At 36.5% G+C, this 62,504-nt stretch overlaps 1 protein-coding gene across 2 annotated transcripts; it reads right to left on the reverse strand.

Moving 5' to 3' along the window:
* Positions 1-287: 287 nt before the first annotated feature.
* Carnmt1 (carnosine N-methyltransferase 1) lies at positions 288-43,903 on the reverse strand. Of its 2 annotated transcripts, none has more exons than XM_076846057.2 (8): positions 43,353-43,903; positions 34,980-35,175; positions 33,845-34,008; positions 16,731-16,871; positions 15,643-15,821; positions 12,677-12,790; positions 3,807-3,910; positions 288-2,909 (listed from the first exon to the last, which is right to left on the reverse strand). In XM_076846057.2, exons 1-8 carry the CDS (start codon positions 43,841-43,843, stop codon positions 2,808-2,810), a joined length of 1,491 nt encoding a protein of 496 aa, XP_076702172.1. In that variant the 5' UTR covers positions 43,844-43,903; the 3' UTR covers positions 288-2,807. The 2 variants fall into 2 exon arrangements, with proteins under 2 accessions (XP_076702172.1, XP_076702173.1); XM_076846058.2 differs by lacking the exon at positions 43,353-43,903 and adding an exon at positions 42,569-42,646.
* Positions 43,904-62,504: the final 18,601 nt, after the last annotated feature.

The raw sequence follows: 62,504 nt of genomic DNA on the forward strand, positions 1-62,504 counted from the left end.
CCTACTGTTTGCCTTTATAGCTCTTTTTCTGTAATTTAGCTAAATTAAACATCAAGATTAATCTTTTCCTTGGTGGATTCTAAGTTCATTACAGTGAACTTGAATGAAAAAAAGTGAAAACAATACAAAGCCTAGCATAATCAAAGGGCAAGTAATCGTATCACTAACTTCTAGAAGCAGTGAAGACTAACACAAGGGTTCAAAAGTATGTGTGCACAATGAATTAAAATTCCCATATCTGTGGTTATCACTAACTTAGATGGAAACAACCAAGCAAATATTGTTTCATAGCAATTGGCAGACTTTAATATTCAAGAAAAATTAAGTCCATCATACACATTAAAAATATAGGAAATTTCATGCAGACATGAAGCTTCCAATTCAGCCTTTGTGGCAACTTTTAGAAGGAGAATTACATATAAATACAGTACACTTTGTAGTTCCCAAACTTCATAATTTTATACTGTGATTTATACAGCTTCTCTTTATATTTTATATATCCCACCTCACTCATTTAACACAGCCTAAAATCTGCACCACTTCAGAATATGAAAAAGAGAGGAAAAAAAAAAAAAAAAAGCAAGCACACTGACCACTTTGCAAACAATTCTTTTGTGTTTTGAGCTAAATTAAGGGGAAAAAAAATGTTAAGGCTTACATGCTTTAGTAGCCAGGATTAAATTTAAGAAATACAAAGTTAAATAAATCCTCCAGTGACATTTCTATTATTGATTAATACCACATTTTCAAGTTTAGAATATATTAACTGCAAAAGCTACAAGAAAAAAAGTGATGCAAATTTGTATAGACATTTAAAAATAATACTCATGATATGAGGAAGAAATTAAAACAAATGAAATAACTTCAGAGTTAACTAAAATATATTCTGTAATTTAGAAATATAGGTAACATTATTAAAGAATAAAACCTGATAGTAAAACAAAAAAAATTTTTAGGCAATAAAACCAATCCACCAGTGTCAATCTGTTTTTGCCTTTGTGAGAAAAAATCTTTTGTTTTGATACAAGTGATAAAAAATATTAGTCATCAGTGAATAAAAGGCATTTTTTACATTATTCAAAAACAGTATGTATTCCTTGCTATTCAATGGATGTTTTTAAATACTTATGCTCCTTTTAAGTTTTTTTTCCCTTAAAAAATGATTTTGGGGTGCTTTTCCCCTTTGCGATTAATTTCAAGTTCATTTATATAAGTAATGAGAATTCCTACCAAATAAATGTATGCCAAGTATTGAGGGTCATGAACACAACATAGTTTTGTTTTTAAAAACCTCGGGTTTCAGATTTCCCTGACTTGACAAGTCAAATTAAAATTAGCTCCATGGAACCTTATCCTGCATAATGGGAGTAAAGATAAAAAAAAGCTCCCTTGCTGTTTGCGGAACCCGCCCCCAACCAGAAAGATGCTAAATCCAGTAATGATTCTTACAAGCTACAGGCAACGAAGATCTGAACATTTACAATTAAGTTTTCTTATCAAAACCATGACACTTATGCTACCAGCACATTAAGTTCCTCTAATCCAAAATGCCAAAGAGATAACTTAAAGCAATCATAATCATCTATGAAAATATTCTATGAGGGTTCTTTCTTTTCTCCAAGAAAAGGTTAAAACATTATTCATCTTTGCTTTCCAAGGTACTGGAAACAGAAGAACAAACATTAAAAGAGAAAAAAAGAAAAAAAAAACTGCCTCCAATATAGATCTGCTAGAGGTAGTAATTTACAGCAGCATATATAATGTTTAAGCTCCATCTATCAGGGAACAAAATTGGTGTTAATATGAAATTACATGAATGCCAGCTACTCAAAGACAGACCATGGGCAGTAATTCATCCCTGAATTTCATACTCAAGATTTTCCATAGTAATACCATTATGACAGTTTTTACTAGTATATGATTAACTAAAAAAGTGCTTGCTTTCATAATCCTGATAATCTAAAGACATTATTGTAAACATCACACTGGCAAACCGTATTCATTTCTAGTTTGAAATCATACATTTCAAATGGGCAGATTTTTATTTTCCAGTCTCCTAGCACTACTTTAAAAAAGGCTTTTGTGCCTTACTTAGAATGTTGAGATCCCATACATTTCAAAGTGACCCATGATGAGCATGCTTTCATAAAGTGTTCCATTTAGTGTGGACGAAAGACTTAATTTCTCAGTTCCATTTTACTGACCAGTGATACAATTAAATTTAGCATTTCATAAAAATGAAATGTATGAAGCTTCTCTAAATTCAGTTGATTTAGAAAAAATAAAGTCAGCTAATTTAGATGAAGAAAAGAAATAGATAAACATTTTATCTACACATTGCTCAGGAAGAAAGTGAACAAAATCACAATTCCAGAAGATGAATGTAATAGGATCCTTAAACTTCTAAAAATAGCATATGCAATGCACATAAAACAATAAAAAGGAGATTATTATGGACTTCAATACTATCAATCATTAATATGGCAGATTTTCGACAGCTTCATGAAGACACTGGAGATTAGTTTTTTTTCTGCTGCAAGACAATTCTGGGCTTCAATGAAAAAGTATATGTGAAGATTATTTCCTCCATTTTTACTTGTGTAATACAAATCTGCATGGCATAGTATATTTCTGAAAAAAGCAATAGACATTATTAAGAAAATAGACACTATTTCTAAATTTTGTTAAGAATAAGAAGGCACCACTGATTTGAGGTTGTGTCCTGTCATCACTGATAGTTGATTTTGAGTTGTTTATTTCAGCATTTGTTCTTATTATACTTTTCTGGGTGATATCACTTAAGACCATTATTGTGGCTTACGGACCACAAACAAGACACATTCATAGTAGTATTTCATCATAGAGAGATCATTCACAGTATATGTTGACAACACTGATTCTTTTTCCACCTGCAATGCAAACAATAATGATGATGATGATGACAATTATGATCATAACAATCCCACTAATAAATTCTGAGCCTCACAAGTAGCAGGCATTCTTAAGCAGATCAACTTATTACATATAGCTACCCCTGTAAGATCAGTACTATCATTAATTCCACTTCACATAGAAGGGTTATGTAAGTGGCTCAAGGTCATACCATGAATGCTAGAACTATGATTCAAATGCAGACAATCTAACTCCAGAGTTTGAACCCTACACTATTATAATACATTGCTTCTATTTTTAGCAAATCTGTTGGTTATATTTTAAATGAATGGAATACTCCTACGTAAACAAACAACTAAAACACAATAGCCAAAGTGTCATAAAACGTGTGACTCACATGATAAAAACAGATCAAGCAGTATGAAGAACAAAAGAACTATATTATTTTTATACCTGCCTTCCCACACTGCTCTTTCTATTTTTCCAGAGCATAGTCTACTGGTATCTATCAGTAAGAGTTTACCAACACCAATACTGTAATTCAGTTACCACTTACTGAAAACCTATTTTGCCAGGGATTATAGATTTTCCTTTATATACATTATCCCAAATCCTTATAATCTTGAAAGCTATATTATCTTCACTTTATGGATAAGAAAACAAGAAGATTAAGAAGTAAAAGCTAGGGCTGGGATTGTGACTCAGATATTGCCTAGCACATGTGAGGCACTGGGGTTCAATCCTCAGCACCACATAAAAATAAATAAATATAATAAAGGTATTGTGTCCACGATAACTAAAAAAAGAAAAAAAAGTAGTAATAATAGTAGTAATGCTAGCTACTGCCATAATATCTAGATTTCTGTTTAAGGGCTTTAGAGTTAAAATTTGGCAATATTTCATTCCATCCTTACCTCTACCTGGAATCCATATTGCAGAACAACATTTTTTATATCCTCGTAGCTCAATTCTATGGAAAGTTCATTTGCCAAATTTTCAAAGTGGTACAGCAGAGGACCTGTGTGTTAAAGATACTATGAATGAATTACCTGATATATAAGCTTGCACTTAATAGCTATGTTACACTGAATGAACATCAAGCTCAACAAATTGAGCAGTAAATGAGACAAACATAAAAAGGAAAAGACCTATTTTATTCATTGAGGATAATTATCTAAACCTCTGAAACTCTGGCCCAGTAATTAACATCTAAAACCTAGGTACTATACTCATGGTAAATGAGTCCCTGTATATCTGCCTGGCAGTGTGATTATTCACAACATGGGCCTGAATGCACCAAGTCTCTAAATTCCAAAGGTAATATAATTATAAATCTTTAAATAAATTTAAAACTGCAGTTTCAAACTAGTTATCACACAAAAACAGTAAAGGATTCAAGCTAGCCCAAGTGAGAGTGTGGAGAGGCAGAGAGGTTATAGGGAAGGCTTCCTGTAAGGAAGAGGTGACACTACCTAGCTGGCTTTCATGCCCCAGCTCTAATACCTACTAACTGTGTCTATGGGCAAGTTACCAACTCTGCTTCATATACAGCATGACTCTAATATGAGATAACAGGCAATACATCTGTCATGAAAAAGGCACTAAGTCAATGACAGCTGTTATAGCTATTTTTTTTTAACTTTCTCCACTTTACTATTCTAATTCCAGTTAGCCACAGAATTAACATATGATTTAAATTAGGATTTTCCAATCTTTCAATCTCTCACATTTTTCCTAATTCATCAGCTTCATCCAAGGAAATATTATCACTTAACACACTGTACCTGATACTAATGTAGACCATCTTCTCTTTAACTTTCATTAGACTAATTATAAATCCTGCATCTAGTTTTCTACCCCCACTCCTCACTGTATGAATAGGGGTTCCTTTTATCATGGAAGATAAAAGGAACAAAAGGGACAAAGTTTCTGCTCCCAAGAGGCTTGCCATCCTGTGGGTCATACTTAGAGTTAAGTCCCCCCACGTCTTTTTTAATCCTACATAAACCACTAGAAAAAAAATTATCATGAATACTATTTAAATAATGTTAGCACTCTTTCCAAAAGATAAAAATACTTTCCTAACAATTTCCAATAAGCCTACATTTCTGTCACAGTATAGTAAAAATAATCCCATAGTTAACCATCTACCTATCCTCTGTTGTGCCCTAAAGTATCCCTAATCCTTTTCTTAAAGGCGGCAGAGCCTCACAGCAAAGTCTTTCTGGCTTTTATCTATCTATCTATCTGTCTATCTATCTATTTGTTTATTTATTTATTTTTGGTCTTGGTATTGGAGATTTAACCCAGGGGTACTTTGCCACTGAACTACATCTCCAGCCTTTTTATTTTGGCCTTCAACTTGCCATCTTAGCCACTGGGATGATAGGAGTGCGCTAGCTTTTAAAGCTCTTTCCAGCTTTTAAAGCTTATGCTGTTCCTGTTTCACTAAGAACCTCTGATAACATGGTTTTATTATGTGTACATATATGCACTATAATGATTCCTACATACCAGGGCCATATTTTACCTCTACTTATGTTGCTTTCCATCTAAAAAAACACTCTCCAATTCATGCTTTTGCCCTGCTTCAAAACACTCCTGCAATCTATCCTAGTCTTTATCCCACTACTATTCCTCTTAATACAGTATATCTTACAATTCACTTAATGCAGTGTTGCACCGCTCATTGTAATTAGTACTGTTTTCTAACTAGGTTACAATTTAAATGTCAAGGAACATGTCTTAAGTTTCTTTGAATTCACTAAAATGCAATCTGCTAAATATACAGCATAAGCATCTATAATTCTGACAGACAAAAGATGTGATACATATTTTCTATAGTCTTCTATTACAAATGGTATTTCAACAAATCATCTCCACACATTTCAGATTTTCCCTTACAAAGATTTATTGAAAATCAGAGAGAACAAACACTTTACTGAGTTGATCTAAACTGCTAAAATACTGTCCAAAAGATTTATAGGTTGACAGTCCCTTACCCTTGGGACTAAAAATGTCCTTTGGACTCTGGAATATTTGCATATACATAATGAGACAGCTTAGGGAGGGGACCCAAATCTAAACACACAAAATTCATTTATGTTTCATATATACCTATATACATAGCCTGAAGGGTTTTTGTTTTTTGTAGTGTTGCGGATTGAATCTAGGGCTTCACACATGCTAGGCAAGTGCTTTACCACTAAGCTATACTCCACAACCACTAAAGGAAACTTTGTTTTTGGTGTACACCTGCATTTTGACTGTGATTGTTATACCATGTCAAGGTAAAATTTTCCATTTGTGGTGTCATGTAGGTGGCTTCAAAAGATTTAGATTTTTCACTCACAATTGCTATGATATGTACTTGTTTTAAAGCCTTAATGAGCAGTGGGAATGCAATGATACAGTTAGTCTAGAAAATGGTTGGTATTTTCTTGTGAAGTTCAAGGGAACTTTTGGGGGTAATGGAAACGAAATATTTTCTGTCTTATTAATAGTTATATGGTTTATTCCATTTTCAAAATGAATCAAACTATGTATTCAATAGAGAGAATTTTATAATTATGTCCATTATACATCCAAAAAAACCATCTGACTTAAACAATTTTTAATAAACAAAATATTTGCTAGTTTGATAAGGGAAACAATAGGCCATAAAAGTAATGTGAGCATTTCCTTGAAGTTGAGCAGTTTTTCATTTCATTACCTAGTTGCCCATTCTTTAAATGAAACTTATCACAAATATCTGACACTGAACATATAAAGACAAAATAAAATATGGACACACATATAAGAGTTTTAATTTTCTCAATTTTCATGTCTCCTGGTATTCTTGTTAGTGGCTATAATAAAAGGAACAAAGATATATTTTTCCTTGGCCATAATTATAAGCTCATAATAGAAAGCTGAAGTAACATGAAAAAGTATAAAAATAGAGTCAAACTGATTTCTAATGCACTCATTGACAAACACTTGAAAATGTCTTACCTTGCACTTTCCTAGATGTGTAATATAAGATATCACATACATAGTTTTGCATCTTCATTATGAACATTTCTCTATTGGGCTAATTATTTCTAGAGAACAGTTTTACTCTGGGGAATCTTATGACTATTCATCAACTCCACTGCTCTTAAAAATACAGGTTCAGGGCTGGGGTAGTAGCTCAGTGTGGTGCTGGGGATGGAATCCATGGCCTCATGCATGCGAGACAAATGTTCTACCACTGAGCTGCATTCCCAACCAAGGACTGTTTTTGGTTTCCTTTGAGACACATCTCACACCAAGTTTCCCAGGCTGCCCTCAAACTCACAGCTTTTCTGCTTTGGCCTCCGGAGTAGCTAGAACTACAGGTGCCCACCATACTCAGTGTGCATTTTAAAAGTTAATAATCCTTCCAACCCTGATTTGATGCAACTTGGGCAATATTTTCCTAATTGTACCTCCAGTGTAGTTTGCCAGTGTTGGAGGGTAGTTGGCAGTAACAGTTCTACTCACATATGAATGTAATGATATTCTAATCTACATAAGCAGAGAGTAAAGTCATTCCCAAGGGATTAATACACTCTCAGTTTACACAGAAAATCAAGGCCCCAGATCCCTATGGCTAAAGTCAAAACCATGAGAATGTTATAAATTCACCAATAGAGATACAACTTTATCATGTCTCTTGGAAGCCACTCTCCCCATGACACCTGAACTTTACTTTGCTCCCTCTTTCAAATGTGGAATAATATATTCATTCACAAACATAGCATTCACTAAGTAGCCACTATTCCTCAGGCTCTGTCCCAAGAGACAAGGAAGCATTAGATCCCTGTTCTCATCACATTTAGAGATGAAGGGGAAGGAAAGAGAAGAAAGTAGAGCCATAAGACAGAAGAAAGATCACAAAAGGTATATATAATCCTCAAGAGATTTAAGTTATTGGGCTGGGACTGCAGTTCCAGGGGTAAATCACTTGCCTAGCAAGCATGAGGCCCTGGGTTCAATCCCCAGTACAAGAAGAGAGAAGAGGAATATATGTTATCAGGAAAGCTAGAATTTTACGTAGGGAGTCCAAAAGACACAGATTTACATGTTGGAAAGATCACTCTGGTGAAACTATGGAGAAATGAAAGGGGTATGGAGGGCTGCAGACAACTTGAAGACAGGGATACTAAGGAAACTACAATGATAACTGAGGCAAGTAATGATGAAATTAGAGCAATATTTTTTAACTGGAAGCATTTTTTTTCCCTTTCTCAGGGACATTTTCCTATGTTCAAAGATACTTTGGGTTGTCATAACTTGGAGGTGGTACTGGAATCAAGTAAGTACAGACCAGGGATACTATTAACCATTTTATGATGTACAGGACAGACCCCAGTTGAAGAATAATCCAGCCCCACATGTCAGTAGTGCCACAATTGAGAAACTGAGATAAAAGGGTTTACTGGATGCAGATGGTGAGATAAAGAGGAGTGTTATGGGCTGAATGTTTGTCCCTACTACCCTACCAGTTCAAATACGGAAGCCCCAATCCCTAGTGTGGCTGCATTTGGAGGTAGGGACTCTAAGGAAGTAATTAAGGTTAAATGAAGTCATAAGAGTGGTATAATCAAACAGCATTAGTGTCCTTGTAAGAAGAAACACCAGAGAGCTCTCTTAGGCACTCTTGCCCTCTCCATGCCCATGCCAAATACATAAGCACACAGTCATTGGCAACACAAAGGAAGAATCCTCACCAGATAGTAACCTGGCTGGCACTTTATTTTTGGAATTCCACTCTTCAGAATTATGAAAGAATACACTTCTATTGTTTGAATTGCCCAATCTGTGGTATCATAATTATGAGAGTCCCAAATTAATAAAAGAGGTACTCCCTAGTTTGTTGGAGGAATTCAAGTGAATGACAGAATAGGAAAGGTATGAACATCATTTTCTTGAAACATAGATTTTGAAGTATCTATGATACATCCAAGTAGGACAATACTGGCTTGGAGTACAGAAATATTTGGATCAGTGACTGAATGAATAGGGAAAGTTAAGAAACTGGGTCAGAGGGACAGAGAGCAGGGATAGGAAGGGCAGCAGAATACAATGGACACTAGTATTGCTGAATGTATATATGTGGCTGTATAACCAATGTGATCCTGCAATCTGTACACGTGGAAAAATGAGAATTCATACCCCATTTGAATCAAATGTATGATGTGTCAAGATCATTGTATTGTCATGAGCAACTAATAAAAAAAAAAAAAAAGAATGAGTACATGGGGCTAGAAATATAGCTCAGTTGGTAGAGTGCTTGCTTTGCATGCACAAGGGCATGGGTTCAATCCCCAGCACCACCAAAAAAAAAAAAAAAAAAAAAAAAAAAAGAGAATGAGTACATGACATAAAGAGTGAAAAACCCTAATTAAACACCTGGAACACACCAATATCTAAGGAAAAACTCATTGTGAAATTATTGTTTTTTATATTCTTTAACTTGTACATGCAAAGAATTTTGTGTATAAAGCATTAACTTTTTAAAAAACTATTGTAAGGATTGTGTTTTTCCATTATTTCAGTTTTTAAAATTGTTTTGAAATTCTATGGTTAGGAGTCTGAAAGCTTTAACTTCCTGTTAACAATTGTTCATAACAAACATTGCAGGCAGCCTATCTACTCTTAGGCAACAGTATGCTTTCCAGGGGCCAATTTTATTAGTTCCAGAAAATTATAAATATTATTACATAACAATAATATCAATAAACAACACAAGTTTTTAAAAAACAAAGTTGTTTCCATGAAAGTTAAGTGCTTTAGAAATATATACAATCTTACCATAACCATAACTCAGAATTGGGATCAAAAATTCTGATCACATAAATAACAGGGTCATGTTAATCTTCAGCTACAAACTGACAATAAATGTCTGACTATAAACCTATCTCTACCATATATAAGCTATAGGACCTTTATGCTAATCACTTAACCCAGTCTGAAGATTCAGTTTCTTCAAGTACTAAAGAATGATGACTGCAGTGTATAGCTGCTCTCATCTGTTCTTACGGAATTCTAAAGAAGTCTGACGTACTACTATTGTTCAGGCGTACTACTACTTCTAGTCTGAGTCCTAATGGCAAAATCTCTAGAATAAAACCATTAAAAAGGAAGCAGAAATTAAACTAGACTAATCCTGAAGACCATGGAGTCAAAACCATGTACTTTGTGTGTGTCTTGTATCTATGTGCGCGTGTGTTGCTGGGGATTAAACCCAGAGCCTTGTGCATGCGAGGCAAGCACTCTACCAATTGAGCTATATCCCCAGCCCACATCTTTCCTTTTAAAGTATGATACCTCATCTTGAAAGCCTTTATAATCTAGCCTTGATGTCTTTCTGAACATAGATTACATATCTCGCTTAAAAAAAAGAAAATGTATACAAGGACATGCATACTTTCCTTGGTGTTAGCATTGTACTTCCTTTATTTTAAGGAAAAGCTGACAGTTTCCCTTAGTTTCTGAAAGAGAGGGATCATGTCACAGTCATCCATTGATTTCTAGCATCAAGCAGGAGTTCAAGGTTTTTTTTGCATATGTTAGAGTCTGTAAACAAGTCAGGATGGGAGCAAATCTGCTCGTCCCTAGATGGGGCGAGAGAAAATATGGCCATTTCAAAAAAACGGAGAAGACTGATACAGTATGTTTGTGTCTTGTTTTGTCTCAGTGTATTGTATTGTCTTTGTGATGAAAATATGGAAGGGGTAAATTGATAAGGGAAAGAGGCACCCCAGTGGAACCAAGAATAGTTAGGGTATGTGTTGATGGAAGCCCAGGAACTCTAGTCAGAAAGAAGAAAGTTCAGAGGAGGAAGGATTATCAGGAAAAAAGTTGCAGCAAAAGGCTGTTACTGAATACTTTTCATTACAGGAGGGTGCGTGAATTGGCGCAGAGGGTGCGTGAATTGGCGCGGTGGCTGCCACGTGCGCGAGCTGGTCAAAGCGCAGCAAGGACTTTCCAAGCAGCCGCAGCTGGCTCCCCCCCCCCCCCACTGCCTAGAGCCCAAATCCAGACCTGACCTGGAGGCACAGTCTCGGGGCTCTTGCTCCCTGTGCCCAGAAGCATTTTGAGTCCAGGACACTCCCCATGGCCATCTGGGGCTGCCCAGGACACTACAGCCCCGGTGTCCCTGATGTTTGGTCATTTTCAATGCCAATAACTAAGCTACAATGGTTCTCCCACACCTGGAAGCTAATGAGTAATGAGCACTATTAAGGCTTATTTCAAATGTAGAAAACCTTGAGATAATGTGCTAAATTGTTCAGAAGGTTGTTTTCTTAGTGCCTGCTGGAATACAACAGGATTTTCTTTAACATCATTGCTGGAGCTCCTGCCTTCGTCCCAGTGCCGATAAAAACGAAGGTGGAAGAATTTCCATTGTTGCTGAAAACCGGACGAAACTTTGGCTGAGAAACAGACGAGACTTCGGAGCTGTTGCTGTTTCTGCTGCTACAGCTTAGGCTAGCTGCCTGCAGAACTTACCTGGACTGTGATTTAAGCTAGCTGCCTGCAGAAATTACCTGGACTGTGATTTACCTGGACTTTGAATTAATCTATTGAGACACTGCTTTACCTGGACTGAGACAACAAACTGTAATCTACAACAAATTGTAACTCAGTATCTTTGCTAATGGTGTCATTGCTGGTATAATTTTTCCAAGGGCTTCTTGCATGGAGCCATCAATTGGCTTCGTATTGTGGCATTTTGTATCTTCCCCTTCTGCTTGTAGCAGATTATTTATGGTGTTTGTGTAAAAACCACTATGGTCGTTATTTAAATTAAACAAAAAGGGGAAATGTTAGAGTCTGTAAACAAGTCAGGATGGCGCCTGGTATTTTGCAGAGGGAGTGGTTTGTGAAGTAACGCCAGCGAGCCATTAAGTGTGGAGATTCCTTATTGGTTGACTGCTGTGTCTGGTTTATGTTAATTAAGATAAGCTGTGTGTAATGTATATATACCCCTCTGGTCCTACAATAAACGGCTCCCACTCCTGCTGTATCAACCTTCACAAGTTCCTTGTCACCCCCCCCCCGTTATTTTGCTGCAGCCGAATTGCAGCATGCATAAATGAAGTTATATTTCTATTCTTTTTCCTATCTATCTATCCATTGTGATATTGGGGACTAAACACAAGGGGGAGTCTATCACTCAGCCACATCCCCAGTCTTTTTTATTTTTCAATTTGAGACAGTACTAAGTTGCTGAGGCTGGTCTCGAACTTGTTATCCTCTTGCCTCAGCCTCCCAAGTATATGGGATTATAGGTGTGCACCATCATGCCCCACCTCAATTCCTTATTAAATTCAAGGTAATCAGAAAATTTATTACATGTATTCTTTTCCTGATATATAGGTGTACTAAGGAGGACAACTTCATGACAGAAGTAAAATATTTCTCCCAAATGCTTAAGAAAAAAAATAAAGACCACTCTCCTATCAGAACTATCTCCATGGCATTGGAGTTAGGGAAGACAAGGGAATGAATGCCTAACCATCAAATTAAAAGTCAGTATAGTCCATGTAATTATGACCATAGCAAGACTGACCTAAATATGAACATACAATGTTTGGGCTTCCACTGCTTTTGGAGGCATCACCACTAGAATGTGTCTAAAGAGAACTGCAGAAGTTTTTAAATGTGTACAACATAATTCCAAGTTTCACAAACATTTAGTAAAGTCACCAAATGTAAAATAGTTATAAACACTCAGAGTTATGTGTAAAATTTTAATAAATACTGAAGAACTTACCAAGATTTATCCAAATTCCACCTGGCTTGAGTATTTTCCATATGGTATCAATATAATCAATCACATTGTGAGCTGTGTCTATGAAGAAACAGGTGGCAATACAGTCCCAGGTATCTAATCAAGAAAAATTAAATCACTGCATCTGTTATCTTGCTTTTTTCCTTTTGTTAATCCTTCAAACTGACCAGCTAAAATATTTAACTGTAGTGCTACAAAAGCTAAACTTTTCTTTTTTTTTTTTTTCTTTGCAGTACTGGGGAATGGAACCCAGAACCTTGTGCATGTTAGACAGGAGCTTTACCAATGAGCTACATCCCCAGCCCTTTTTGATTATATTTTGAGATAGGGTCTCACTAAATTGCTGAGGCTGGTCTTGAACTTGTGATCCTGCTGCCTCAGCCTCCTGAGAAACTGGGATTATAAGTGTGCACTCCCACCTAGTCAGAAGCTGAATTCTTTTGATCACCACTATAATCAAGATAACCAAATAATCATTTATGGGGGATACTCTATAGTTCATAAATGTTTATCAATAATCTGAAAAAGTGATCAATTTGGAATTCATTCATAATAACATACATCACTAGAATCATTACCAAATGATATCTGTAATTTTTATCATCTATTTACTCTCCCCCTCCTTCTTCTGAGGGCCTTGCACATGTTAGGCAAATACTATACCACTGAACTACACCCCAGCCTCCAGCCTTCATTTACAATATATTAAGACAATATAATAGTCATTTGAATTTTAGAATCTAATATGAACCTATGCTAATCACCAATTCTAGTAGACTTTACAGAGACAGGCAAATTATTGCCATTTGAAAAAATGAATGACATCAAATAATCTAACCACTACCAAATCACCAAGGAAATGAGGGGCCAAGGGCAAGTGGACACCCAGCAAAGAATACTATTTACCTCTTGAAGGCTGTGGCCTAGCACAATGATAGGGACCAGAATGACGTGGTAGTATTTGTACCAATGCTGGTGTCATGAATGTACCCAATCCCTGCAAGGATTACCTGCACTGTTATCTTAAACCCTGGTCCAGAAAAAGGAACTCTTAGGAACTTATCATTCTTTCCTCCATTCCTATTTCTCCATTTGGGATGGCAATGATTATTCTTTGTACCAAAGACACATCCTATGCATCTTTCTCTTTTAGATAGAAATACGTATCTTACGTATTTCTAGGCCTATTCCATATATTTTGGAAGCACAGAACTCGGTGCACATGTTCACAGCTAAAAAGGAATTCTGCTTCAGGTAAAACCCTCAAGTCTCACCCATGTCTGATTTAGATAATCTTTAGTATTAATGGTGGAACATGTGAAGACTTTGGGGACTGTTGGGATGGAATGAATGTGTGTCCCAAACAAGAAGGACATGAATTCTAAGAAGCCAGGAGAAAGAATTCAATTATATTGTGTTCCTCCAAAATTTATATTTAAACGTTCAACATGATGGTATTTAGAGATGGGGACTTTGGGGGATAATCAGATTTGGATTCAGTCAAGAAAACAGGGTCCCGATGACCAGATGAGTCCCCTTATAAGAAGGGGTATCAGCTCACTTGTGCACACACTGTTGCCCCCCCCCCACTCCGTCTCCCTGACAATTTAAGGACACAGAGAGAAAAAAACTATCTATAGGCTAGGAAGAAAGCCCTCACCAAAGAATCAAATAAGCCAGCACCTTTAACTTGGACCTCTTGGTTTCCATAACTGAAAGAAAGTGACTTATTTGCTTAAATGAGGCTTTCTATTATTTGAGCCCCTTTTTTGAGATCTTGCTGCTAACCTTTTTTACAACAGTTCACATCTTCCAGTTCTCCCTTCCTAATGTCAGAGCACACAGGTCCAATCTCAGAGTTCGGGGAAAAATAAACAAAAATTTCTACATTGCTAAAAATTAATAAATAGATTAAAAATTTCTATGTTGTCCCTTGCTCTAAAAGCCTTCCCACCAATGGCTTCCTGTCTCTCTCACAGTACAACTCAAAGTCCTTGCTATGGCTTACAAGTCTACCTCACTAACCCTCTGCCCTCAAACCCCACACTGTGCTCAGTACTTAGTGACTCTCTCTTCCCCCAACCCTCTTCATCTCCTACTCCCTCTGCAACATTTTCCTCCAAATCTGCATGCACTGCTTATTCACTCATTTGAGGTCACCTCTGGACATTTTTAGTTTCTACTCTTAGGCCTTCCCATTTTTCTTCCTCACAATATTTATTTGTTCTTATTTATCTCTCCCTTCTAAATGTATGAATCTCCTGTGGACAGGAACTTTGTTTTGCTCATGTTCTCTTCTGAATGCCTATAACATACCTGAGGTAAGTGCTCAACAAATATTTGTTGAAAGAAGAATCTCACTGACTGCTCGGCATTTTGCTTTTCTTCTTCCTTTTAGTCTTAATCCCTCTCTTCTCTTTCCCCATTACTATCTCCCTTTCTCTAATGGCTAATTCAAATGTCTTCAACCTGATTATAAAGGTCTTCCATATTCTGGAACAACCTACTTTTCCAGCCATATATCTCACTAAATCTCTTTTCCTGCCAATCTAGCTATGCCATTGTCCCCGATGACCTCATTCACTCTTACCTTTGTACCTCTCTCTGCCTGCCTGAAGTGCTATTTCTCCCTATTATTCAAGTTGTGACCTCTCTACAAAGAGCCTACATAAGCTTCTCACACTAGCTTAGTTTCATCTTCACTACATTCAATACACATTTGAACTGTTTACATGTGGTCTTATATTAACAGACTCAGTAATTTCTGAATTTTTTGGTTACAGATGTTTCTTTATATTTAATATCATTGCCTTGTGCATGACCTGGAAAATAGTCCACATTGTCACTGAAGTATACTTTGTATTCTACCATCAAATGAATGACCAAAACATTGGCTCATTAAGTTTCAATAAAGCATAAGACCTTTAAAATATTTGCTTTGAACTTACTGCATTCTGAATAAATCTCCTGAAAATCTCCTGCTGTCATAGAAAAGTTAGAACCAGGAGGAAGACTGTGGGGGTCAACATCTGGGAAAAAGATGGGTCGTATCTGATCAGCTGATCTCCGGTTATTGCTAAACTGATGGATCCAGGGATAAAGTTTGTATTTATTAATTTCAGAACATCTGTAAAATATGAACATAAAATTCAGTGTTAACATTTTACCAAAAATAAATGTACTTTAAATTATGATGTTTGAATGTAAATTTGTGCCAACACTACCCCCCTGACTCATATAGGATAATGTACATATACATATAGATGAGCAACCAATCATGGATTAAAAGACAGAAAAAAAATTAAATTCAGAGATATAAATATGCTACTCATTCAAACTTATAAAAATATATTTTTAAACTTCAAAACCAAGTAAAATCAGTCCAACTAATTTTTAAGAAACAGTACTGGCTTCAACTAAAATAGTCTGCTATTAATTTTTATTATTTTATACAACCCTCTGCAAAATTTTCCCTTTATCACCAACCCCTAAAACTCATACTGCCATCAGAGACAATATTATTTAAATAAGGCAGCTATTTGTTTTCCTCTAACACACACCTTCTGACTTTAGAAATAACAACTCTTTTCTACTACCTTCTAACAGAGGCCAGAGAAGTTCTCAGGGATTTTTCCAACTCAGTCATGTAAGTGTGCCTGGCCATTTTATAACTCAAGGAAAACATAATCACAATTGCTTCGCTAAATTCTTATTCCACTAAAGGAAACAAAGGGTTGAAGAAGTTTAAGAAATGATGAGAAAATACTCCTTCCTTTGTTGTAGAACTTCAAAGATTCTGTACAGAAATCATTTCAGTTTCATGGAAGACCCACTTTTTAAAAAGTAACTTACTCATCTTGTGTCAACATTCTGTTAATTAGGCAATAAAGTGGTAATCTGTATAAGCATTTTGAATTTAACACAAACACTGATGATCTACATTATAAATACAATGTACTTTTCTTAAAAAAAAAAAAAAGGTAAGTCAATCTGATTCTGAGAAATTACTATTTCCAGCAAAAAATAAATTAAATACCTGTTCAGAACAAAGTTGGAAGAAAAGAGCATAAAAAAACTCCATTCATTTCCTTGACAAGCATAACCTAGCATAGCTATTTCCCAGGCCAGTCTTCCTAGTCCAGCACCAGGTACCAGAATATTTACTTTAGAAGGATCCCTGAAATGAAATAAGGCAATTATGTCCAACCCCTCAAAGGAAAAAAAATTAAAAAGAAAGACAAAATCCATATTAACAACTAAAAACTTACTCAATTGTTCAATAAGAATAAGCTTGTTTCTTAAAATTGAGAAAGAATAAAAAAGAATAATCTGATTTCTTAAAATTGAAAGATACTTGTGAATTAAAAAAAAGAAAAAAAAGCTTAAGGACTTATCAGAGGTGTTCAGATATCAGACAAGAGTTTATTCCCTAAAATTTATCTTTCAGAAAAAAAGGAGTCACTTTATAACTGAAGATCTATGAAGGTACTCATATTTCTAAAAGCTGTTACCTGAAAATTAACTTATTCCTATGATGAATTTAAACAAAATTATTCCATCAAGAGATAATAAAACAAAACATAACTTTATGCTGAATTCTATATGTAACACAATGATTTGTAAAATCAAACAGATTAAATATGGGTCAGGTATATCTCTAATACCATATAGATTTCAGATGGAAAAAGAATGGAGTAGTACTTTCATGGGGAAAATGGGAAACTGCCTTGTAATTGAGCATATATGGCAGCAAATATATATAACACCAAAACACAGGTTCACAAATGAACTTATCTCTATTTGCTAGCACCACACTGCTATTATACATTTTCTTTGTTGTAAGTTCTAATCCTCCACTTTGAAACTGCCAAAAGCCTTAGCAAAACTAGGTCTTTTCTCAGGAATTCTGGCAAATCAACCTAATAATGAGAAAAGCAAAATGTATTTCTAAAGGAAACTAAAGAAAAATATATACAATCTGCTGGCATCATGTCAAAAAGGAATCTCAAAAAAAAAAAAAAAGAAAAAAACATTCAGAATATTTTTTTTAAAAAAAAGGAATTTCACAATTGAATACATAAATTTGGGTCACAAATCAAATTAAATTCCCAAACCTACTCCTATTTACAATTCCATCATTAAACCACACAGACTTAAAGTCTGGCATGCTCAATCAGAAGAACAACATTTTATTAGTAGTCCATATGAGAATTTTTGCATATCCTACTTTAAAATGAATAAGCAGGGGCTGGGAGTTGTAGCTCAGTGGTAAAGCCTTACTTGCCTAGAATGTGTGAGGCACTGGTTTAAGCCTCAGCAGCACATAAAAATAAAGTTACTATGTCCATCTAAAATTAGAAATAAATAAATTAAATTTAAAAAAATTTAAATGAATATACAGCTCTTTGGGACTTTTGCAGATATAGTATCCTGGTAATTTGCCTAAGGTGATTCAGTCCTACATAACTAAACATGGACATGTGTCTGTATGAACAACTTAACAAAGTCTGCTTGTTTCACTTAATTATATACAAAAAACGATAAAAGGAAGTTTGTTAAAAATGGGTGACAAATAGACCTATTAAAATAGTAAGGTATGTTTAGTAGTTATCTAGGCGAACAAACACCAAGTAATTAACAGTATTCACTAAGATAAAATAAAATGGAACACTTTCTTCTTGTTCTAGATTATACACTGTGTGCTTGTGTGTTTATCTATACTTTAATTTTAATGAAGAGGATGGACCTATCCTTTCACTTTGTTCAGGTTTACCTATATCAGTCACTTAATGAGAATATGCATATTTTTAATACTATACTTGAAAACTCCTAATTCTAAGATTCAGTGCTCTTCCTTGTCTAAGAATCTGCACAAAAACAGTCTACCTGGGCCTGAATCTCACTTTCTTCTCTCTACCAGGCAGACCAACAACCCTGCTCTCCAGAATTACCCCCTTTTTTTCAGTTTCCACTGCTCAATCAAATTTTGTGTTTCTACCTGAATGCAGTTCTCAAGAGTTTAAAAAAAAAAAAAAAAAATCAAGGTAATACATCAGGGCAACAGGAAATTATAGGATTTGGAAATAAATTCAGCCTTTATTTTTAAAAAATCACTAGTAATGAATTTCTGCATAGCTGATGAGTAAGTAAAAATACTACCACACCAAAATTAGAAATTAACTTTAAGGAAAAGTTGTATTTTGATAATTTATGGAAACTTTATGACTACTATTTTCAAATTTTCCCTAAACAGAACCAAAGAACTCTCTACCTCTACCTTGTGGGAGAAAATATATTCATATGACTCTGCTAAAAGACTATCATTAAGCCACTGAACAAAAAACATATCAAGGTTCTACCTTAAGAATTAGCAGAGACTATTACAGAGCTACATATTTTATGACAAAAGGACTTCAGTGGGCACATATGAGAAGAAACATTAAAACAAACCATCTATAGAAGGGGAAAAAAAAGATCAAAAACTAGCAAAGAATGGGTGAAGATGAAGAGAATTTCCCCCTAAACCTGTTCATAGCTAGAATTCTTCCAGTGGTTCTTTGCATAATGAACATTAAGACCATATTAGAAAGTTCCTCTAATTACAATATATATATGAAACTAAATACTTGAATGATTATAAATCATTAAGGTATCTAGGGTATTTCCATAAAGGTATTTCTGTGGAGCATAAGAGATAAACAAATTTAATTACAGACTTTAATGATGATTTAAAACCAACCCGAAACAACTTTAAAAAACCAGGAAGAGTGCCTGGTGTGGTAATGCACACCTGTAATCCCAGCAACTCAGGAGGTCAAGACAGGAGGATCTCAAATACGAGGGCAGCCTCAACAATCTAGCAAGACCCTGTCTCAAAATATAAAATTAAAAGGACTGGGGATATAGCTTAATGGTAAAACACCCTAGGTTCGATTCCCTGTATCAAAAATAACAACACAGAGAATAGGAATATTATAGTAATAGCTCAGTAATTAAATGTAGCCTGTGTGAGATTATTAGCAAAAAGAAACACGTCCACCAAGTTAATAAGATACAACTATGGTAAAGCAGTATACTTACTACAGATGTGAATCCTCAAATATATAGGGTGTAAGTGGAGTAAGTTTCAGGAATTATTCAAGACCAGAATGGATAAGAAAAGGAACATGTAAGGACACACAGACAACCATGTCTAAAGAAGCCCTGGACTATTTGCTATATTTTGGCTCCAACTATTTTGTTAACAATTTTTTTGTTGTTGATGTTGGGGCAGCAGGGGTTCTGGGGACTGAACCCATGGGTGCTTAAGTAGCTTCACCCCCAGCCTTTTAAATTTTTTTCTTCTGAGATGGCACCTTGCTAAATTGTATAGGCTGGCCATGAACTTGCTGTCTTCCTGACTCACCCTTCCAAATAGCTGCAAATTACAAGTATGAGCTACCAGGCACCACTAAATGTTGTTCTTGATAGAGGTTTACTTTATTATATACACAATGTTCTTTGCTTTTAGGTAAATTAGAAAAGTCCCCAACACTATATCATATTCTTTTATCAACATGGTGACACTTGGCTGACCCCTAGTGGTAGGAATACATATAAGTTTGAAGGACCAAAAATGGTTCTACCAATCACAGCTACCAATACAGTAAAAGGCACTAACTACATGTGCTATTAAAATGGATAAACTAATATGTTGTAAATTTAAAATAAATTGATTTTGCCAGGAACAGTGACACATGCTTGTGATCCCAATGATTCAGGGGGCTGAAGCAGATGGACAGCAAGCTCAAGGCCAGCCTCAGCAACTTAGCCAGACCTTGTCTTAAAAAAACCAAAAAATTAGAAAGGGCTTGGGGTATAGCTCAGTGGTAAAGCACCCCGGGTTCAATTCCTAGTGCCTTAAAAAAATTAAAAATTAAAAAAAAAATTTCAAAGACTTGATAGAGAAAAGAAATGAAAAATGTATCAGCAATCTTTTTGATGACAGGGTGAATAATGCTTTGGATATACTGGGTTATTAAAGTATATTATGAATATTTTTATTTTACCTTTTCATATGGCTACTAGAAAATAACTACATATCTGCCTTGCATTTGGGGATTGCACTGTTTCTACTGAAAACAGTGCTGATCAGATATATCATAAAAACATTACATTGAGCAGGGTCTGGTCATGTAGGTCAGTGATAGAGCATATGGCTGATCAAGACCCTGGGCTCAATCCCAGACAACAGAACAACAATAAAAACAACACAAACACACTGTGTAAAAACCAATTGTGAAATGGTACTACAAAATATTAGATAAAACTTGAAAACATATAGAAACGGGTTTTTGTAGGCTTTTGTTTTGAGATAGGATCTCACTATGTTACTCAACCCTCGAACTCTTGGACTCAAGTGATCTTCCACCTTGGTCTCCCAAATACCTGGGCCTACTGGCATAAAACACTGTACCTGAAACTTACAAGGTGTTTTTTTTCTTTTCCTTTTGGCAGTGCTAGGGAACACAGGACCTCAGATATGTTTGGCAAGAGCTCTACCACTGAGCTACATTCCCAATCCAGGCCCTAAGATGTGTTCTTTCGGAGTATATAAACATAAAGTTAGCATAGTAACTGAAGGTTCAAATAACAAAGCAAATAGATGTTAGTAGTTATCTCAAAAGACAGGGAATGCTCTGAATAGTGTGCAGGGCAGTTTCAACTTTACCTGTAATGTTTCTTTGAAAAAATAAAAATAAATTTGAAGTAAATATGGTAACATGTCAAGGTTTAATAGATATTATTATGCATCATTAAAAATGGGTTAAAATTAGTAGTATCTATTGCTTTCAAAAATACTGTTCCAACTGACCTTTTCTTCCACTCCCAATTCCCAAAGAACTTATTTGAGCCAGACAAGTTTTTGCTGATCTCCGAAAATACTTACTCATCTTACTCTTTAGCACGCCTATAAACCACAAAAACTCATTTAAAATTATTAGCTTAATCAGCATAAATGATCACCTCAATCAACTATGGTTCCCAAATATCTGGGACAAACCTTGAAATCACTTTATGCTGTCAGCACTTCAGTCACACACCAGTTAGTAATCTCCAGAGACCATACTGCCTATAAAGTCTAAAATATATACTAACTGGCATGTCAAGAAAAAGCTTGAAAGATAGAATGCATCTTGAATCTCTTTCCCTAGCAGTACACAAATCTTTCTAAATTCACTTCACAGTGATGGTACTAAAATTTATCAAGATCCTAATTAAAGACATTTAGATTATTTCTAATATTTTGCTATTATGTTAAAACTAATAACTTTGGCATGAATAATTACACATACAGAAGCATATCTGTAGACCCTGAAAGTGAACTGCTAGAATCAAAAGATAAGCATTTGCATTTCAAGAAGTATTGCCAAAGTGTCCTCCACAAAGATTTCCACTTATTTTTTCCACCAGCAAAATTTCCCCATGTTGGGGCTGGGGTTGTGGCTCAGCGGTAGAACTCTCACCTAGCATGTGCAAGGAAGGCCCTGGACTCAATCCTCAGTAATACATAAAAATAAATAAACAAATGTATTTTAAAAAATTTCCCCACATCTTTACTAATAGTTTTCTAACTTTTAAATCTTTGCAATGTAGTAAGTGAAAAATACTATCTTAATGAAGTTCTTACATTTGCATTTTCTTGTAAGATTGAGCATCTTATATTTCTTTTCTATGAACTGTCTATTTACATCACCTTTTTTATACTGGGTGATTAATCTTGAATGGTTTCTACTGGGTTATTATTCTCAATTTATGAACACTTGAAATTTTTATTTGAAATAATTTTTATTTAAAAAAGCATAGTTATCTTCATATAAATGCTTTCAGGAGGAGGGAGAAATCTATTTTCAGCCTTTAAACTACTAATATATTATTTGACAATCTACACTTCTATTTTCTCTTTTATAATGGGTTCCTTTAGCTAACAGACTTCTTTCTTGAATTATAATTTATTTATTTTAATCTAAGTGGAAAGAAATGCTTCTTTTAAAGCTAGAATATTTTTTCCTAATGCTCAACTATGTAAGAGGGGAAAAAAATTCAACTACTCAACAGTACTTACTTGTATTTCTTGAAGTACAGGGAAATGCCAAGACATAAAAGATTCCCCCCCCAAACAAAATATCACTCCAAATTCTTCTAAAATAGAGCCAATAAAATTAAGATATTAAAAAATACCATCTAGCCAGGCATGGTGGCACATGCCTGGAATTCCAGCAGGAGGCTAAGGCAGGAGGATCACAAGTTCAAAGCCAGCCTCAAAAACGCAGTAAGACCCTGTCTCTAAATAAAATACAAAATAGGGCTGGGGACATGGCTCAGTGGTCAAGTGCCCCCGAGTTCAACCCCAGGTACCAAAAAAAAAAAAAAAAAAAAAAAAAAAAAAAAAAAAAGCAGCTTTCAGGACTCATAAATATGGTTTCTACATGATGTGATTTCTCCTTTCAGACAGGCCCAAAATATAATAATCTGTCTTTCCTTAGCAATTATACACTTTATAGCACTAAATCTTACATTTAGAATAATTGGAAAAATTAAAATTTTTAACACATACTGCTCTATTAAATGATGAGTTATATTGTACATATGTTCATATTTGAGGAGTTTTAAATCCTGAACTCATACTTTTAATTATGAAAATATATATTACTTGCTCATTTCAATGAGCAGAAGTTTTTATAGCAAAGTCCCCCCAAGAAACAAACAAGAGCCTGGTGTAGTAGTGTGTGCCTATAATCACAATGACTCAGAAGGCTGAGGAAGGCAAGTTTGAGGTGAGCCTCAGCAACTTTGTCTCAAAACAACAACAAAAAAGTTGGGGGTGTAGCTCAGTGATAAAGCACCCCTGGATTCAACTCCTAGTACCATTAAAAAAAAAAAAAAAAAAAAAAAACCAGAGGCTACCAATTACCAACACATTTGGCAGTCAGCACAACTTAGACATCATTTGCTTATTAAGTAATAGATCCCACACAGCAGTCAATTTGCATCTTCAAAGTAGTTTGTGCATATAAACTCAAAGTAAACAAGGTAGACAAACTAACATAACAAACATGTTTACGTCAGAAAAATTACTTTAATGGTCACAAATACACTTAGTTCTATGCATATTTCAGTTGGTATGCTTTTACAGACAGTTCAGTTAGAAAAGGCCTTTACTGAAATTTCAAAAAGAAGATAGTCAAAAGTTAGGTGACATAAATTTGAGTCAAATTCTGCTTGAATATAAAGACATCAAATTCCAGGGCTGGGAATAGCTCAATTGGTAGAGTTCTTGCCTTGCATGCTGGGTTCAATCCCCAGCATCACAAAATAAATAAATAAAGACATCAATCTGCAGCACAAACAGGACCCTGAAAATTTATCTGAGACCCAAAGTTTATCAGAACTTATTTAAGCAACCTGGATTCTGAAGGGCTATAATTAATATCCCCTTTTCAAGTCCTGAGGTTGACTTTTTATCACAAAGCTGTGACTTTAATTAATGCACGTAGTCTTTACTGTGTTTCATTAGCTTTCTTCTCAGAAGTTCTTGATAGCTCAATTACTATAAGGAAATCAATCTAAATTAAACAAGTAAAACAAACAACACAAGAAGAAATATATAATTTTTCCATTTGGGCCAAAAATGGCAATTTTTTTTCCTCCAGTGAACTTCATTCAAAATTTATATATTCCATCTCTACTTTTGTAACAGTAATTACTTTCAGAAATAAAACTGAGTAGTTAGGGCACAGTTCTAGGAAGAAGATCTTACATCCCTTGAAACCTTTCAAATTTTGCACTCTGAAATGTTTTGCCTACCCAAAATATATTTTCTTCTTTTAGTGTTAAAATAATACATTAGAACCAACTAGAGTTAATTCTTTCTTTTCACCAGTTTACATTCTGTCAATACTAATAGCACAAAAATCACAGTAAAACAGTACCATACACTAGTTCACTCTCTTTAGCAATGACAAATCATTTTAGACACGCTGACATCATTGGGTTGATTAGATATCATAACACACACACTCTTCAGTGGTCAATGAGAATAAAGAAAATCACATTTTAAATGCTAGAAATGATGTTGACATAAGCATTCTACTTTTAGTCTTCGAAATTCAAACTCTGGTACACACCTATTGCAAAGACCCTTACCTTACAACCCACTTTCAGAAACAAAGGTATTCTGGGTTTCAGGATTTATTTTCACAGATGCTAAATAACTAATTTCTATTACTTAGTTGAGGAGAGTACTGCATATATGTATTCAGAGAAAACATGAATTAGAAACTTTAAGATATTCTTGATCAATAATGCTCATAAAAGTCCATAAAATTTCAAATATTGAACTTAAAACTATAAAATAAGCTAATAAGAGAACTGATCATAATTCTAATAGCTGTAAATACTTAATTAACACCGTTGATAAACAGTGGTGTAACTCAGTGGTATAGCCTGGCATGCATAAGGTCCTCGATTTGATTCCCATCACTACAAACACACACACACACACACACAAATATATATATGTATAATTTTAAATAGCATGTATTAGAATTTATTAAATAAGACTAGCATTTAAAAATTTGTTACTTTTAGTTATTGCAACTTAAGCTATGATTTTGCAAAACCATTCTTACTAAGGAAGGCTTCTTAAGGAGAAGAATTAAAAACAGATTGTTGTCAACACAATATTCCATACATAAAAAGGCAAAGATCACTTCTAACAAACAGAAGTCCTGGCCCAGATGGTCTCAAGTGAATTCTGCCCAAAGGAATCAACACCAGCTCTTCTCAATCTCAAACTGAAGCAGACAAACATGCTCTAACTTAAGTCCATGAGGCCACCAAAGTCAGATAAAGACATGACAACACTAAGAAAAGGTGTCCTTCAACAGATGAATGGATGAAGAAAATGTGGTATATATACACAATGGACTATAACTTAGCCTTAAAGAAGGACGAAATTATGGCATTTGCTGGTAGATGGAAGAAGCTGGAGAATATCATACTAAGCAAAATAAACCAATCCCAAAGAATCAAAGGATGAATGTTTTTTCTGATATGTGGATGCTAATTCACAATGGGGGAGGGAAGCCTAGAGAAGAATACAGGTACTTTGGATTAGACAGGAGGGAGTGATGGGAGGAGACAGGGTAAGGGAGTAGAAAGGATAATAGAATGAATCAGACATTTTTACTCTATGTGCATGTATGATTATGTAATCAGTATAATTCTACAAAACGTAGAACCAGAAGAATGAGAAGTTATACTCCACTTATGTAAGATATGTCAAAATGCATTATAGTGTCATGTATAACTAATTAGAATAAGAAAAAAAATAAACAGAACTCAAAATCTTGAAGAATAAAAAAATGAAAATTACAGGTCAGTATATATTATGAATATAAATGTAAAATTCCTAAACAAAATACTAGCAAATCAAATCCAATGAATTAAAAGAATTATTTACCGTAACTAATAGGACTTATTCCAGGAATGAAAGGTTAGAGTTTAACATAAGAAAATCATTTAATGTAATATATCACTAATAAAATGAATAGGTTCACAGTTGTCAATAGAATAAAAAAAGGCATTTGACAATATTCATCATCATTTCATGATAAAAACCTTCAGAAACTAGAAAGGGGAAAAATTACTCAACATGATAAAAAGTATTTATGAAAACCCCACGGCTAATAACATATTCAATGTGAAAGACTGAAAGCTTTCCCAAGAACAGGAACAAAACAAGGGAAATAAAAGGCATTCAAATTGGGAAGGAAAAGGTAAAACTATCACTTTTAACATATGATTTTACATATAATGGAAATCCTAAGGAATCTACAACAAAGCTGAAATCCCAGCAGTTTGGGAAGCTGAGACAAGAGGATCTCAGGTTCGAAGCCAACCTCAGCAACTTAGTGAAGTTCTAAGCACTTAAGCAAGACCATGTCTCAAAATAAAAAGGACTAGTGATATGGCTCAGTGGTTAAGCACCCTTGGGTTCAATCCCTAGTACCAAAAAATTAATTAATTAAGCAAGGTTGTTGGGTACAAAATGGAACAATCAGTTGTTTCTATTTACTATCAAAGAAAATTCTGAAAAGGAAATTAATAAACCAATTTCATTTATGGTAGCATCTAAGCCATTTAAATACTCATGAGTAATGTAACCAAGGTGAAAGACTTAAACACTAAAAATTACAAAACAATATTGAAAGAAATTAAAGATAAATAAAGGGAAAGACATCCATCCTGTGTTCACAGGAAGATCTGACTTCATTAACAAAAAGTGCGGACTACCCAAAGCCATCTACTTATTCAACACAATCCCTATTAATAGTCCAAAAGCCTTTCCTGCAGAAATTGGAAAAGCCTAGACTGATAACAACAACAAAAAATTAGATTAAACTGGACTTCATCAAAATTAGAAACTTGTGTGCATAAAAAAGTGAAGACAATCTACAGAATGGGAGAAAATATTTGCAAACCATGTATATAAGTAATGCATGCAAAAAAAAAAAGGGGGGAAGGCGGGGAGGAGGGGAGGATCCTACAATCTCATCCATGCCAAATTATATTCAATCCAGACACAGAAAAAGAGCATAAAAAGTATTAGACACTATATAGAGAAATAGGAACTTCAGGCATCCTATACCTTTTACTAAAATTTTGAGCATAAAATGCATAAACCTCTAAGCACTAAAGATGAAAATAAAAGCTTGTCAGATGAGTATTATACACTTTCAAGTATTTCTAGTAGTTCAAGTATTTGAAATTTGCCCAGCTTTCTAGCCTATGAATAAAACTAGTTTCTAGAAAACATTATCTCTAAAATCTTTCTTTTAAATTCTTCAGGACATAAAATTTTTAAAAGTAAACTATTAACCATACTACTTCTGAATCCTGTACATCAGATATTTGAACGTACAGAAGCAAAAAGTTTTTTAAAAGTCTAGTACATGGTTAGAATAATTATAAATTCAACTATCCTTCCAACTGTGCTTGCTTACTGAGCTGTTTCTAGGTCTCACACCACTAACACGAACAAATTAAAAAAAAATATAAAATCAGAAATCACGTGTTGCCAGAACTATCAACAACAATGAAATAAAACATGACAGCTTTGAGTGATATATGAACCATAAGTATACAATGAATGACTCTATTACCATTTTACTGTCTGTTCAGAGAGCAATTATAGCACAGCATGTCAAAAAATTACAGGTCACAAGTAGATATACAGTGAGTGATTGTCATGATATTTATTCAGCTGAAAACAATCTACAGGGTACACAGACAAGTCAGTATTCAAACAAGGTAAATCAGGAGCCATTACATGTTAAAAGCTGACAAAACAACAAAATACCTTATACTACCCTTCAGATGACAGTACCCATACGCTAAGAGTTTCCTTTGGACACAGTTCCTTTACTGCTGAAGAATTAACTATATTTTATGCCTTGAGAGACCAAGTATTTCTTCATGTTGCAAAAGTTTTCCTATTACTCTATTTCAGGAAGGTGCTGAAGTAAATGTGTATAAAATAAAAGGTAAAAAGCAATTGAAACCTCAGAAATTGTTTCATTTCCTAGAAAAGAACAATATTGTTGCATTACCATATTTCCAGATGCAAGGTTTATGGACAACTTTTTCTTAAATGATTGTTTGAAGCAGCTGATACATGCAAGTTTATCAGAAAGTTAAAAATATTCACTAAGCCCCCACACACTAGTAGCCTCATGGATGTTAGAAAATGCCTTTTTCTCTAGTTAATGTTATTTACCTCTTTTGTTCCATTGTTCTTTTACATACAGTGTCTGGCTTTTGATCAAAAACTTAAGAGACATGCAAAGAAGCAAGATGTTATGAGAGAAAGCTTTGAAAAGAATATAAAAAGAGTTGGGGGCTGGAATAATGAGAAAAAAAGACAATTTGAAAACTACTAGAGAGAATAATAATTTTATATATATATATACACACACACACACACACATACATATACACATATACATTGTAATTGTAGTTCTAAAAGAGAGAAAGCAAAAAAAAAAAAAAAAAAAAAAAAAAAAAGGATAAAGAAATAACATGAAGAGACAATAGCAAAGATTTTGGAATTGATGATATAGATTTACCTAAACACCAAGAACAACAAACCACAGGCAGGATATATACAAAGAAAATCACATCAAAGCACCTCAGAGTCAAACAGCTGAAAAGTCAGGGTCAGGTATACAGTGGGGAGAATGGTGGGGAAGCTGCTTAATAGGTATGGGGTTTTATTTTGGTTAAACGAAAATACTTTGGAACTATATAGAGGCTCATGTACAATACTGTGAATGTACTAAATGCACTTAAGAATTGTTTTATTCTTTGATGGTGCCTCAACCCAAGTACCACTCCACTACTGAGCTACATGCCAGACCTGAATACTTACTCACTCACTCTATTTATTTATTTATTTATGGCTACTAGGGATGGAACTCGGGGGCCCTCGACCACTGAGCCACATCCCCAGCCCTATTTTGTATTTTTTATTTAGAGACAGGGTCTCACTGAGTTGCTTAGCACCTTGCTTTTGCTAAGGCTGGCTTTGAACTCTCATTCCTCCTGCCTCAGCCTCCAGAGTCACTGGGATTACAGGCGTGTAATACCATGCCCGGCTGAATATTTACTTTAAAATAGTTATATTTTATTCAGGGAGTTGAGGCAGGAGGATGACAAGTTCAATGTCACCCTAGGCAACCTGGGAAGACTCTGTCTCAATAAAAATAAAAAGGGCTAGGCATGTAGATCAGTGGTACAATGCCCCTGAGTTCAATCCTGAGTACTCCCTACCCCAAAGTTACTTTTGTTATATGTATTTCACCTCAGTTTTAAAAGGAGGCAGTGCATGGGTATGTAATGCTCAAAATAAAAAGAAAAAAAAAATGGCCTCAACATATGAAGATATTCAACTTCATTCATGATAAGAGAAATGCAAATTAAAAAGTACAACACCAAGTACAATTTCATACCCACTGGATTATCAAAAGTGTTTCTCAGAGCTCTAAGCAAAAAGGCACTTTTATACATTATTGATAGGATGGCAAAACAGTACCTCTCTTATAAGGAAATTCAGCACTAATTGTAGTAGACACTCTGAAGTGCTCTCCTAGTACTACCCACCTCCTGTTGTCCCACGCCTTTATGCATTTCCTTTCACATTGAGAGTGTGTGGGACCTGTGATTTGCTCCTACAACAGAATATGACAAAGGTAATGAGATATCACTACTTGGACTACTACACTGCATAGATTACCTAGTGTTTTCTAGATCTGAGATTCTCCTTGATGGCTTGCTGAAGTAAATAGCCATTGTGGGAAAAACCACAAGACAAGGGGACTATAGGTTCTCTCTAGGCGCTAAAACAGGCTTCTCAGTTGACAACCAGTCAGAAGTTAAGGTCCTCAATCCCAAAACCACAATAAACAAAATAAAACATGAGTGACCCTAGAAGATGTTTTCCCAGTCAAGCCTCACAGCCCCAGCAGACCCAATTAAGCCACATCCAGACTCCTAACCCCCAAAACTGTGAAATACATGTGTGCCACTTTAAGAAGTTTCTGGTAATTTGTTCTGGTAATAGATATTCAGAACACTACCCAAGCTACATATGCATTTATCTTTTGTTCAACAATTCTCACTTCTAAGAATTTAAACTAAAAATATACCTCTGGCCAGATAATCTCAGTGATTCAGGAGGTTGAGGCAGGAGGATCAAAGTCAGCCTCAGCAACTTAGCAAAGATCTAAGCCCCTAAGCAACTTAGTGAGATCCTGCCTCCAAAATAAAATAAAATAAAATAAAAAGGGCTGGGGATGTAACTCAATGGTTAAGCACCCCTGGGTTCAATCTCTGATACCAAAAAAAATGTGTGTGTGTGTGTGTGTGTGTATGTATATACACATACATATATGAAACTATATATGCACAAGGTTATTAGTTGCAGCATTAATATTTGCAAGATACTGCCAACTACCTAAAAAACTAAATGTAACAGATTATTTGAATAAAGTATGATACATCTAAATGAAACGAGTACTCTGCAGCTACAAGGTAAAAAAAGTGAAGTGTAAAATAAATTATATAACACCTTTTATATATGCCAAAAGTAGATGGTTAAAATTATTTTTTTTTTCCCCAAAAGTAGCCTGCTTATTTTGGGGGGTGGGGGATGGGAATGGGGGAGCCAGGGGAGAAGCCAGACATTGATTACATAAATGGAATGTGGGGTGGTGAGATGGAGTATAGAAGGAAAAGGAAAGGGAATGACACTTCTGATCATCACTTTTTGGTCAAGTTGCTTGTCTATGAATTGAAAACTAAAAAGAATCAATAAGAAAGAAAGACGACATCCCTAAAAGTAAACAAAAACAAATAAATCTTTAGGTACTGAATTTCAAATGAGCAACATAACTGAGCTGAAAGTTGAAGGGAAGGCTAATTTGAGTTAAACTGTTAAGAATATTTTTTCTATTTACCCTTAGTCTAGAAAAATAATTGCTAACAAATCCTAAATTCCTTTTAGTAGGTTTCTTTTTCACAAGAGGCAAGATTACAGGAATCATGAAAACACTTTGTGTATACTTCAGCAAATGAATGAATGTACTGATGCTGGAAGCTAGGATTCTCATTGTGGAAAAAGGTAAACAATTAGAAAAGAGAGGGAGACAAGGGGGAAGCCCCACTGAGTTTGGGAATGGCACTGGTTATCAGCATGATTTCATGTGCATGCATGGAAGTGTGTGTTTAAACATGTGCAGCTCTGTCTTCTGAAAGGCCCAGAAGCAAATGAAATCGTAGGAACAATGAACAGACTGAGCGCGAGATTTTGGTTTCCATATACCATTTTCATTTTAAAAGGAACCAGGTCCTTGGAAGAATAGTCAATTCCATAAATGAAGTCAGGAAAAGTACAAGATGGGCCTGAAATCTTATTTTTACACACACACACACACACACACACACACACACACACATTAAAAAAAAAAAAAAGGAACAGGACAAAAGGAGAGGAACCAACTCAGAGGGATAAACCTGAGGAAATATGAACAACAAAAAATAAAAGTAATGGATTATAATCCATTGAAAAAAATAGGAACCAAGAGTAGCTTGCGACCAAAAAATAGGGACCAAAAATAGCTAAACAGAAAGGCATGGGAGAAGGAAGGGCTCTTCCTTACAGTACAGTTATAAAATCACAGCACAGTTTAGTCCATCAAGAATCAACAATGGAGGATAATTCTATGGAGGGAGAAAGCTTGAGAGGACACAGAATATTAATTGCATGGTCTAAAAGTGCCTTTCCAGAAACTGCTTATTAGCTGAGAGAAGAGAAATAATAACTGAGTAATACCTTTAGAGGGTAATCAATATTAAACATGTCAATGGAGTGGTGGGGAGCAACACTAAACATATCAATGATGGACTGAAAGACACTGTAGGTCTCTGAATGTGATATCTCTGACAAAAGCAAAATACAAAATAAAACATATAGCAAGCTATCTTTTGTGTTATTTCAAAAGGAAGCAATTAAAAATAACTTCCTTGTATTCTTCAAAAATGTCAATGTTTAAAAGTCAAAAAAGGCCAAGAACTATTCCAGATTAAAGACTAATACATTGAAAATGTAATGTAATACAATATTCTAGACTAGATTCTAGACCAGATGGAAAAACAAATATTATAAAGAACATTATTAGGGTAACCTATGAAATGTGAATCAACAGTTAAATTCCATAACAGTATATATGGTTAAATTTCCTTAATTTGATAACTAAGAAAGCATACTTGTTCTTAGGAATAAACTCTCAAGTAAGCAATTAAAAAAAGCATGATGTATGATACAAACTAATCTCTCAAATGGCTTAATGTAGATGTATATGTGAGTTTAGACACACAAGGCAGTAGAGGAAGGGAAGGAAGAATTGGAAATCATAAAACAATCTGCTAAAATGCTAAAAATGGATAGGTTTAGGTAAAGAGTATATGAAAATTCTCAGCACAATTCATGCAACTTAGCTGTAATTTTTATTTCAAAATAAAAAGCTAAAAAGAGAAAAAAGGCACATGTGTATATATGTGTGAGTGTATATACATATAGATAGATAGATAGATCTGAAAGGATAAGATCAAACTTAAAAGCTATCACTCAATGAGGAGGGAAGGAGATGAGGAAAAGGAGCTTCTCTACAAAGATCCTTAAGTCTCTCATCAACCAATCTCTCAACTAGTTCCATCCAGTTGTTCTCTAACTACAGAGCCTCTAAGTCAGGGGTCCAAAACTGAGATCAATGAATCCAAGGGGTCCGTATACAAAATTTACTGAGTCTATGGAGGGGATGGGGAAGGGGGGAGCTACACCTTAAGATAATTAATCTTTGATATTTTCAATTATAAATGCAGGTAACAAATGATTGTAGTTTTAGCAGCACCTGTGACTTTATCATCAACAGAAATCATTTATTTTCACTTCACATCAGTTGCTGACGTTCTCAAGATAAGGTACACATCATTCAGCATCTTCTTAATACAGTAATTACACCTGCTGCTAGGCTGTATTTAATAGAATATGTTGTAAAAAACACATTATATCACAAATCTGCTTTTTAAATATTTTGATAACTTTCTCTCAAAATAACTGGTTTATTTGCAATCCTATGCATTTTATTTATTTACAAATACTACCTGAAAAGTAGAGAATGGGCTTCAAACAGTCCAACAATTCCACAGCATACCAATGTTAAGAACTTTAAGATGTAGATCCCTCATTTGCTTTATTAGTAAGTAATAAGAATTAAAAGTTTACAGCTTTTTACATGCCATAAAGCATATTATAAAAAAAATGGACATCACTGATAATGAACATTCATTCTAATTTGTTTTAACTCTTAAAAAGCATTCAAAATGTGATCTGCAACCTCATACAAATTATCTGGTTAAAAAATATAATGCTCACATGCAAAACATGAAGGCACAGGGTAACTATAAAAATGTATTAAGACCATGAAATGTCTTATAGAGAAACTGTTTACACATCTTAAGGAGATTGATCATAAACAAAGTACTATTTACCATTTCTCTTTTGGAAAATTTTTTAAAATTTCTTTAATGATTGGCTGGTAGCAGGCATCTCTTTCTGCTTTCCCAGTTTCACTCCAGTCTCTCACAAACTGTTTCAATGTAGATTTTAATTTATCCATGTCAAATGTAGATGCTGGCATAATCTTTCCATTCCCCTGTTTAAAAAACAGAAATTAATTAGGTACTGAGAATCAATTTTGAATAGGGTAAATAGGCATACTACTAAGGGGCTATATGGTTGTTTAATGGATAAATCACTAGCCTCTCACCTCAATGGGGTTCAAGTGCAGCTTGAGATCCTAAATGAAAAAGAGTTTGGTGGTCTCACTTCTACCCTCAATAGCTTAGGGTTCATTAATCATAAAACCACAATATAATTAAGCAGTCTTTACTCAGGAGAGGACCAGAACTGAGCTGCTATGGAGACCGAACATCCTATCTTCTAAGAGAGGGAAGAAAGTCCCTCCAGGTCATTGATGGGGCAGCATGGAGAGGCTCACACTGGAGTGGCCCAACTGTATCTATCCTGTGGATACAAAAAGAGGACTTCAGTTTCTATTACTGCCAGTCCCTTGAGATTTAAGTGAAAATAATTTCTAAAATAAAAGATGAATACCAATAGTTACAAGATACTGAAAAAAAAATTAGTTTAGCAAGGGAAATTAATTTTAGTTAGCTAGAAAAGTCATTTATAAAAATTAAAGTACCTAACCTCATATGCCAGAACATTTAAAACACTATGTCAGAAGTATATCAAGGGCTGGGGTTGTGACTCAGTGGTAGAGTGCTCACCGAGCATGTGCAAGGCCCTGGGTTCGATCCTCAGCACCACATAAAAATAAATAAAGGTATTGACAACTACAACTAAAAAAAAAAAAAAAAAAAAGTATATCAAAATGCCTAGTATTAAAAAAAAAAAAAAAAATCAGTGAACAAATCTAGTCTCTGGCATACTGCTCTATTAAGCCAAATCTAATGACTCAACATAGAAATGAAAACATTCCCTAAGTAGAGCAAATGACATGAACAAGATTATAAAATTGAAATCTAGAACGATAACCTAAAGACCTCAAAATATAGAAGTTAAACCCTAAAATAAAAGCAAGTAGAACAAACTTTCACATACATCTTCTCCATATTCTTTATTTTCAAACATATGTATGCAATCATTCACAATGGTCAGTAGTATTTCTTGATTATGATCAATGCATTTCCGAATCTTGTCCAAGTGAAGAATAAACTGAGGAAGTAGTTTCTGTTGATTATCTGGAAGTGATCGAAACTGTCTTTCTGTTCGGTTCACTCGCTCATGCATACTGGTGCTAAAACATAAAAGGTGTTTTTTAAATTGGCGAAAGAATTCTCATCAGAGGCCAATCTTATTTTTTAAGAATGTCTTTCTATGTATTTATTCCCTTATTATGTTGCGTACTGTTCTATCATTTACCTCATGGCTTCTTAAGGAATATCAACTTAGAAAATTTTGTACATTTTTACTTTATTACAAATCCTATACAGAGCAATGAAACAAAATGCTTTGTATCTAGTAAAATGCTTTATATCCAGCAACAAATGCTTTACATCTAGTAAAAGTAAATATCGTCACCAATTAGAAGGGAAGAAAAGGAAACAAATAGCATTAATGTTCAATTAGTTTTATGACTTTGATTTTTAAAGTTAATATTTTAGCAAATCAAATGAATGCCTTAGATTCTTCCATCATTAAGTAGCAAAATACTGTTGTGAAAATATTTTATAATGGGCTGGGGACTTAGCTCAGTGATATAACACTTGTTTATCATGCACAAGGCCTTGAGTTCAATTCCCAACCCAGCACACACACACACACACACACACACACACACACACACACACAAAAGCACAAAATATCTTAGAATATACAGAAAATGTAGTTTGAAACTAACAAAAAGTTAATCAAGCCGGGCGCAGTGGCACACGCCTGTAATCCCAGCAACTTGGGAGACTGAAGTAAGAGGAGTGTGAGTTCAAACTCAGCCTCAGCAACTCAGTGAGACCCTGTCTCTAATAAAATATAAAAAGGGCTGGGGATATGCTTGGTGGGTAAGGGTCCCCTGGTACCAAAAAAAAAAAAAAAAGAAAGAAAAAAAGAAAAAGAAAAGCTAATCAAGTTGATTTTGAAAAATATATGGAGTCTTACTACAAAAATATTAAGCAAATGTAAAATTTGAAATTTTACAGGGTTTCATATGACAGTATTCATAATGTGTATTCCAAAAGTTTCCAAATAAGTTTAATAGTCACTTTGGGAACTACTTATTAAAAATAAGAATAAAAAATAGAGAATATAATTTTTAAAAGTTAAATATACACTCACAATGAAATGCCACTTTATATCAACCCAGATGGGTAAAATGTAAAAACCTGACTATATCAAATGTTTATATAAAACCAAACAATATATCGCTTAAGGATTGAACTTATATGAAAAAAACTATAAGGAAATCAAAAAATTAAAATTCAGGAACATTCTTTGAGGGAAATAGGGATAGGACAATGTTAAAGAAAACCAAGGTTCATGAGGATTCACTGCATTGTTCCTTATATTTTCTAGATACAAAATATCTTAAATGTTTGTTGTCATTTACTCACTACTAAATGAATACGAAAAATGCTTTTTTCACTTGGTTGCCTTAATCTTTTTCTCTGTTCACTGAAACAATTCTTGCATTTTTACCTTTATATGCCAAATTACTAAACAGTAATAAAGAAGTTCAGAAGTTCTTGACAAAATCTGGCCCTGGTTTTAGAAACTTATGTGTAGTGTATATAGTAGCTGCACTGCTATTGCCTTTTTCCCCCAGGAAACAGTATAATAGTGAGCTTTGAAGTCAAACATTATCTGTATTGAAATCAAGGTTATATCACCCATTTGCTAAGTGACCCTGGTAGAGTTACTTCCTTCCTCTGTGCCAACTGTCTCATCTAAAACAAGATAATAAATAACAACAATGATGATGATCATAGAAGCTACCATTTGTGAAGCTTTAATAAATACCAGGCACTATACCAAGTATTTAACTTACATTAATCTGAAAAAAATCTTCACAAAAACCCCATGAGGTGGATACTCCTCCATCTACCCGAATCTGTTTCATTGAAAATGGAACTAATGCATGCAAAACTTAGTAAACATTCAAAAAGTAATAGGCACATCTAATTTATATAACCAATATTCACTTGTTAAAAAATGCAGAAAAGCAAAACTATTCGTGGAAAGAAGGTTAATAAATAACTCCCTCTTCTAGTGGAAAACTTTTGGCATATTTGTTTGGTTGTTAAAACAAAGTCATCTAGCTCCTTTTTAAAAAATAGAATATTGAAATCTAATTGAGTATATTTATGGGGTTAAAAAGCACAAAGTGGAATGATTAAATCAAGCTTATTAACATATCTGTCACCTCACCTACTTAATACTCCTCCTGTCTAACTGAAACACTGTATTCTCTGACCAAGATCTCCCCCATTTTCTCCAACCCACAAGTCTGTCTGTGGTAACCATTCTGTTCCCTATTCCTGTAAGACTACTGTAGATAAGTTATGTCTCTCTGTGGCTGGTTTATTTCATTTACCACCTTTCTACTTAAAATCCCATACAAACAATGGAAGATCACTTGGAAATGGTAAGGAATGCAGAATCTCAGGCCCTGCCCAAGACTTACTGAGTTGCAATCTGCCAAATTCCACAAGTGATTCATATGCACAAAGTTTAAGAACATGTAATTCTTCATCCTTATCAAAAGAATTTTCCCAGATTAGGAAAAAGTTCTCATATATACCATGATTCTAAATAGCTTAGTAAATCTTGGTTGCTAAATAACTATTTCCCAGCTACTGAGCATTTAGATACTTTTGTCTTTATGACAGGTTTGAAAGTCTCCTCAAAACTCATGCTAAAACTGTAATCCCCATGTAAGGCAGAAAGAGAGTGAATTATGGTATCTGGAGGAAGGAACTTTGGGAAGTAATTAAGGTTAAATGAGGTCATAAAGGTGGAGCCCTAATCCAATGGGATTGTGGCTTTATAAGAAAAGGAGAAGAGAATTTAGCCAAGTCCCAGTTCCTTTCACCACGTGATGCTTGCCATTGCCTCTGGGGCTCTGTGGACTGCCATCAAGAAGGACCTTACTGGGCTGGGGATGTGGCTCAAGTGGTAGCGCGCTCGCCTCGCATGCGTGCGGCCCAGGTTCGATCCTCAGCACCACAAAGATGTGTCCGCCGAAAACTAAATATTAAAAATTCTCTCTCGGGCTGGGGATGTGGCTCAAGCGGTAGCGCGCTCGCCTGCATGCGTGCGACCTGGGTTCGATCCTCAGCACCACATACAAAGATGTTGTGTCCACCGAAAACTAAAAAATAAATATTAAAAAAAATTCTCTCTCTCTCTCTCTCTCTCTCTCTCTAAAAAATAAAGTTTATCTTTAAAAAAAAAAAAATTCTCTCTCTCTCTCAAAAAAAAAAAAAGGACCTTACTGTCTTGAACTTCCCAGTCTTCAACACTGTGAACTATATGCTCTTTTCCATGTAAATTACTCAGCTTGAGTAATTCAGTTAAATTCAGAAAATGGATAAAGACAATATTTTAGAAAAATCATCATAAATTACTAAAAGTAGAATTAACAGGTCTGAAATAATAAATATTTTTTAAGACTATACAAAATGATTTTCAGAAAGATTGTATCAATTTACATTCTTAAGTATTTGACTTCAATAGGCAAACAGCAGAGCTGCAACAGTTTAAAATTCACTGTCTGGGTGGGAAGAAGGGAAGGAGTAAGTGTTGGGGAGTGATACTAGACAAATTATATTGTTATATTGTGTGCATGTGTGAATGTTTTTAAGAAAACGATCATTATATATAATTATAACGCACCAATAAAAAATGTGAAAAGAAAAATAAATTTAAAATTTAGTGATAGCCCCCCCCAATAAAATTTACTGTCAACCAGGTTAAAATGTCTTCAGAACACCCTTTCAATAATTCCTCACTTCAATCCCCAGCACCATCAAACAAAACAAAACAAAACATGAAAACTATATTGGGCTGAGGCTGTAGCTCAGTGGAGACTGCTTGTCTAGCATGTGTGAGGCACTGGGTTTGATCCTTACCACCATATAAAAAAAATAAAACAAAGTCATGCTGTCCATCTACAACTACAAAAAAATTTTTTTTTTTAAAATACTTATATCTAAAAAGAATTCCTTGCCAACAAGATGCTCCCAACCTTCCTCTCGCCATTCTCAAAATACAACTAGGGCTGGGGATACAGTTCAGTGGTAGAGTGCTTTCCTAGCATGCATGAGGCAGGCCCCAGATTCAATCCCTACTATCTAAACAACAAAAACAAAAACAACTCCTGATTTTAGCCCAGGCCTACGAAAACTTGGATTCCTTTCTATACAGCAAATATTGATGAATATACACCATAAATATACCCATCACAGTCAAAGGTGTCATCATCTCCAAATCTCAGTTACGGTATCAACAAGCTCAAACTTTCTGATTCTACTTCACAAAGTTATCTGCAAATTATTCTACCTCTAATGCTCTATCACAGGCCCCATTGTGTCTCCCAAAGATTACTGAGAATCCTGCTACCTAAGAATACTGTCCCCAACTGCACACTGCCCCAACGTAAGTCCTCTTTAATCCTCTCTCACCACTTCTAATCCAATAAATTCTTCTAAAATACAAGTCTCATTTTGTCAATACTGAATTTCTATATTTCAGCATACTTAAAAAGTAGTCAATAAATGTTCAGTTACCCTCCCAAGACATTTTTTGTTCTCCCTGGAAACTTATTACTATGGTTGCAGATGAGGTGAGTTATGCTGTCAATTTTCTTCATATAGAAGTGAAGAAAATACAGGGCAGGATGAGATGCAGGATAATCCTTAACCCCTGGTTACTTGTTACAGTCTAGATATGAGGTGTTCCCCAAAAGCTCCTGTGTTAATGCAGGTGAAATGATCAGATTATGTCAGCTATAACCTAATTATTATTTGTCCATCAGATGAGGCATTTATACCTCTGATGGACAAATAATTTAAAAGGATCAACTAGGTGGTAACCATAGCAAGTGGGATGTAGCCAGAGGAGGTATGTATCTGAGGGTGTGACTTTGGGTTTACATTTTTGTATCCTTGGTTCCTCCTCCTCTCTCTCTGCTTCCTAGACACCATGAGCAGATTTTTACCTCTATACCCTTCCGCCAGTATGCTTTAATGTCACCTGGGGCCGGAGTGATGAAACCCACCAACCAGGGCTAAACCTCTGAAACCTGAGCCAAAATAAACTTTTCCTCCTTTAAGTTGTTCTTGTTAGGTAATTTAGTTACACTGAAAAAAAGCTTACTAACACACTAATGATGTGCAAACCTGCCCAAAAATACACTCAAGGACACTCTTAAAATTGGTGGTGTTTGAACTGAGGAACAGTTCAGTAAAAGAGCATATGTTTAGCATATGCAAGGTCCTTGGTGGCATCTTACAGGAACATAAGAACATAGTATTATAATTAAAGCTAACTTCATTATACTGGAAATACTTATGTATGGCCCACTGGCAACTTGGTTGCCTCTGACTGGAACACAGCCAAACCCATTTATTTATGTTCCTTCCATGCAAAGGCAGAATCCCCAATAGTTACACAGAGGCTTTTTTTTTTTTTAGTTGTAGATGGACAATAACTTTGTTTTATTTATTTTTAAGTGGTGCTGAGGATTGAACCCAGTGCCATAAATGTGCTAGGCAAGTGCTCTACCACTGAGCCACAACCCCAGCCCCTGCTGCCTTGGCCTTTTTAAGAAACTATCTACCCTGCTTTAAAGGAACAGTTACAAACAACAGACTCCTTGGTTCTAAACCAAGCATCAGAAGTCCACACCCATGAACCAAAAGATTATTGCTGTCCTTTGATTTTTATTCTAAATCTTTTACACATTCACTAAAAGAAATTTTGCAATAAAACCAAACACTTCAAAATGTGAAATTGCTATGGGTCTAAAACAGGAATAGGAATCAGAATTTAACTCAATGATAAAAAGATTTCCATACACAATCCAATACAGCCGACACTAGCCATGTATAGCTACCAAGCATTTGAAATAAGGCCAGTAAGACAGGGCAATTTTATTAAATTTTAATTAAGCTTAAATTTAGTCAGATATAATTAGAGACTGCAGTATTAGTGCAAGTCTACAATACCATTAAAATATTGGAATCCAGAGTGTTTTCTGCTACACAATGATTTCCATATTCCTCACTTCTAAATGATATTTTTAAAAGCATATTTTTGATGCCATACTATTTTTCAATCCAGGGACTTGAAGTGTTTCATGCAGAGAGTGCATGCAAATAAAGGGGTTTTTTTTGATAAATGAAATTGTCCTCAATCCCACATCTGGTAAAGAATAAAGGTGAGTGCAGGGAACAGAATCACAACTACTAATACATGCACACAGAACCATTTTCTATATATTGCCACACTTAAGACTAGTTCCAAGTGCAAGACCTTCACCCCAAAGGCCCAACCAAAACCTAATAATAAATATCAGTCCTAAATTGGTTTTAACATATTTAAACAGGGTGTAATTACTCAACATTTAACCAATTAAGTCTTCTATATTTCAAGATGTTTCTCAATATTCTTACCCAAAGGCACTCTATACCACTGAGTGATATTCCTAGCCCTTTTCTTTAAAAAATTTATTTTGAGACAGGTCTTCTTGTCAGGTGAGTCTCAAACTTGTCATCCTCTTGCCCCAGCCTCCCCAGTCACTGGAAGTATAAGCTTGAGACACACTGCCCAGCTTATAGATATTTCAATAATAAAATGAATCAGATTTTTCTGCATCCATCACTCAGCTACCTAATGTCAGCTGCTTCCTCTCATGGTATAGAAATTCTAGGCACACTCTTGTAACAAATCCCCTCTCTGGTGTTCAGGCTTCCTCCTTTGATTGCTACTCAATCTGGAGAAATGCCCAAATTTTCCTTTGGGTTCTCCAAGCAATACAGCCCCAAACCCTAGATTTAATCAGCCTTTTTTTTTTTTTAGTTGTCAATGGACCTTCATTGTATTTATTTATTTGCACTATTGAGAATCAAACCCAGTGCCTCCTCACACATGCTAAGCAAGCACTCCACCACTGAGCTACAACCCCAGCCCCAGTATATTATTTTATCAAGACCTTTGAGCTTTTTGTCAAAAGGGATGAATGTAGCTCAGTGGTAGAGTATGTATTTAGCATACTCAAGGCACTGGGTTCAATCCCCCAAAAAACCTGTTGTAAATGTATTAAATCTTAAATAACTTTAAATAAAAGCAAGCATCTGAATTCAGAATAGTAACAAACTAGTGTAACCATTAGCCAAAAATTAACAAGACTATTTCAGAATGATTAATGTATTTCTTTGCTACTATATTTTGTTAAAAATAGAACCTTAAAACATTATTTGCCAAGCACAAAAATAAATAAGGCTCAGTCCCTGCCCTTGAGGAGGTCACCAGTTGAACTGTAATACTAATGGGATGAATATAAAAAAAAAAAAGTTTGTACTGCACAGCAAGATCCCATCTGAGTTTACTTCCTAAGAAGTCTTATCTATCTGGCTCCAATAGAAGCCAGATAGGTGGAGTCTCATATCACTTATGAATAAATGTGTTATCTTTACCTGAAAATCCAGTTGGTCCAAGTCCCTCTCAGATCTTGGAATTATAATTTTGTGATTAAGCTATTTTAACATCTATCTAGAAGAAAGGTTAAAGTTAGGAAGTTGTATTATGAATGAGGAACATATAGGTCCTACCACCATGCCTAGCCCACGAAGAGAATTTGATACAAATTTTCAGAATAAAAGAACATAATGCTGGCTCTTTTGACGCTTTTTCTCTTCTCCCTTACTAAATTAGCAAATTGTGGATATAAGGAATACCTCTGCCGACCAGTTAAGAGTCATTGAGCGGCATCATTCGATCGCTCACCACAGAAATGCATTTAGGTTAACAACAAGGAGGAGAGTGAGGGTGGGCTGGAAATCTGTTCTTACAATAATTGGCTACGGTTTGGGAAAACAAGTCTATGGTATCCTGTATCCCACGTGTAGGTGAACTTGCGCTCTCCATACGTTCAGTTTGGTATCGAAAACAAATACCATATCATGCTTTGCACTGGGCAATTTTTCCACTATCCTCTTCTATCTGAAACTGTGGCCACAGCACATCTAAGGTCACCCCCAACGCCGAACCTTTAATGGGAAAAACGAAGGCAGAAGGGCTAATCTGATCTTGAGGTCAGGAGACACGAGGCTGAGCAGCGGACGGCGCGGCACCACACGCGGGTATGCAGGGCTGGGAGGGGCTAGGGTGGTGTGAGAGGACTCCGGCGCTGGGGTCAGCTCCGGCAGCCGGGTCGAAGGACCCGACGCGCTGGGCCGGGGTCCGCCACGGGCTCCTTACCCGTAGTAGCGGAAGGCATTAATGATCTTCCAGAAGTGCTCGCGCTCAAGCCTCTCCTCCTCCTCCTCCGTGCTGCGCGCGGCTGCCGCCACCGAAACCGCCGCGGCCGAGCCCAAACGCCCGGCGGAGAACTGCACTTCCACCTCCTCGCTCCCACCGCTGCCGCCGCCGCCGCCGCCGCCGCCGCCTCCCCCGCAGCCCTCGGGCAGCTGAGAGGCCGGCGGTGGAGGGCGCCGCCGTCGCTGCATAGCTGCCACGGCCCTCGGCCTGGCTCGCTTGCGTCTCGCTGCGACTGAAAGCGTGGTGGCGGCTGCCCGGCCTTCCTCTAGACGGCGCCCGCCGCGGACATGCCCCCAGCTCGCGGCGCGCCCCGCCCCCGCCGCCCTCAGGCCTCCATCCGCGCTAGGCTCCGCCAGGTCTTCAGGAGTCCTGGAACATGCGCGCAGGCGCAGACGAGGGTACGACGGTGGACTGTGGCCGCCTGCGTTCATTTGCTGCCGGGCTTCGGCGACGACGCGCTGACGTCAGGACGACGTTTCCAGGGGGCGGGACTATAAGCCAGGTGGAGGAGTTGGGGTGGGACTTGAACAGCTGGCACCTGTGAGCGTCCGCGTGGGTGGACCTTAATTAAGAGCCTGCCAGGGCTGGATTCCGGAAAAGGCAAGTTAACTCTGGCTGAGGTACTAGCAACTAAAGGAAGAGAAAAGAGAACAAGTTAGATTTTGAATTTATTTGGAATTTCTAATTCAAAAAGACTAAAAGAAAGGTTTTGCATTCATCTAAGTTTAAGTTTTAATGAACTTCCTAAATGAATTCCTATTAATTACATAAGCATAATCATTTTTACAATGTTGAATGATCTGCAGGTCCTGGGACCAGGCCGAGTTTGGGTGCAGCAGCCGGCACTTGTACTTCCAGTTACTGGAGGATCCCAAGTTGGATGTCAGTCAGGGAAAAATAGCGAAATCATGTCTCAAAAAACAAATAAAGCAAAACATACATTAAGTCCTAATTTTGTCCTAGCTGGTAATGCTGAAACCTAATTCTGTTCAAAACCAGTGCTTGGGAAGACCATCATAGCCAAAAATTATCTAAAAGTGGCTCCTAGCAATAGTAGATCTGACCTAACCTCTTTGAGTTCTTTTTTCTTTTCTTTAGTTTTGTGAGGATGGCCTTAGGCCTAAGCCTAAGCAACTCCATTTTAAAAACTCCAGTTTGAAATCTGCAGTCTCACCAGGCAGACCCACAGAGCCCTCTAGTTTGGCCTCAAACAAGTTACTTCCTTCATCCTGATAAACGGAGTGAAGCCGCTGATAAGAGGGAAAAGGGAGAAGATCAGGGTGGAGACCAACAGACCAGATGTTTCTGATCCCAAGGTAAATGATGTCATGGAGAAATCTGGTGGTAGCTGATAAGATTGAAAGGGGGGCTCAAAAGCCCCCCAAATTTAGTATAAATAATAGAGCTAATGAACAGAGATTCAGCCAGCCAAGACAAGGATGCTCTCGCACATCAGGAGAGCCGGATGAGGACCTGGACTGACATGCCAATACTTGTCATCATTTCCTGATCCTCCCTGTGATCCTCACAGCTCTCAAACTCTGCTGCCTCATCTGGACCTTTTCCCTACAACCCTGACCTCAACCGGTCTTTGTCCCCTCCACACCAGGAAAAGCCTGCCTTGGTTCTGGACCTGGTCACCTGGGTCTGAGTGAGTGTGCATCTGCTGGACATAAAGCCTAAGGCTTGAGACTTTTGAATTAGCATGCAGAGGGAATGTCTGTCACTAGCACTGTTTGCAGTGCTTAAAATTAAGCTATAATTGTTTGCTGTGAATTGATTATGTCTATTGCAGTGCCAGCATTAAGGACTGTCATTTTCTTGATTAAGAACCTATAGAGTGAAATTGTATTGAGTAATTTGACTGAATAAAGCACTGAAATGGGCAAAAGCACGGGGACATTATTTCTCCCCTCAACTACGTACGTCTCAATTTTGCCCCCTTGCAACAATTTTTATTTATTTATTTATGCTTAATTTCTTATATGGCTCAATGATAAAAATGAATGTCCTACTTGATTTGATGTTATTTTTAGGAAATAACTATTCCTTTAAATTTAAGGCATCACCTAGAAAATCACTCCTACAAAATAATAATAAAAAGATTGTTTTATTCAGAAGAGTTAAATAAGTCCATATATACTAAAGTCTGTTAAAAAGGTATAATTATATTGAAAGTAAATTGGCTTCATATTTTCATGATTAAAATTAATATTGGACATAAAGGCAATGACAAAAAAAGTTTTGAAAAGTGGTAATCTTAAGTTTATGTAAGACTTTTCTAAAATGTCAGTCTATTTCCAGGCCCAGTAGTGTAGACATATAATTCTAGTAATTTAGGAGGCAATGACAAAAGGATTACAATTTCAAGGCCCTCCTGGGTAACTTAACAAGACCCTGTCTCAAAATAAGAAAATAAAAACTACACAAGGTGATACATACCTATAATTTTAGTGGCTGGGAATACTAAGGAAAAGAGAATGGCAAGTTTAAGGCCTCAAAGAAAAGATTACCAACTCCAATTTTAAATCAAACTAAAGCAAGCTTGTATTTGTGTACACAGAAGGTGGCTAGCAACTGTCTCACCCGAAATCCCAGGCCAGAGAACAGCACCTGAGCCCTCTAGGAACAAGGTTTTATAACTCAAAAAGCTGCATAAAGGATGTGTCTTGAGAATTTACAGATAACAGGATTTTGACAAGCATAATACAAAGGCAGATAGTATGTTAATGATCTACATGGCATGATATTTCAAGGTAGGGAGTAAATTTACATTCCAACATCAGAATTTATGAGGAACCACTAAGGTTTTAGAGAGGGTTATCTGGTCAGGGAAAGCCAGGCATGGATGAGTTCAAGACAGGGGCAGGAATTCCAAATAAGTTTAGAAATCACAGTAATTTACAGTAAAACAGAAATTAACTTTTCATGACTTTGTGATGAGATGGCTCCCAGTCTTAAGATGGAATTAGGCTGGGTTTATCACTCAGCAATTTAGTAAAACTCTCAGCAGCTGAGACCCTGTCTCATATAAAAAATAAAAAGGACTGGGGATGTGGCTCAGTGTTAAATGCTACTCAGTTAAATCCCCAGTATAAATAAATAAATAAAATTTCAATCTGTCTCTTAACAGTAATGCAGTAATAACTAACTCAAAGTTCAAAAGGAAATCTGAAAAGGATTACCCTTATGTTCTCTCTCCAGATATGATCTACCAGTTCCTTGCCTGGTTTTCCAGAGTTTGTCTAATGCCTATTTTTCTTAGAGACTTATATTTGGAAGTTATATATAAGTTCTTACAATATTGACCATTGCTGATGTTGTTTTTGTATACAAACATGAATTATACGTCATAATTTGTGACATGTATTGACATAAATCAGGATGACCTAAATGATATAATCCACAGTGCCATGAATAATCATTTCCATGTGTTTTTTTTTTCAACATACTGGGAAATATAAACTTTTTCAAATTAATTTCATATGTAAAGGCTTGCTTGACTGTGTCATAACTTGGAAACTCTTAGGGTCTTCTTGTTATTAAGGTGCTTGACTTTAAACAATTTTGATTTTACAGATAGAGAAACAAATATTAAGTGATTGGTATTAGATCATATACAAAGTTATTAGCACCACACCCATCCACCCATGTCTCATGCCTGTATTTAATAGTATTTGGTGATGAATCAATTGAATTTTTAAAATATTATGCTATCTCATATTTTTTTAGCATTTTACATTTTCAAGTTGTTTTTTCCTCTTTTATCACATTTGTTCAATACCTCGATTCTATGAAGGAAGTGTCGCTATCTTTCTTTAAGAAATGAAGAAACAGACTCAGATAAATTAATTTTCCTGCTTAGGGACACACAAATAGCAAAGCCAAAGTTAATTAATTAATTTATTCCTATGTTGATTGCCTATGTTTCTCATATTATTCTTAAACTGAGCTGAAGGCAACTTCAAGCTAATAGAAGTATGGCCTTCTCATTTTCATTTTGCCACTTCTTAATTCAAGTCCTGTTTGAAAAGTTACATGAAACTTCAATTGTATTTTTTCTGAAATGGACACAATATTACCTTTCTTACAGGGTCATGGGAGAAATCTGAAAAGGATTACCCTTATGTTCTCTCTCCAGGTATGATCTACCAGTTTCTTGCCTGGTTTTCCAGAAATGGATGCCATAAAGAGAAATAGATACTATAAAGAGAAATGCCTGACATGTTGACTCAATAAATGGAAGTTTTCTTCTCTTCTTTCAGAAGCCTTTTCGAATACTTTTTAGCCTGGTTTCAAAACACTTTTCTTAGGACTTCTTCATCTAACTCCTTTGCAGTGAAATTGCATAGGGGTTTGGACACTTTCCCAATCATGGCAACACACTTGGACTGAAAGCTTTGGAATGTTTTCAGCAGGAGGAGATCAGTTAATCTCCAAAAATGACCCCAAAGCACCATCATGCTTTCTTTTCTTTTTCTGAAAAACTGTTGAACAGTTAGAGCTCATACATTTTATATATTGCTGATGGGAATACGAAGTGATGGCAGATGTGCTGGAAAATAATGCAAAGCAGGAATTCTGTGCATTGGCTACCAATTTGTCTTGAGTCTGGTGAGACAGAACACTTAAATGTACAACAAGTTAATGAGGCTGATTTATTATTTACAGATAGCCATCAAGGGACAACAGAAGCCTAGCATTCATTGTGATCTGGTCTCCCAAGGGTCAAGAAAACTGCACAGGTAGGATGGAGTCTCATTTGTACATATGTCACCTACATCACAGCTGAGGGACCCTGAAAATCAGTTCACCCTGGGGCCACATGACACATCATGCTAAAATGTTGAAGGGCATCCTGTTTCTAGATGACTGGAACAGAGCCCAGGCTGTTGCATTCAGTCCCTTCAGGGCTGTTGCATTCCCTGCAGACTCTACAGTTATTCTTGAGAACCACAAGTGAGAAAAGGGAGAGAACTAGATTGGTCTAGGTCCTTCCTGAGAGATGTCCTGCAAAGACTATCATAGTTTCTTAGAAAACTGAATGATAGACCAGGTGCAGTGGTGCAAAACTGTAATCCCAGTGACTCAGAAGGCTGAGGCAGGAGGATCACAAGTTCAAGGCCAGTTTGGGCAACCTAGTGAGATCCTCAACAACTTAGTAAGACCCTGCATCAAAATTTAAAAATAAGGACTAAGAATGTAGCTTAGTTGTTAAGCACTCCTGGGTTCAATCCCCAGAATAAACAAGTAAATGAACAAACAAAATACAACAACCAAATCCAAACTTACCATACAACCTAGCAATTGTACTTTTAGACATTCAGTCCCTTGGGCATATAATGGATATCTTATTTAACTGCTTTGAGGATGAGAATCAAGTCTTTTTTATGCCTCCCACAACTTGTTTATAAGTAAGTACTTAATACACCTTCAAGTTTCTTAATTTCAATTTTCTTCTTAATAGTGAGTTTGATAAAAGGTCTTTATTACTAAGATTTTTTTGGAAGCTGCTCAACCTCGGTCATTATTTTTAGTTGCAGGCAACAGAATCTTCTTTAGCTAGTTTAAGCAAAAACTGATCAATATTAGGAAATTAAGACTAAAGAATTTCCTGGAAGACCCAGGAACCAAGCTCAAGTGTCATTCAGGAACAACACAGTTATACCTGTTGGGTTTTTTTGAGGGGGTCGGGGTTCCCAGGGATTGAACTCAGGGATACTCAACCACTGAGCCACATTCCCAGCCCTATTTTATATTTTACTGGAGACAGGGTCTCACTGAGTTGCTTAGCACCTCCCCGTTGCTATGGCTGGCTTTGAACTCACAATCCTCTTGTCTCAGACCCCTGAGCCACTGTATACCTGTTCTTTCTAAGGAAACTTTTTCGTAGCCACCAATGTACCCACTGCCCACTATGCATTAATTACAGTGTTAAGAAACAGACAGTAAAACCTGTCGTGTAATTACCATGGAAGAACCAAATGCTTCCGCATAAGATCCAATTTCCCTATACATTGCTGCCACCTCATTGTCCTCACTTCTTCCAAGTTAGAAAATTAAAGGGAAGTTTATAGATGCAGTTTTTATCTTTCTAATTTCTAAAATAGAAGAAAGTAAGCTAGAAAGTTGAAGGAAGTATGTTCAATGAATTAATCCACAGTAATTGCCAGATTATGTCATTGATTATTGTGTCACTAACTAACACTGTCTTCTGCTTTGGTTGGACATGTCCAGTATAGAAGCGGAAATGCAGTATAGGAGCAAAAAAAACAGATTTGACTTAAGATGTTGCCTGTGGCACACCAAGGTATATGACCTTGAGCAGGTCATTTAACTTACTTGGACTCACTGTCTTCATCTATGAAAAGAAACAATGGGATTGAGGCCCTGGGTTTGATCCTCAGCACCTCATAAAAATAAATAAATAAAATATTGTGTCCAGTTACAACTAAAAAATAAATATTAAAAAAAAAAGATCCTTCTGGCTCTGATAGTCTGACTCAAAGACAATTTTACAGATAATATCCTTTGTTTTCAGCAATCTTTTTCTTCAGAACATGCTCTGATAACAATATTTATATCTGCAGTTTTCTGGATTTAGTTGCTTCTCTTTTGCTCTGAATTTATCTATTATTTCCTAAATTGCCTTGGAATCCAGTATAGATTTGCTGCAGCTGTTTCCAAAGCTGATCTTTCCAACAGGTGTACAACTGATGAACATGATGAACAGGAAAGAAAGAAACTCTGCTCTAGTGTCTGAACAGGGAACCTCAACTTGTTCTTCCACTTTAGGTTAAGCAATTCACAGAAATACCCTTTAGTCTTTCCCGTCACACCAGCACAGTTACTGCCTCAGTCTTCTCAAAGGTGTTTCATAATAGTAAATGTTTGTAAATAAAAGCTTTGAAGTCTGTAGGTCAACTCAGCTATTAGTCCTAAGTATATTTTTATTAGCCTCACATTCCCCAGGTAGATACCTCATGGAATTTTGTAAGTATATATTTTGTTGATTACCTTTGTTGATTACCTTTTAACAGACTGCTTTGTCTGCTTCAACTCTAAGTTCTTTGAGGGTGGGAAGCCCACCTACTTTGTTCATGCCCATATCTCGTGCATCTTGTGCAGTGTCTGACATGTGAAGATTTTCTATAATTTCTATGGAATGAATAAATGAATTATAAGTGCCAGGTATGGCACTGAGCACTGTGGTACATCATTGCGTAAAACTTAATATTCACAATAGTATCATCTTTTTTTTTTTGTACCAGGGATTACACAGGGGCACTTAACCACTGAGCCATATCCTCGGCCCCTTTTATCTTTTGAGACAGGGCCTCGCTAATTTGCTTAGGCCCTTGCTAAATTGCTGAGGCTATCTACGAATTTGTGATCCTCCCACCTCACCTCCTAAGCCTCTGGGATTACAGTCATATGCCACTGAGCCTGAGTCATCATTCTTTAAAAAAAAAAAAAAAAAAACAGATGAGAACACTGTAATATAGAGACTTTATATGACTCTATAAAGTCACATAGCTATTGTTATGATTTGGATATGAAATGCCCCTCAAAGGCCCATGTGGTGAAAGCCTGGTTCCCAATGCATCAATGTTTGGAAGTGGAACTTTTGGGAAATGATTGGATCACAAAAAGTCTGATTTTTATCAGTGGATGAATCCAATGATGGTTTGGATTAATCCACTGGTGGGTTATAATTGAATGGAGGTGGTAGAAACTGTAAAAGGTGTGGCCTAGTTGGAGGAAGTATGTCACTGGAGACAAGCCCTGGAATAGTATATCTTGTCCTTAGCAGCTCTACTCCACCACATGCTCCCTACCATGATGTAAGTTTACAAAATAAATCATAGGTTACCTACTGCTAGATATTTCTTTCCAGGGGCACTAAAGGAGTCACTACAAGGATGTTTTTCCAACTGATAAGCTCTAAATCTTTTTGTTGTTTTGTCTGTTGGTGGACATTCCACACTTCCCCACCTGGAAATCTAGGCTGAGATACCCAGTACTTATGCCCATGCATGCTCAAGGAAATAGCCAAGCAAATGTCCTCAGATAAAACATTTGGGGAAGAGTTGGGTATTTATTACTTCTCAAAAGAGCATCAAAGCCATAATCATGGGAAATATATCAGTTTGATTGAACTTCCTTACAGTTAATTTACAGATTATTTTTAAATAATTACGTCTGGGCTAAAGATGGGTAAAACATAGTATTTTTAGAGCAAGAGCCTATAAAAGCAAAATAAAAACAGGACTGGGGATATAACTTAGTGGTAAATCATCCCTGGGGTCAATCCCCAGTAAGGGAAGGGGGGAAATTCCAAAGGTGAACAATGGATGGGGTGGCATTGGGTAGGGGAGTTTAACACTAGAAAGGCCATTGGTAATAAATTTATCTTCAGTTTTTTTTTAACTTTCTTGACATTATTTTAATGAGTAGAAATTTGTGATTGACATAAATGAAAATAGTACGTTGTTGAAGTGTATACACAAAATATATATATATACACACTCCTTCATATATCCTAAATTTCTATATATTTTATTTATTTATTTATTTATTTATTTACTTACTTACTTACATGAGCCCCCTTTATTTTCTTTTTGGTACTGGGGATTGAACCCAAAAACACTTTATCACTGAGCTACATCCCCAGCCCTTTTAGTTTTGAGACAGGGTCTCACTAAGTTGCATAGGGCCCCAGTAAGTTGTTGAGGCTGGCTTTGAACCTGCCATCCTCCTGTATCAGCCTTCCTAGTCAGGTTTGTCTTCATGTTTAGGAAAGGAAGGAAGGAAAGAAGGAAGAAGAGGGAGAGAGGGAGGAAGGGAGGAAAGGAGGGAAAGGAAAAGGAAAGGAAACAAAGTGAGAACAGAAATCCTCTTTAAGAAATGAATTATCTTACTTGGTGTGATGGTGCACACCTGTAATCTCTGTGACTAAGCAACTTAGGCAGGAGGATCACAAGTTTGAGGTCAGCCTCAGCAACCCAGTGAGGTCCTAAGCAACTTAGTGAGAACCTGTCTCAAAATAAAAAGTTAAAAAAAGAGCTGGAGATGTAGCTCAGTGCTAAAGTGTCCCACAGTTCAATTCCCAGTACCAAAAAAAGAAAAGAAAGAAATGAATCCTCTCTGATTTAATATATATTCACATACATATTCATACTACAAGTGTTACTAAATAAATATGCATGTACACAATTAATGTTTGGCCTCAGATTACTTGATTGTATTCTATGCTCTCTGCCAGTGAAATCCTAGTGTGTACTTTACTTGCTAATCAATAGGCTTACTTAAAAATTATTTGTGACAGTGGTTTGCCTAGGCCAAAAATTAGGCCTATTACAACCCTTCTTAATTTATCTGCCAGTCTTCACACTTCCCTTCAGTGACATAGGACATGTGAGTGATTTCAAATGATTCTTTTTTTTAATAAATAGTTTATTTCTCCAACACGAAACGATTCTGTTACTCTCCTGATTCAAATCCCTTAATGGTGTCCCACTGCCTATTAAGATAAAGTGTAATTTCCTTGACATAACATTTCCTTCCCACAGGCCATCTTTTTAATTTTCTCCCATGACTCTGTCCTTATCCCCTCACTTCCATCTTGAAGAATCACTCCTTGCTCTACAAACTCAAAAGCTCTCTTTCCTCTCATACTGAACTTCTCATACTGTTAAAATATCTGGTTCCCCAGTGGAACATGAACTTGTTTAGGTCATGAACTGACCCTGTTCTTAGCACAGCATCTGGCACAGTATTGGCAATTTAGAAACGTAATAGAGATATATAGAGCTAAGGTTGGCAAACTTCTTCAGAGAACCAGATAATATTTTCAGCTTTGCAAGCTAAAGTCTTTCACAGATATTCCACTCTGCTGTTACAGCATGCAAGCAACCACAGGAAACAGATGAAAGAATGGATGTGACTGTGTTTTAATAAAACTTTATTTTTTAAAAAACAAGTCACTGGCTGGATTTGGCCACTGGGACAATTTGCTGACCCTGGTAGAGATAAATGTTGACAATAAACATGCATCCTGCAAATTATTTTCTTCCTTTTCTCCCACATCCCTGTGAGGCCCTTCTAGGCCTCAGGAACCACTTTGAGATCCTTCTTTTTAAATATATCTTTAAGATGATAGTTCTCCAGTGTCTGGGCCTATTGCCACTTTCCCTGATGCTGTAATAGACAGTGGAAATAGAAAGGTACACATCAAAGGGCCATAAACAAGATATTTCTCATATGCCAGAGATCCTGAGAGGTGAAGCTCAGTGCTAGAGCACTTACCTAACAAGTAGGAGGCCCTGTTCGATCCCTAGCATGGAAAAAACAAACAACATACAGAGCTAGCTGTGGTGGCACTTGCCTGTTATCCCAACAATTTAGGATGCTGAAGCAGGAGGATCACAAGTTTGAGGCCAACCTCGGCAAGCTATTGAGGCCCTATGCAGCTTAGCAAGACCCTGTCTCAAGATATAAAGAGGGCTGGGGATGTGTATCAGTGTTAAAGCACCTCTGCGTTCAATCCCCAGTACCAAAAATATATAGATATAGGTATAAATATAGATATCTTCCAGTGTAGGCTTTATTGAGAGGACAGTTTGACTACCATCTTCCTCTTCTTATCTTACTGTTCAATTAGTTCTGAGCCCAGGAGGGAAAGAAGAGAGTATATTAACTGGAGGTTCTTATTTTTTTGTTCTGGGATCCCCATCAATAGGGCTAGCAAGTTCCTAGACATAGTAAAGGACTCCTCTGTGTCTTTCATATGCAAACTGACCAATCCAGAGCCCAAGTCCCCCAATCACCTGCTTTATGGAACTCATACACCAAGTCAGTATTCCCTTATGCTCATCAACACAAGGCCAAACAGACAAACTCAGAAATGTCCTGGCACCTCAGAGACAACTGAAATTATTAAAGCTAACCAGTCTTAAATCTGCCTGCCCTGGCTTTCCTCAGGGAAAGGACTCTGAGAGGGACTCATGCCCATGCTTCCTACTCCCTCTGCCTCCTGGCTGGTCCAGGTGCTTCTTTTTGTGGCTCTGCATGGTGTGGCATGCCCCTCGTCTTGAGAACTGTGAGTCATAAACCATGGTAGTCATCTTCTGATCTGTTAGCCTCACCATACCTGAATGAAAATAAATTCTACACTTTAAGACAGGAAGTTGTCATTGGTCACCTCCAATCATTTCCCCCTTCTTTCCTGAAATATTTGCTTCAAAATCAGGAATATGGAGGCTGGGGAAGTAGCTCAGTTTTAGAGTGCTTGCCCAGATGCTGCAGGCCCTGAGTTTAGTACTCAAAGTATGTGTGTGGTGGGGGGGAAAGGGGGATGGTTCTGGGTGTGGTGGTTCATACCTAAGATCCCAGCAACTCTTGAGGCTGAAGCAGGAGGATCACAAATTTGAGGCCAGCCTTGGTAACTTAATGAAACCCTCTCTAAAAGAAAAAAAAAAAAAGATTGAGGATGTATCTCAGTGATAGAGTACCCTTGATTTCAATTTCCAGTACTGGGGGGTGGGGAGTGGATATCAGGAAGATGGGAAAGAATTACCTAAATAGCTGAGCCCTGATGAGCAACAATTTGCTTTGCACAGCTTTTGCTTATTTTTGAGATTGTTTTGCAGTAGCTGCGGTCGTTGTTCTTGTTGTTGGTGGTAATGGTGTACTTGGGATTGAACACAGAGCTACACCCCCAGTCCTTTTCATCTTATTTTGAGACAGGGTCTCTCTGTTTCCCAGCCTGGACATGAATTTGTTATCTTCTTGCCTTAGCCTCCCAAATAGCTGGGATTATAGGTGTGCACCACATCACCTGGCTAGTTTTGAGATTCTAACCACTGATTTTCCAAAGAAAAGTAACTTATCTGAAAATTTTCAGTTGATCTTCATCTTATGGAGGAAAAGATTCAAGAGAAACTCAATTCATGATGCAAGCTCCCAAGAAGCATGTGGTACACTAGGAAAGCAAAACTAGAAATTCTTATACAGTTGAGATCATGTAATGTTAAACAGCATGGCTTATGCAAAGTGTACTGGGAATTAAAGGAAGGGAAGAACAGTTTGAAAGGGCCATGAGGGCTAGATCTCAGAAAACGAATTTACCTTTGTAGAGACAGAGATGAAAGTACACTTTGTAAATCAGTTCTAATTGTTTGAGACAAAAGGAAAAGAATTTATGTTTTTTTATTATCAGAAAGATCTGACATAGATAGATCCAGAGGCTCAATTTATACCAGGAATCTGTCACTTTCTATTTCTGAATTTACCAGTAATTTTTTTAGGGGGTGGGGTACTGTGAATTGAATCTAGGGGTGCTTTACCACTGAGTTACACCCCAGACCTTTTTTTTTTTTTTACTTTGAGGCAGTATTTCACTAAATTGCTGAGGCTTTCACAAAGTTGCTCAGGATGGCAGGAATTTGCCACCCTCCTGCTTTAGCCTCCTAAATCCCCAGAATTATAGGCATGTACCACCACACTCAGCTTGGTGGCAATATTCTTTTATAAAAATTCCAACACAATTTCTGAGCTGGGTTCTGATTGGAGCAAATTGGGTCATGTGAACCAACTGCTGTAGACAGGGGTTGTGATTTTCTGATTGGCCAGTTTTGAGTCACAGGCCAACCTAGATCTTACTATAGAGTAAGCCATATCCATGCCTGAGTTTATTTGGCTCATGGCTCTGAGGGCATGGAAGTCCAATAGCACGGCACCAGCATTAAACAAAAGCCTTCGTGCTGAGCCAGAAGATAGTGGAGGGAAAATGAGTACAGACAAGGTAGAAAGGGAAGAGGACTGAATACTCCTCCTTTGATAACTAGTCCACTCCCTTAATTCATTTCTGAGGACAGAGCCCTAGTGGCCTCATCACCTCTTAAAGGTTTCATCACTTTTTTTTCCCTCATTTGGTTTTGAGACAGGGTTTCACTATATTGTCCAGGTTGGCCTTGATCTCATAATCCTACTGCCTTCATGTTGGCGATTAAACATGAGTTTTGAAGGGTGCATTCAAACCATAGCAATTTCCCTGCTCAGGGGCCCATACCTATAATACCAGCTACTTGGTAGGCTGAAGGTCACAAGTTCAAGGCCAGCTAGGGCAATTTAGAAAGATCCTGTCTCAAAATTTTAGCAAAGGGCTGGGGATATAGGTCAATTAGAGAGTGCCCCTAAGTTCAATCCCCAGTACTGGAAACAAACTACAGCAATTATCAAAAAGTAGAACTGATTCTAGATAGGAAAACAGACAATCTTTGGCATACTGGGGGAATAACAACATGATCAAGGTGAAAAGGAAGGCAAAGCCAGTCTGATGATAATCCATATGAAGAAATAGGAGAACACATATTTCAGTAATTCAGGTGGTATAATATTATTAGGAACTTTAAAATTCAGACAGAAGAATATAGATGAAGGAGTGGGGCTACAGCTTAATGGTAGAGTGCTTGCCTAGCATGTTTGAGGCCCTGGTTCGATCCTCAGCACCACATACAAGTGAATAAATAGAATAAAGGTATTGGGGAATTTTTTTTTAAAAAAAGAATATAGATGAGTTATTAAGCAATGGAGATTCACTTCAGACTCTAAAACATTACACTGCTTTGATGAACAGAGTATTATAAAACAATAAGATAAAAGCCAGTGGATAAAGTGTTGTTCAGAAGCCCAAATGAGATGATAGTTTGAATAATCCCCAAATGGCAGGATAGATGTTAATGCTAGATGGTAATAATAAAGGGAAAGATTGAGGCTGAAATCCAGATAATATTTTGAAAGGAAAGATATAGTTAAATATAAGAGATGAATAAAGGAAAGAATCAAAAGGAATGCCAAATGTTGTAGCTAGAATTACAAAAGTAATACCATGAAATTCATGAAGACAGCAGTTTCTCCTCCCAATCTCCCCCACCCCCCAAGTTTGCCCTCTTATCCTATTTGACTTCTATTATACCCTAACACACTGGATGAAGACTCCAGGGATTTTAAATACTGAAAGCTATGGTATCCTACCTCCACCACTATATATGATTCCAGAGGAAATTATTAAATGCTCAAATATGCATGAGGAAGTCCAACAGTCATAATTTGTGACTTGATACTTTTTGAACAATTGATATATGGTGTTTTACAATTTTTTCCAATTAGTAATTTACTTGCTGATACTTTAATTCATGCTTAATCTGTGTAATCCAGCACAATTTGGCAATGATATTGTTTTCCACTCATAGGTTGGAAACAGGTATTTTAAGATTGCTCAAATACTGTTTTTACTTAAAGCAGCTTTTAAAATGGTGCTCAGGCACAGATGAATTTTTTTTATTTTAACTTCCAGCCATTAAAAAATAAAAGCACAACTATCTAATCTTAGTAATTAGAACTATTTGATAGAGATGCCAGTTCTATACAAGCAGAAGAGAGAAAAAGACAAGATTAAAAAGAACATAAGTGAAGATATGGGCATAGGACTGACACCAGCCCTCAGGCAAAGAGATTCATCTTTACTTTCCAGCTTCTCTTCTCTGCATACTAGATCAGAATGGATTCTTTTTCATTTTAAGAAAGTGGAGAGATTGAATGCTTTGATTGATAGACTAGAGTGTGAGGATGAGCAAAGAAGTAAAGTCTAAAATGGAAAAAGAAAGCTGAGTACCAGCTCATAATTTCAAAACTGCTGAGTACTGGATTAATGGAACATGCAATTAGAGCAACTGCTAAGCCAACAGTTGTCCTTGAACATCTTATCATTGACTTTCCAATGCTACAGACTTTAAACTTTTTATCCACAGCTTTAAATAATAATACTAGCATTGGTCCCCTATTAATCCTATGCCAGATTACCATGCTAATTGCAAAGCATTTGCAGGAGTTAAAAATTTAATCTCCACAGCAATTTTATAAGGTAAGTTTTTCGCTATTTCTGTTTTGCAGTGACTCAGCCTCAGGACAGATAATATGCCTTAGATCACTCAGCTGGATTTGATTCTGCTCTGTGTGATGGACACCAAAGCTCTGGCTTCCACTATTACATTATAGTCTTTTTTCTCCTAATAAATAGCCACTGAAATTTCTTTTAACAGGGTAATAATGTTTCAATTTGAAATCAGGGTTTTTATTGCTAAAGAAGAAGGGGAAGACGGAAATTGGGAGCTTTCTCTGTCACATCAATAAGTCAGCACAATTTTTTCTCTAGTATTGAAACAGATTAGTTTCCTCCGCTGAGTACCAGATAAAAGTAACTGGTTTGCATTTAGGCACTACATTTTCAAAAGAGTCAAACATCATTTAGCACCAGGGGATGCTCATAGGGTATGTGTATCAGGAAGCTAATGGGAGGGCATGTAAATTCACACTTTACCCCATGATCTCTGGCAAGCACAATTCTGTTTTCTCTCTTTTCTTGCTTCCTTCCCTCTCTTTCCACTAAGTTGATTAGAATTTGATGCAAAGGAACACACTTTTATTTTTCCTTTTTCCAGCCACCTTTTGAAATAATTTCAGACTTCAGGAGAGTTGCAAGAGTAGCACACTTAATTTTCTAGTACTCTTTACCTAGTATCCTTTAATGCCACCATCTTGCATAATTCTAGTGCAATGAATGAAACAGCAAAACTGATACAAACTGATAGCATAGGCTAAAATACAGACTTTGTGACATTTCATCATTTTGTTCCACTAATGACTTTCTGCTGCTTTGGAATCCAACCCAGGATCTAAGATCGCATTTAGCTGTCATGTCTCTTTAGTCATCTCAAGTCTGGGACAATTTCCCAGTCTGAATTTATTTTTTTCTTTGGCAACCTTGACACGTTGGAAGAGTACTATGTTTAATAGAATGTCCATTAATTTGGGTTTATTTGATGTTTTCTCATGGTGAAATCGATGGTGTGCATTTTCAGCCACGCTACAGAAATGGCATGCCTTTCCCAGGGTGTAGACGATAAGGTACATGACGGCGATGTTGTGCTCTTGATCAGGGGAGTGGTGAGAGGTGCTTTACAGTTGGTAAAGATAACTCTGATAGCTATGTGCAGACTGAACAGGAGAGAGGAAGATCATCATTGAAGTCACATGGTAAGAAGAGGCTGTCATAGATGACTAGGTGGGGAATGAACAGGGATAGTCTGAACAAAGGCTGAAAGGACAGAGATGAAAGCCTGAATATGAGATTTCTCAGGTAAAATAAATGGGATTTGGGAGCAGTTTCCACAGTGGTGTGAAAAGAGAGGAAATGAAGATAATTACGAAGGTATTAGATGAAAGGAAAGTGACCACACCTCCAGCAACCAAGAGATCTTTATTGAAGCAGTGTCTGATTGATAGGTAAGGAAGAGAAAAAGAGAAAGAGAAATTGAGAGAGACCAGGGAAAGAGAGAATGGGGGGGGGAGGGAGCGGGGAGCCCGGCAGGAGGGAGTTTTTATAGCCAAAATCTAATGGGGTCTCTGGGTCTGCAAGCTGCCTTGTTGGCGCACAGTGATTAGATCATAAAGTAGTTGCTAAGGGTGTCATCTTCTGCCTCAGGCAGACCGGGTAGGGGTGGATGTGGGTTTCCATTGCACTAGAGGGGTGGGGATGGAGTGTTCAGCCTTGAGTGGGGTTGAGTGTTCAGACTTGAGGCAAAGAAGTGATAAGGAACCAGACTAGTGAGGGTCGAGTGTTCAGCCCACCCTGCAGCTAGTATTTGTTCAGCTTGCTCCACAACTAACATTAGGTAGATGTTTGACTCCATTATTGATTAGTAGTCAAGGTCTTTGTAATTTGGATTCCCTAATAAGATTCAAAAATAATATTCTGGTGTATGGTTGCTATAAGGAGTTGGTTACTGTTGTGAAAAAGATGAAAGAAGAGGGCGAAAAAGATGCTTAGCCAATCACGTACACTTTTTTTTTTTGGTACTGATGATTGAACCCAGGGATACTACCACTAAGCTATACCCAAGTCCTTTTTATTTTGAGGTGGGGTATCTCTGAGTTGCCCAGGCTGAACTCAAATAGCCTCCTCCCTCAGCCTTCCAAGTTGCTGGATTACAAACATACATCACCATGCCCAGCTCTTTCTTTTCTATTTCCTTTATTTGGGGCTGGGGATTGAACGTAGGGCCTTGCACATGCTAGGCAAGTGCTCTAACACTGAACTACATCCTCAACCTCATTCATTTGCTCTTGTTACCAACTTTCTGCTTTGGAAATTTAGCATCTTTGAACAACCTATTAGTGAGGACTAGACAGAAGTACCAGCATCTCATCATCGCCCTTGATTTCTCTGGGTAAAAGGGAACTTTCATATACACTTGGAAAAAAATATTTGTTGAAGAGTGCATGGAAGAAAATATGTCTGAGTTGGAGCGGGGGTGGTCTGGATACAGACTGTGATGCGAGTAGTTGTAAATTGTTTCTTGGCCAAGGAGTTTTTCATGTAAGTCATCTCCCATCTCAACCCAGAACAGTGAAACTGAGATGGAATTCCAAGAGCACAAGCAGTGAAAATCAATCTTTCTTGCTTATTTCTCTTGAGATAAGAGAGAGAGAGAGAGAGAGAGAGAGAGAGAGAGAGAGAAAATCCCTTCAATTTCCTCAATTGTTGGAGAAAACTACTTGAGCTCTCATTGTCCCCAAAAGCTGGTCTTAACTGTCCTCATGAGTCCTGAAAGGAAAGGACATTTAACTGATTTGATGTCAATATAGTATAATTATATGGTAAATTACATTCCAAAATTGCTGCGCCCCTCCCCTGACTCAGGCAAACGCAAGGTCCTACTGAGGTGGATGGCGCAAGGCGTCCATCCTCTGGAGGAGTGCTGTATGTTTCTGAGAATGGGCTGGTTTGTTTTTGTACTCCTTTAATAAGTATAGTTGCAACTTCTCATATTACCTTTAAGTATGAAGGAAAAAACATGACTTTCCCAATTAATGCAACTACTTCTAAAGAATATCTGTTTGCTCTAAAGGCGATGATTCAGCTGTGGAACGTAAATTGTTAATGTTTAATGAGAAACCCCCTGTAGGAAAAAGAGTCAAGGAAGTTTTTGAGAAATTAAATTAAAATCTAGAGAAGAAAAATTAATATTAAGAAGACAGATTAGTCCTTAGTACTGGGCAACTTGTTCTTGTTCCTGTGCACAGTGGTTTGGTGCTCTTACTCTTATTTGATTAAAATTAGTAGCCTCTCTTTTCAAGTTAACCACTTACCATAACCGCAGCGCCGGTTCTAATCAGTAAGTCAAGAAAGAATAGTCAAGGTATAGGCCAATAGTCTGGGACATTTCTAACTATTATTAAAAGCTAACTAAGCAGAAACAGCTCAAAGCAAAACGCGAACTGAAAGTAAAAATGCTTGCTTACGCATAAACCAAGATACATTCTTCTTATCTAATTGTAGCTACATAATATTGTTTCTTTGAATAATGATTCCTGATTTGTAACCACAAAATACTGTGAGCCTGCCAAATTGAAAAGTATATATGATTAACTTCACACGATTGGGATTCAGCACCTTCACTTTTGTGTCTGTGTTGTTTCTCCACTGCCTTTTGCTGACTCCTCGCAGTGTCTCCTGAGACCCCCTGCTGGAGCTGGACTCCAACACAAAATAAAACAGGTTTTTAAGTGGGGCTGTAGATCAGAATCATCTGTAGAGCTTTTAAACAATACAGATGGTCAGGACCCATCTGAAGTGAGTCTGATAAAGTAGATGTGTTATTTGGAATTTCTATGGAAGCAACAATTTGTAGTCGTCTATGTATTGGTTATCCAATGTTGTATAACAAATTACCCAAAGCTTAGCAATTAAAACAGTCATCTTGCTGAGCATGGTGGTGTACACCTAAATCTCAACAACTGCGGGGGTTGAGGGAAGAGTATTGCAAATTTAAGTTCAGCCTCAGAAACTTAGCAAGACTCTGTCTCAAAAATAATATAAAATAAGGGTGGGGGATATGATTCAGTGTAGAGTGGTTCAATCTGCAGTACAAAAAAGCAAGCAAAAAAAAAAAAAAAAAATCCCCACGGTCATCTTGCAGTTTCTCGGGATTAGGATTTGGGGAGTGGCTAAACTGATGATCCTGCCTC

Source organism: Callospermophilus lateralis, chromosome 2, assembly GCF_048772815.1.
Source record: "Callospermophilus lateralis isolate mCalLat2 chromosome 2, mCalLat2.hap1, whole genome shotgun sequence".
NCBI classification, from domain to species: Eukaryota; Metazoa; Chordata; class Mammalia; order Rodentia; family Sciuridae; genus Callospermophilus; species Callospermophilus lateralis.

Excerpts from the sequence above, each read along its gene's own strand:
- Carnmt1 (XM_076846057.2), bottom strand. The coding sequence starts at position 43,843 with ATGAACGCAGGCGGCCACAGTCCACCGTCGTACCCTCGTCTGCGCCTG. Across the intron at positions 34,009-34,979 it reads ATAAAGAATATGGAGAAGAT|GGGAATGGAAAGATTATGCC; the intron begins GTATGTGAAAGT and ends TTTTTTAAACAG. Across the intron at positions 3,911-12,676 it reads TGGAATTTGGATAAATCTTG|GTCCTCTGCTGTACCACTTT; the intron begins GTAAGTTCTTCA and ends TTTAACACACAG.